Source organism: Mobula hypostoma, chromosome 10, assembly GCF_963921235.1.
Source record: "Mobula hypostoma chromosome 10, sMobHyp1.1, whole genome shotgun sequence".
In the NCBI taxonomy this organism is placed as follows: domain Eukaryota; kingdom Metazoa; phylum Chordata; class Chondrichthyes; order Myliobatiformes; family Myliobatidae; genus Mobula; species Mobula hypostoma.
In genome coordinates, this window is record NC_086106.1 from 33,329,138 (window position 1) to 33,401,226 (window position 72,089).

At 42.8% G+C, this 72,089-nt stretch overlaps 1 protein-coding gene across 5 annotated transcripts; it reads right to left on the reverse strand.

The window, feature by feature from the left end:
• Window positions 1-14,650: 14,650 nt before the first annotated feature.
• LOC134353269 (targeting protein for Xklp2-like) lies at window positions 14,651-36,997 on the reverse strand. Of its 5 annotated transcripts, none has more exons than XM_063061301.1 (7): window positions 36,856-36,997; window positions 36,306-36,451; window positions 33,655-33,811; window positions 31,294-31,386; window positions 29,368-29,495; window positions 16,958-17,082; window positions 14,651-15,168 (listed from the first exon to the last, which is right to left on the reverse strand). In XM_063061301.1, exons 2-7 carry the CDS (start codon window positions 36,403-36,405, stop codon window positions 14,935-14,937), a joined length of 837 nt encoding a protein of 278 aa, XP_062917371.1. In that variant the 5' UTR covers window positions 36,406-36,451; window positions 36,856-36,997; the 3' UTR covers window positions 14,651-14,934. The 5 variants fall into 5 exon arrangements, with proteins under 5 accessions (XP_062917371.1, XP_062917368.1, XP_062917369.1 ...); XM_063061298.1 differs by having other exon boundaries at window positions 29,368-29,498; XM_063061299.1 differs by lacking the exon at window positions 36,856-36,997 and adding an exon at window positions 36,685-36,752 and having other exon boundaries at window positions 29,368-29,498.
• Between the last annotated feature and the right edge of the window lie 35,092 nt (window positions 36,998-72,089).

The window sequence follows — 72,089 nt, forward strand, 5'->3', positions numbered from 1 at the left end:
GCAGATGTAGTGATGGAATCTAATACGATAATTACATGTATATGAGACTGTTAGGCAGACACATAAATATGTGGGGAATGGAAGTATCTGGAGAATACACAAGTAAAAGAGATTTAGTTAATTCAGCAATGTGTTTGCTGCAGATATCACTGATTGAAGGGCCTGTTCCTGAGCTGTTCTATGTTAATAGGTAGCTAAAACATAAACATATTTGAATCAATTGTTGATACATGCAGATGAAGGGGTGGGGATGCACAATGGGTAAGTGGAGGTAGGATACAGATCAACCATATTGCAGGTGGACACTGAAAGGTTCAAGATCAGAAGCAGAATGATGTAATCTAATTTTTACAATTGTATATGTCCAATAATTTACAAAACTGCCCTGTGCACTTGATAACTTACTAGCAGCTGTCAAAGATTTATTACATCAGGTAATACCAATTCAGTAATAAATTACAGTTTGAGTTCTGACAGAAGCGTGAGATTTTCATCAACTCTGGGTTTATCCAAATATGGAACAGAAGCCAACTGCTAGTTAGGTCATGGGAGAGGCTACCTTTGTATCCATGGGTCACTTAAACACTCATGAGCATGCAGAGGGTGACCAAGTCACAATCTTTAATATTATATAAGGTCTTGATAAACTTAATGTGGAGATTCCACTTTGGGGAAGGAAGGGTGAAAAAGAAAACATGGGAGACCATAATAAAATTGAGTGGTGGAGGAGGCTGGTAGTCACAACATTTGTAATGAGGTGAGCACGGGAAATAAAAAGCTACAGACCCAGCTCTGGTAAATAGGAATAACCTGGATGATATTAGATAAAAAAGCCTCTTCTTATAGCTAACACTCCAATACAGGAACCCTCTCCAAAGCCTCCATCTCCTCTCTGTAAGGCAGCAACCAAAACTGCACACAATAGTCTAAGTGCACCCTAATGTCTGATACAATGGCAACAATTTCTTGACTTTTATACTCGATGTTCTGACCAATAAAGGCAAGCATTCTGCACAACTCATTTACAACACTTGCTTTGCTCCTTTCTTGGTGCCATAGACTGGCATCACAGAATCTCCTGCACCCAAAAGTCCTACATATCCCACTCTTGATACTTTCCTCTTTAATGTCTTCCTTTTAGTGCAAGACATTAAAATTACTGTAAGTTACAATAAATAAATAGTATAAAGCAAGATGGTGGTCATGGACTGTTCAGAAAACTGATGCTGATCTCATCCTATTGAATAGTTTCTCACTCCAGGAATCTTTCCACTAAACAGTATCTGCTCCTTTTATAAGATCTTTGTTTTCTTAGGGAGGACCCAAAGAGGATATACAGTCAATCAGGATGGCTAGGGAGAGAATAGTACCCTTTAAAGACCAATGTGGTTGTCTGCTTTTGCAAATAGATGAGATAATTAATACTTTCTAATAAGAAGAAGATTAATGAACCTGACGAACTGAGGGGAGTGAATTGTTATGTTTTGGACTGCATATTAATTACCAAAGACAAGGTATTAGTGGTTATAAAGTACTTTATGGCAGATAAAGCCCCTGGGCCTGACCATATGGTTTCAATGAGATCCCCCCACATTCTTCTAAATTCCAATGAGTACAAGCCCAAAGCTGTCAAATGCTCCTCATCTGTTAATCATTTTATTCCTAGAATCATCCTTGTGAACTTCCTCTGGACTGTCTCCAATGACTGCACATCCTTTCTGAGATATGGTGCCCAAAACTGTTGACAATACTCTAAGTGCAGCCTGGCTAGTGTCTTATAAAGGCTCAGCATTATCTCTTTTTATATTCTATTCCCCTTGAAATAAATGCAAGCATTGCATTTGCCTTCTTTACCACAGGTTCAACCTGTAAATTAACCTTCTGGAGTTTTGCACAAGGACTCCTAAGTCCCTCTGCACCTCTGATTTTGAACCTTGTCGCCATGTAGATAATAGTCTGCACTATTGTTCCTTTTACCAAAATGCATTATCATACATTTCCCAACACTGTATTCCATCTGCCACATTTTTGCCCATTTTTCCCATTTGTCAAAGTCCTGCTGCAATCGCATTGCTTCCTCAGCCTTACTTAACCCTTCACCTATCTTCGTATCATCCTCAAACTTTGTCACAAAGTCATCAATTCCATTATCTAAGTCATTGAAAAACAAGTGAAAAGCAGTAGTCCCAATACTGACCACTGAGGAACACCGCTAGTCACCGGCAGCCATCCTGAAAGGCCCCTTTTATTTCCACTCACTGCCTCCTGTTTGTCAGCTACTCCTCTAGCTATGCCACTATCTTTCCTGTAACACCATGGGATTTTATCTTGTTAAGCAGCCTCATGTGTGGCAGCTTATCAAACACCTTCTGAAAATCTAAGCAAACATCCACTGCCTTTCCTTTGAACTCTAATGGATTTGTAAGGCAAGATTTCCCCTTACAGAAACTATGCTGACTTTGACTTATTTTATTATAATTCTCCAAGTACCTTGAAACCTCATCCTTAATAATAGACTCCAATTCTTTCCCAACCACTGAGGTTAGGCTAACTGACTTATAATAATGGAACAAGCCCCTACACCTGCCCCTACACCTCCTCCCTCACTACCATTCAGGGCTCCAAACAGTCCTTCCAGGCGAGGCAACACTTCACCTGTGAGTCTGATGGCGTCATATACTGTGTTCAGTGCTCCCGGTGTGGCCTCTTGTATATCGGTGAGACCCGGTGTAGATTGGGAGACCGCTTCGCCGAGCATCTATACTTCATCTACAAGAACAAGCGGGATCTCCCGCTGGTCACCCATTTTAATTCCCATTCCAATATGTCCATCCATGTCATTTAAAGTTAAATTGGACAGCTATATGGACAGGAAAGGAATGGAGGGTTTTGGGCTGAGTGCAGGTTGGTTGGACTAGGTGAGAGTAGGAGTTTGGCACAGGCTAGAAGGGCCGAGATGGCCTGTTTCCATGCTGTTATTGTTATATGGTTATATGGCCTCCTCCACTGTCGGGATAAGGCCACATTTCGGTAGGGGAACAACACCTTATATTCCGTTTGGGTACCCTGCAACCTGATGGCATGAACATCGATTTCTCAAACTTCCAGTAATGCCTCCCCACCCCCTCCTTCACCATTTCCCCTCTCTCATGTCATCTCCTTGCCTGCCCATTGCCTCCCTCTGGTGCTCCCCCTCACCTTTTTTCTTTCTTCCATAGCCTCTGTCTCTTTCACCAATCAACTTCCTAGTTCTTTGCTTCATCCCTCCCCCTCCAAGTTTCACCTATCGCCTGGTGTCTCTCTCTCTCTCTCCTCTCCCCCACCTTTCAGATCTACTCCTCAGCCTTTCTTCTCCAGTCCTGCCGAAGGGTTTCGGCTCGAAACGTCGACTGTACTTTATTCCATAGTTGCTGCCTGGCCTGCTGAGTTCCTCCAGCATTTTGTGTATGTTGCTCGGATTTCTAGCATCTGCAGATTTTCTCTTGTTTGTGGTCTATAATCTCCTTTCTTTTGCCTACCTCTCTTCTTAAAGAGTGGAGTGACATTTGCAATCTTCCAGTCCTCAGGGACCATGCTAGAATCAAGTGATTCTTGAAAGATCATAACCAATGCATCCGTTATCTCTCTCTCTTCAGCAACCTCTCTCAGGACTCTGGGATATAATCCATCTGGCCCAGGTGACATCCACCTTAAGACCTTTGAGTTTGCCTAGCACTTTTTCCTTTGCAATAGCAATGACACTCACTCCTGCTCCCTGACACCTACGGACCTCTCGCACACTGCTTGTGTCTTCCACAGTGAAGACAGGTGCAAAGTATCCATTTCTTTGTCTGCATCAGCAACACTTTCCAGTTGTCCAATATCAACTCTCATCTCCCTTTTAATCTATATAATGAAAAAACTTTTTGTATCCTGCTTTATATTATCAGTTAGTCTGCCCTCAAATTTCATCTTTTCCCTTCTTAAAGATTTTTTAGTTACCTTCTGTTGGATTTTAAAAGTTCCCCAAGCATCCAACTTCTTACTCACTTTTGCTACCTCAAAAGCTGTTTCCTTGGCTTTTATGCAGTCCTTAACTTCCTTTGTCAGCCACAGTTGCCTAATCCTGCCATATGAGAACTCCTTCCTCTGTGGGACATATCTATCCTGCGCCTTGTGAACTACTCCCAGAATCTTCAGCCATCTTTGCTCTGCCGTCATCCCTGCCAGTATCCTCCTCCCGTCCACCAGGGCAAGCTCCTCTCTCATGCCTCTGTAATTCCCTTTATTCCATTGTGATACTGATACATATGAGTTATGCTTCACCCTCTCAAATTGCAGTAAGAATTCAATCATATTATGACCACTAAGTGTTTCTTTATGTGAAGCTCCCCAATAAGATCTGGGTTATTAAACAATAGCCTATCTAAGATGGCCTTTCCCCACATAGGCTCAAACACAAGCTGCTCTAAAAAGCCATCTTGTAGGCATTCGACAAATTCCCTCTCTTACTATCTGACACCAACCTGATTTTCCCAATCCCCTTATATATTGAAGTCCCCAATTACAATTGTGTCAGTACACTTATTACATGCCTTTTCCAGCTCCCGTTGCAATCTCAATGCCACATCTTGGCTGCTATTTGGAGGCCTATATATGATTACAATAATGATTTTTTTACTCTTGGAATTTCTTAACTCCACCCACAAAGATTCAACATTCTCTGACAGTATGTCACCTTTTTGTAAAGATATAATTCTATTTCTTACCAACAACACTGCCTCTGCCTCCCTGCCTGTCCTTTTGATACAAAGTATATGCTTTGATGTTAAGCTCCCAACTCTGTGGTGCCCACAATGTCATACTGATCAATCTCTAATTGTGCCACGAATTCGTCCAACTTATTCTGAATAGAAACATAGAAACATAGAAAATAGGTGCAGGAGTAGGCCATTCGGCCCTTCGAGCCTGCACCGCCATTTATTATGATCATGGCTGATCATCCAACTCAGAACCCAGCCTTCCCTCCATACCCCCTGACCCCTGTAGCCACAAGGGCCATATCTAACTCCCTCTTAAACATAGCCAATGAACCGGCCTCAACAGTTTGCTGTGGCAGAGAATTCCACAGATTCACCACTCTCTGTGTGAAGAAGTTTTTCCTAATCTCGGTCCTAAAAGGCTTCCCCTCTATCCTCAAACTGTGACCCCTCGTTCTGGACCTCCCCAACATCGGGAACAATCTTCCCGCATCTAGCCTGTCCAATCCCTTTAGGATCTTATACGTTTCAATCAGATCCCCCCTCAATCTTCTAAATTCCAACGAGTACAAGCCCAGTTCATCCAGTCTTTCTTCATATGAAAGACCTGCCATCCCAGGAATCAATCTGGTGAACCTTCTTTGTACTCCCTCTATGGCAAAGATGTCTTTCCTCAGATTAGGGGACCAAAACTGCACACAATACTCCAGGTGTGGTCTCACCAAGGCCTTGTACAACTGCAGTAGTACCTCCCTGCTCCTGTACTCGAATCCTCTCGCTATAAATGCCAGCATACCGTTCGCCTTTTTCACCGCCTGCTGTACCTGCATGCCCACTTTCAATGACTGGTGTATAATGACACCCAGGTCTCGTTGCACCTCCCCTTTTCCTAATCGGCCACCATTCAGATAATAATCTGTTTTCCTATTTTTGCCACCAAAGTGGATAACTTCACATTTATCCACATTAAATTGCATCTGCCATGAATTTGCCCACTCACCTAACCTATCCAAGTCACCCTGCATCCTCTTAGCATCCCCCTCACAGCTAACACTGCCGCCCAGCTTCGTGTCATCTGCAAACTTGGAGATGCTGCATTTAATTCCCTCATCCAAGTCATTAATATATATTGTAAACAACTGGGGTCCCAGCACTGAGCCTTGCGGTACCCCACTAGTCACCGCCTGCCATTCTGAAAAGGTCCCGTTTATTCCCACTCTTTGCTTCCTGTCTGCTAACCAATTCTCCACCCACACCAATACCTTACCCCCAATACCGTGTGCTTTAAGTTTGCATACTAATCTCCTGTGTGGGACCTTGTCAAAAGCCTTTTGAAAATCCAAATATACCACATCCACTGGTTCTCCCCTATCCACTCTACTAGTTACATCCTCAAAAAATTCTATGAGATTCGTCAGACATGATTTTCCTTTCACAAATCCATACTGACTTTGTCCGATCATTTCACCGCTTTCCAAATGTGCTGTTATCACATCTTTGATAACTGACTCCAGCAGTTTCCCCACCACCGACGTTAGGCTAACCGGCCTATAATTCCCCGGTTTCTCTCTCCCTCCTTTTTTAAAAAGTGGGGTTACATTAGCCACCCTCCAATCCTCAGGAACTAGTCCAGAATCTAACGAGTTTTGAAAAATTATCACTAATGCATCCACTATTTCTTGGGCTACTTCCTTAAGCACTCTGGGATGCAGACCATCTGGCCCTGGGGATTTATCTGCCTTCAATCCCTTCAATTTACCTAACACCACATCCCTACTAACATGTATTTCACTCAGTTCCTCCATCTCACTGGACCCTCTGTCCCTTACTATTTCTGGAAGATTATTTATGTCCTCCTTAGTGAAGACAGAACCAAAGTAATTATTCAATTGGTCTGCCATGTCCTTGCTCCCCATAATCAATTCACCTGTTTCTGTCTGCAGGGGACCTACATTTGTCTTTATCAGTCTTTTCCTTTTTACATATCTATAAAAGCTTTTACAGTCCGTTTTTATGTTCTCTGCCAGTTTTCTCTCATAATCTTTTTTCCCCTTCCTAATTAAGCCCTTTGTCCTCCTCTGCTGAACTCTGAATTTCTCCCAGTCCTCAGGTGAGCCACTTTCTCTGGCTAATTTGTATGCTACTTCTTTGGAATTGATACTATCCCTAATTTCTCTTGTCAGCCACGGGTGCACTACCTTCCTTGATTTATTCTTTTGCCAAACTGGGATGAACAATTGTTGCAGTTCATCCATGCAACCTTTAAATGCCTGCCATTGCATATCCACCGTCAATCCTTTAAGTGTCATTTGCCAGTCTATCTTAGCTAATTCACGACTCATACCTTCAAAGTTACCCCTCTTTAAGTTCAGAACCTTTGTTTCTGAATTAACTATGTCACTCTCCATGTTAATGAAGAATTCCACCATATTATGGTCACTCTTACCCAAGGGGCCTCTCACGACAAGATAGCTAATTAACCCTTCCTCATTGCTCAAAACCCAGTCCAGAATAGCCTGCTCTCTAGTCGGTTCCTCGACATGTTGGTTCAAAAAACCATCCCGCATACATTCCAAGAAATCCTCTTCCTCAGCACCTTTACCAATTTGGTTCACCCAGTCTACATGTAGATTGAAGTCACCCATTATAACTGCTGTTCCTTTATTGCACAGATTTCTAATTTCCTGTTTAATATCATCTCCGACCTCACTACTACTGTTAGGTGGCCTGTACACAACTCCCACCAGCGTCTTCTGCCCCTTAGTGTTACGCAGCTCTACCCATATCGATTCCACATCTTCCCGGCTTATGTCCTTCCTTTCTATTGCGTTAATCTCTTTTTTAACCAGCAACGCCACTCCACCTCCCCTTCCTTCATGTCTATCCCTCCTGAATATTGAATATCCCTGAATGTTGAGCTCCCATCCCTGGTCACCCTGGAGCCATGTCTCTGTGATCCCAACTATATCATAATCATTAATAACAATCTGCACTTTCAATTCATCCACCTTATTACGAATGCTCCTTGCATTGACACATAAAGCCTTCAGGCGCTCTTTTACAACTCTCTTAGCCCTTTTTAATGCTTGCCCTGGATTTGTCGGCCTGCCACTTTTACTTTTCCCCTTTGTACTTTTTGCTTCTACACTCACTTTACACCCCTCTGTCTCTCTGCACTGGTTCCCATCCCTCTGTTGTGAACTAACCTCCTCACACCTAGCCTCTTTAATTTGATTCCCACCCCCCAACCATTCTAGTTTAAAGTCACCTCAGTAGCCCGCGCTAATCTCCCTGCCAGGATATTGGTCCCCCTAGGATTTAAGTGTAACCCGTCCTTTTTGTACAGGTCACGCCTGCACCAATAGAGGTCCCAATGATCCAAAAACTTGAATCCCTGCCCCCTGCTCCAATCCCTCAGCCACGCATTTATCCTCCACCTCATCGCATTCCTACTCTCACTGTCGCGTGGCACAGGCAGTAATCCTGAGATTACTACCTTTGTGGTCCTTTTTCTCAACTCCCTTCCTAGCTCCCTATATTCTTCTTTCAGGACCTCATCCCTTTTCCTACCTATGTCATTGGTACCTATATGTACCAGGACCTCTGGCTCCTCACACTCCCACTTCAGGATATCTTGGACACGATCAGAAATATCCCGGACCCTGGCACCAGGGAGGCAAACTACCATCCGAGTCTCTGGACTGCGTCCACAAAATCGTCTATCTGACCCCCTTACTATCGAGTCCCCTATCACAACTGCCCTCCTCTTCCTTGCCCTACCCTTCTGAGCTACAGGGCCAGACTCTGTGCCGGAGGCAGGGCCACTGTCGCTTCCCCCGGGTAAGCTGTCCCCCCCAACAGTACTCAAACAGGAGTACCTGTTGTTAAGGGGCACAGCCACCGGGGTACTCCCCATCACCTGCCTTTTCCCCTTCCCCCTCCTAACCGTGACCCACTTGTCTGCCTCCCGTGGCCCCGGCGTGACCACCTGCCTTCCACTCCTCTCTATCACCTCCTCGCTCTCCCTGACCAGACGAAGGTCATCGAGCTGCAGCTCCAGTTCCGTAACGCGGTCCCTTAGGAGCTGCATCTCGATGCACTTGGCGCAGATGTAGACGTCTGGGAGGCTTGGAGACTCCAGGGCCTCCCACATCCGACACCGAGAACAGCAAACTGCCCTCACAGTCATAATGCCCCTCTCCTCAAATAGCAACAGAAAATGAATGTCAAACCTTCCTCGCCTCGCCCGCTTCCGCCTAAGCCCGGTGAGCCGAAGCCCTTAAGTCTTCACTCTGCTCCCGGCTCACTCCGCAGCCCGCAAACTACGCTGCCCGCTCTATGAGGCTCTGTTCCTTTTAAATCTGCCGCGCTGCACTGCCCGACGTCACACGCCTGCGCAGTCCCACCTCTCAGAAAGCCGTTGGAGAAAGAAAATAACGAAAATTTCAAAAATCTCTTTCTCGGCACTCCCACTCAGACTCTCAGACAAATGCTACACACTTTTGGAGCTGCTCCGGCCTATGGTCAGGCCACACTTAGATCCCCTCCAGTTCACCTACCAGCCCCGACTAGGAGTTGAGGATGCCATCGTCTACCTGCTGAGCCGTGTCTATGCCCACCTGGACAAGCCAGCGAGCACTGTGAGGGTCATGTTTTTTGACTTCTCCAGTGCGTTCAATACCATCCGCCCTGCTCTGCTGGGGGAGAAGCTGACAGCGATGCAGGTGGATGCTTTCCTGGTGTCATGGATTCTTGATTACCTGACTGGCAGACCACAGTATGTGTGCTTGCAACACTGTGTGTCCAACAGAGTGATCAGCAGCACTGGGGCTCCACAGGGGACTGTCTTGTCTCCCTTTCTCTTCACCAGTTACACCTCGGACTTCAACTACTGCACAGAGTCTTGTCATGTTCAGAAGTTTTCGGATGACTGCCATAGTTGGACGCATCAGCAAGGGAGATGAGGTTGAGTACAGGGCCACGGTAGGAAACTTTGTCACATGGTGTGAGCAGAATTATCTGCAGCTTAATGTGAATAAGACTAAGGAGCTGGTGGTAGACCTGAGGAGAGCTAAGGTACTGGTGACCCCTGTTTCCATCCAGGGGGTCAGTGTGGACATGGTGGAGGATTTCAAATACCTGGGGATACAAATTGACAATAAACTGGACTGGTCAAAGAACACTGAGGCTGTCTACAAAAAGGGTCAGAGCCGTCTCTATTTCCTGAGGAGACTGAGGTCCTTTAACATCTGCCGGACGATGCTGAGGATGTTCTACGAGTCTGTGGTGGCCAGTGCTATCATGTTTGCTGTTGTGTGCTGGGGCAGCAGGCTGAGGGTAGCAGACACCAACAGAATCAACAAACTTATTCGTTAAGGCCAGTGATGTTGTGGGGATGGAACTGGACTCTCTCATGGTAGTGTCTGAAAAGAGGATGCTGTCTAAGTTGCATGCCATCTTGGACAATGTCTCCCATCCACTACATAATGTACTGGGTGGGCACAGGAGTACATTCAGCCAGAGACTCATTCCTCCAAGATGCAGCACAGAGCGTCATAGGAAGTCATTCCTGCCTGTGGCCATCAAACTTTACAACTCCTCCCTTGGAGGGTCAGACACCCTGAGCCAATAGGCTGGTCCTGGACTTATTTCATCATTTACATATTACTATTTAACTATTTATGGTGCAACTATAATGAAAACCAATTCCCCCAGGATCAATAAAGTATGACTACTATTACTACTAATAAATATAGCATCTTCAGTCCTGCATCCATTACCCTTTCGAATTTTGCCTCGTGGTACAATTTAACTCTTTGCTCTTTCTGCATTTGTACCCAATCATTGGCTTGTCCTTCCTTACATTCATGTTACAACCATCATCTACTTGTAAAGTTAAGTACAAGGTTGTTGCTGCACCACCACTCAGATAACTGGTATATCTTGCTCCTGTATGCCCTTTCATCACCATCTGAAATTCTGCCAATAAAGACCATCATCAGCAAATTTATAGATGGCATTTGAACTATGCCTAGCCATACAGCCATGGGTGTGGAGAAAGTAGAGCAGTGGGCTGAGCACACACCCGTGTTGATTGTCAGCAAGGTGGAGATGTTATTTCCAATCTGCACAGATTGTGGTCTTCCAATTAGGAAGTAGGGGATCTAGTTGCAGATGGAGGTACAGAGGCTGAGGCTGTGTAGCTTCTGTAATTGGAGTTGCTATCAGTTGTGATGTCCGTTGATGTGGTGGCTTGGACCCAGTTGTTTTTGGTTTGTAGCGATAGTTTTGGGAAGAGCGCAGGGAGATCAGGGTCAGGTTAAGGTTTAGGGACAGGGATGAGGGACGGTTCCAGGTTAGCAGCAGTAAATGAAGGAGCCAGTGTTTGGGTAAGATGGTGCCAAGCTGCGATGTCCATTGATGTCCTCAGACATAATTCTTTTTCTTTAGGTTTGTAGGGATGGTTTGGTGGATAATGCAGGGAGTTAGGGGTCAGGTTACCATTTGGGGATGGGAATGAGTAAGAGGAAAAATGAAGAGTCAGTGTACCCTGTGTTCAGAGCGCAAGTGGGAATGCTCCTGGGTCAAAGGTCAGCTATCCAGAGTTCAGAGCACTAAAGATTAGAACCTGTGCCTTCGGTCCATCTAGTCCTTGCTGAGCCGAGCCCCATTGTTCCATAACTGGACCATAGGCGTTCATACACCTCCCAACCATGATCCAAGTTCCTCTTAAATGTTGAAATCGAACCTGCATCCTCCACCTTATTTGGCAGGTTGTTCTACACTCTCACCATTGTGCTAGTGAAAGTGTTTGTCCTTTCATCTTTCACCCTTAACCTATGACTACTAGTTCTAGTTTTCCCAACCTCAGTGGAAATAGCCAGTATTTACCTGATCTATACCACTCAATTTAGAAAACTTCAAATCTGGGTGCTGGTGAAGGGCCTTGGCCCAAAACATCAACTGTTTACTTTTTTTCTAAGATGCTGCCTGGCATACTGAATTCCTCCAGCACTTAGTGCATGTTGCTTGGATTTCCATTATCTCTAGATTTTCCTGTTTGCCATTTTTCAGACCACTTTCTGAGCTGGTCCAGATGCTACTTGCAAGCTCTGTTAGCCTTCCTTACTGTCCACTATGCCCACAATCTTGGTGTCATTCACAAATTTACTGATCTAGTTTAACCCCACACTATCATCCAGATGACAAACAAAATTGGACCCAGCATCGATCCCTGCAACACATCACTAAACACAGGCCTCCAGTCAGAGGCAACCACCTACCCACTCTCTGGCTTCATCTGTGAAATCAGTGTGGAATTCAGTTCCCTACATTGTTTTGAATGCCACAAGAGTGAAACTTCTTGATAAGCCTCCCTTGTGAGACCTTGTCAAAGGCCTTGCAAAAGTCCCTGTACACAACATCCACTGCCTTGCAATTCTGTTGACATTCAAGTGCTCGCAGACTGGAAGTGCTGTCCTAGGCTTGTCAAGCAATCTGAATAGTTAATCAAATCTGCCTTCCTATGAATACTAGTCCTCATTATGCAGAAGATGAACTGCTTTACTGGCAAGACTGATCCATCAGTGGATAGTATTGGCATGGCAATTATCCCCTAGGACATTTGCAATCCCATCTCAAAAGGCTCATGATCTCAAATTAACAAACCCAGATTATTCATCATCCTTAATTTGTGTGTCAGTAGTCCTGTATAAAGCACAGATTGAATATTCACAAAAGACAGTGGCCAGTAATGGATTGAGCATTGATTTGTACTGAATAAGTACTTATGAACTGCCAGATAATCATTACCAGGAAGTACACAAATAAACCAGACCCAGGCATTCATGAGCAAGTGAGCAGGATTATGTGCAAAACAATCTAATCAGATCCCTTACTATGGCTAATCCCTGCTCAAATACAAAAGCAATGCAGGAGAAACTCTGGTCAAAGAATTAGGGTTTTTCCCCCCATTTGCTGTTGTCTGATACCTTGTGTTCTCTGCACCAACAGGCCATGAATTTGCAAAATATTCTTGTGAAGTTGGACAAGAGTACACAACAGCACAAAGGCACCAAATCAAATGATCTCAGAATGAGTGTTCCACAGGTGTGCCCAACCTGGGGTCCACAGACCCCTGTTAATGATAGGGGTCCATGGCACGAAAAAGGTTGGGAACCCCTGATGTACCAGATTAAAGTCCCATAAGCATGCCAGATCAGGTTTTAACATGGGAAGTTGAAAATTGAAGTTCTGCAAGTTTCAAGACAACTCCTGGCAGTCACCACAAAGCCCTAAACCAACCACTGATACACAAGGGGAACCACTGTCTTCTGGACAACCTTCTCTTCATTTATAAAATCCTGGAATTCTCCATTTGTCCAGAACTTCATCGGCTGCAGAATGCTTAGCAAACAAGTTATGAAGACAGTATTGTAGTACTTGATATGCCTACTACAGGCAGCCTAGTACCCAAAGCAGCTGGAGGAAGGGGAGCACTGCTATGTTAGATAGATCATGCACAAGTTCACTTTAATACTCTAATCAAAAGGCTGCACTGCATTTCATGGGTGTCATTGTTTGCTAAGGAGACTCAAACAATGGGGAGTGAGCCAATTTTTGAACTATTGTCAGAAGGCAATATTGTTCCAAGGGGGCTTGATTTTGCCAGTGTCCAGTGCAAGGCCCACCATTGTGTAGATCAATGAAAGCAGTCGTGGCTTGCAGCTCAACTTTGGTGCCTGCGAAGAAGTCTTAGCAGCTGCTGCAGGTTGACCCTTGTAGACTGAAGACATTTCTTCATATGATTGCTGTGCATCAAACAGCTTTCTGTTCTAATGACAGAGTCAAGCCAGCCAAGGCAAGATGCTGCATAGTTCAGGATTAGTTCCTGCCTTTGGCAAGTAATATTTGGCTGGAAAGGGACACTCTTTTCAACAAGAGTAGCAAAGACCAACTACTGCTTGACAGACAAGAGCCAGACCTATTTTCAATAATTCTAGAAACTAATGGAATTAAGATCACTAGATGCTACGCACACTTGTCATCTGCCCTGCCTCTTTCTCTGATGAGATGCAGCATCACACTTTAGAAAGTAACCACTGTTAGGGGAAACTATTACACACAGCCCTTTTATAGAATCAAAGCCACAGTCAATATGAACAGTTAAAATCACCTACTACCACAAACTTATTTTTCTTGTAACTGCCTGCAACACCTTTTTACAAACTTGCTTCTCTGAATCTTATTGTTGGGTGGTATATAATATAATCCCATTAACTTGGGCATCCCTTTCTTATTCCTCAATTCCACCCAAATAGCCTCAGTAGACGAGACTTCATCTGTCCTACATGAGCACTACCATATTTTCCACAAATGAATAATGCCACCCTTTCCCTTTAATCCCTCCCACTCTATCAACTCTGAAATGGAGCCCTGGAATATTGAGCTGCCTGTCCTGGCACTCATGCAAACAAATCTCACTTGAGTACAGAGTCACAATTCCCTGTGGTGATCCACACTGTTTAGCCTTACCTAATCCTTATGTTAAAAAAAAGACCCTTATTACAGCACATGGCATGGGTATCAATAGTGAGATTACAACCCTGGAACTTCTCTTCTTGAGCTTGGCACGTGACATCCTGAATTCACTTAGTAGGATCTCATCATTGGTCTTTTTGCACGTCAGACTGTACTGACAATATTTGATACCTTAACAGTTCATCTCTACACCCCCCTAGCCAATGGGGGCAAGGGTATCTGTTTTACTTGCAAGGTTGATTAATTATCTCAAAAAGTGCAACATGATCCAAGTTAAACTATACTAATTGGGACTCATTTATCTGCATGTCTTAATCACTGTACACATTTCTAATAGCTTAAAACAAATCCCAGCTATATAGTGTCTAATATTGTCATCTTTATTCAAATGTTTTTAATCTAAAAATTCATTACAACAGCATAGGTCTTATGAGAAAAAAATCTATTGCTTTAATAATTCAGGTCATGCAGTGTGAATTCACCCATTGGGTAAAAATAACGCAATATATAAAATGTTACAGTACTGCCCAGTAAAAAGCCTGACTTGGTTAACCTGAATAGTGTGATGTAATTTCATTCAAAAATCCAGACATTTCAAGTATTCATCGATGAACCTGATTTTGAAAAGGACCAAACCATGGAAGGACTGGTTAGATCAGATTTCAGATGGCGTATCAGGAACTGGAGCCTGGATAGAGTCAAGCGCAGTAGCTAATGCTTCCTGGCAAATGGGCCGTCTGCGACTTCTTGGTTGTGTATAGTGTTGAAATTTGTTAATGTACTCTGCCACTGAGACATATTGGTTGATGCATGTCTTTCTGCCCTCTTTCTTTGCACTTGTTGACAGGGAGAATGGCTTTGGTACTGTGCACTCTTTCTTCGTTTGTGTCTGGAACAAATAATACAGAAGCTCAATTCAAGATTCAATAAGATATTATGGGAATATTCTTCCAAACAATACTTCACTGTGATTACTCTTAAATATATACAATATACAATGCTAAAGAAATGTCAAGCCTAATATCACATTGTTCACTGAGATACCTTTAATGCCTGCACTCATTTCCAACTACTAAATTTTCTCAGAATAAAGTATTGTCACTTCAATAGTTGACCTGGAATGTTTGCTCTTAAAGTGTGAACACCTGCCAATTGGAGTACAACCACTCTGGGACTTGAAGGTTGAGAGCTTATTGCCTCTCATCACTACACAGTCATCTATTCAAAACTTTAAAGGAGCCCAAGGAATTACAATAGAGACAAAACTACAGATGTTGGAATATTAAGCTGCAGAAACAAAACTTTTGCTCCAATAGCGCAGCTTGACACAGATCTCAAAAGTTATTTTGGCAAAAAAGTGGAAACCTGAATCAAATATTCAGTATCTACTTTAACATTGCCATGACTGAGAACCTTCAATAGCACATTCAAAAGTGTCTGTGAACAAGTCTTAGCAGTTGCTAAGTGTTTCACACTTAAAGGACTGGGAAATACATTTTCTAGTATGATCACTGTGCATTGAACAGCTTCTTATTCTAAAGACTGAAAGTCAAGCAAGCCAAGGCAAGATGTTGGCATATCTCCCTAGCAGGAATAGTTCCTGCCTTTGGTAACTAATATTTGGCTGGAAAGGGATACCCCCCTCTAACAAGCAGTAGGAAAAGACCAACTCTATTGCTTGACTGACAGCATAACAGTCAAAAGGCTATTATCCTGTGCAAAACTACATTCCAAGCATCAACGCTGAGAAACACAGGAAACCTACAGCACAATACAGGCTCTTCAGCCCACAAAGCTGTGATGAGCATGCCCTTACCTTAGATATTACCTAGGGTATAGAAACATAGAAAATTGTTACAAAAATTACACTGCTGTAAAGTAAAGCAGCATCTACTATGCAAATCAATGGTAGACATTTTGGATTGAGACCTTGAAGCAGACACCTTCCTTTGGCTTTAGAGATGTTGTTTGACACATTGAGATCTTTAGCCAATTTATTTTTGCTCCAACATTTATGATCCCATCTCCATGGCACCTACTAGTTACTCAAAGACCACAAAGTATTAATTGGTTATGAAGTAGAAAGTATTAAATGCACAGTCATGTGCCTGTTCTCCAAGTATCATCCAAATTTGGAGATACTCTTCATTACTGGCAGATACATAACCTTGTAGTATTGTTTAAAGACCCACAGTTCAGAAAATTGTATGGTCAATAAAACAGTTTTTGTATGAAAGAAAGTGAGCACTTAATATCTGGGGATGATATTTAATCGCAGAAGGTCATTTTGGCCATTGGACAACTACATTACACTGTATCAGTTGGGTCAGCCCATCATTCAGCAAGTTGATCAGGGAACAAAGATTATGAGGTAGAGGAATACACCTTAGATACTCTAGAATGTATTGTCGATTTGGTTTAATCAGAACCCAGTTCAGTGATCTTTCCTTGAAGTGATAATGGATTTATTCTTAAGGGTATAATGCTTGAAAATATCACCAGTAGGTGTACAAGTAGGAAACCAAAATGAGAATTGAAGTCAAATGCAATCTTATTTACAAAATCATTAACACATTCTGTAAATCCACATAATGTGAGGAATGAACCCTCAGACACCTACTCGCACCTTTAAGCTAAGTTGTTCCAGTTATCAGTATAGAAAGTGATAGATTACTCACCAGTAGTGGATATTTGCGGAGTTCATTGACAAAGTTATACTCTTTGTATTCTTGTTGCACTCTGGGTAAGCTGGCTTTAGATAGAGTGTCAGTAGCTGGAATTGAAGATCTTGTTATGATGCAACCTAATAATTTTGGGGGAGGGTCAAAGTGTGGTGAAGGGCGGAAGATTAATGTTACTGTAACATTTCCTACTTCAAATCTCAGAAGTCTAATCAATACATAGTAAGACCACTGAAGCAGGATTAAGCCATTTGGCCCATTGAGTCTGGCATCATGGCTGATCCATTTCCCTTCCAACTCCATTCTCCTGCCTTTTCCCTGCAAACTTTCACACCTTGACTAATCAAGAACCTACCAACCTCCGCCTTAAATATACCCAATGACCTGGCCTCCACTGCCACCTGTGGCAACAAATTACATAGATGCACCATCTTCTGGCTAAGGAAATTCATCATCTATATTCTAAATGAACATCCCTCTTGACCAAGATTGTGTCCTCTGGTCCTAGATTCCTCCACAGTAGGAAACATGCTCTACACATGCACAATCTCGGCCTCTCAAGGAGATGTCATCATTCTTCTAAACCCCAGCAAGAAAGGTCCAGAGCCATTAATGCTCCTCATATGATAAGCCTTTCATTCCCAGAATCTTTCATGAACATCCTCTGAACTCTCATCAGCACATCCATTGTTTAGGGGCCCAAAACTGCTCTCAATACTCCAAGTGAGGCCTCACCAGTGCTAGAGCTTGGATACATAAATGGAATTATGATGTAGTGGCCATTACAGAGACTTGGCTGGCACCAGGGCAGGAATGGATTCTCAATATTCCTGGATTTCAGTGCTTTAAAAGGGATAGAGAGGGCGGAAAAAGGGGAGGAGGGGTGGCATTACTGGTCAAGGATACTATTACAGCTACAGAAAGGGTGGGTAATGTAGCAGGATCCTCTTTTGAGTCAATATGGGTGGAAGTCAGGAACAGGAAGGGAGCAGTTACTCTACTGGGGTATTCTATAGGCCCCCCAGTAGCAGCAGAGATACAGAGGAGCAGATTGGGAGGCAGATTTTGGAAAGGTGCAAAAATAACAGGGTTGTTATCATGGGTGACTTTAACATCCCTAATATTGATCGGCACCTGATTAGTTCCGAGGGTTTAGATGGAGCAGAGTTTAAGTGTGTCCAGGACGGATTCCTGTCACGGTACGTGGACAGGCTGATCAGGGGGAATGCCATACTAGATCTAGTACTAGGTAATGAACCGGGTCACGTCACAGATCTCTCAGTGGGTGAGCATCTGGGGGACAGTGACCACCGCTCCCTGGCCTTTATAATTATCATGGAAAAGGTTAGAATCAAAGAGGACATGAAAATTTTTAATTGGGGAAAGGCAAATTATGAGGCTATAAGGCTAGAACTTGTGGGTGTGAATTGGGATGATGTTTTTGCAGGGAAATGTACTATGGACATGTGGTCGATGTTTAGAGATCTCTTGTGGGATGCAAGGGATAAATCTGTCCCGGTGAGGAAGATAAAGAATGGTAGGGTGAAGGAACCATGGGTGACAAGTGAGGTGGAAAATCTAGTCAGGTGGAAGAAGGCAGCATACATGAGGTTTAGGAAGCAAGGATCAGATGGGTCTATTGAATATAGGAAAGCAAGAAAGGAGCTTAAGAAGGAGCTGAGAAGAGCAAGAAGGGGGCATGAGAAGGCCTTGGCGAGTAGGGTAAAGGAAAACATCAAGGCATTCTTCAGTTATGTGAAGAACAAAAGGATGACAGGAGAGAAGGTAGGACCGATTAGAGATTAAGGTGGGAAGATGTGCCTGGAGGCTGTGGAAGTGAGCGAGGTCCTCAATGAATACTTCTCTTCAGTATTCACCAATGAGGGGGAACTTGATGATGGTGAGGACAATATGAGTGAGGTTGATGTTTTGGAGCATGTTGATATTAAGGGAGAGGAGGTGTTGGAGTTGTTAAAATACATTAGGACAGATAAGTCCCCGGGGCCTGACGGAATATTCCCCAGGCTGCTCCACGAGGCAAGAGAAGAGATTGCTGAGCCTCTGGCTAGGATCTTTATGTCTTTATTGTCCCCGGGAATGGTACCGGAGGATCGGAGGGAGGCGAATGTTGTTCCCTTGTTCAAAAAAGGTAGTAGGGATAGTCCGGGTAATTATAGACCAGTGAGTCTTACGTCTGTGGTGGGAAAGCTGTTGGAAAAGATTCTTAGAGATAGGATCTATAGGCATTTAGAGAATCATGGTCTGATCAGGGACAGTCAGCATGGCTTTGTAAAGGGCAGATCGTGTCTAACAAGCCTGATAGAGTTCTTTGAGGTGGTGACCAGGCATATAGATGAGGGTAGTGCAGTGGATATGATCTATATGCATTTTAGTAAGGCATTTGACAAGCTTCCACATGGTAGGCTTATTCAGAAAGTTAGAAGGCATGGGATCCAGGGAAGTTTGGCCAGGTGGATTCAGAATTGGCTTGCCTGCAGAAGGCAGAGGGTGGTGGTGGAGGGAGTACATTCAGATTGGAGGATTGTGACTAGTGATGTCCCACAAGGATCTGTTCTGGGACCTCTACTTTTTGTGATTTTTATTAACGACCTGGATGTGGGGGTAGAAGGGTGGGTTGGCAAGTTTGCAGACGACACAAAGGTTGGTGGTGTTGTAGATAGTGTAGAGGATTGTCAAAGATTGCAGAGAGACATTGATAGGATGCAGAAGTGGGCTGAGAAGTGGCAGATGGAGTTCAACCCGGAGAAGTGTGAGGTGGTACACTTTGGAAGGACAAACTCCAAGGCAGAGTACAAAGTAAATGGCAGGATACTTGGTAGTGTGGAGGAGTAGAGGGATCTCGGGGTACATGTCCACAGATCCCTGAAAGTTGCCTCACAGGTGGATAGGGTAGTTAAGAAAGCTTATGGGGCGTTAGCTTTCATAAGTCGAGGGATAGAGTTTAAGAGTCGCGATGTAATGATGCAGCTCTATAAAACTCTGGTTAGGCCTCACTTGGAGTATTGTGTCCAGTTTTGGTCACCTCACTATAGGAAGGATGTGGAAGCATTGGAAAGGGTACAGAGGAGACTTACCAGGATGCTGCCTGGTTTAGAAAGTATGCATTATGATCAGAGATTAAGGGAGCTAGGGTTTACTCTTTGGAGAGAAGGAGGATGAGAGGAGACATGATAGAGGTGTATAGTGCATGTTCTTCAGAAGGGAAGGCATGATTGAGCTTTAGAAAAAAAGTCAGTAAAGGGAGGAATTCATGGGTTTATAAAGAGTACTGGGTGATGATAATCAGATAAAAGCAAAAATGGCTGGCTATGTCAGAAAGATTTACAAATTTGATTACACAGGTAATTGGCTCATATGTACCGAGCTACTGGAAGCAAATGTAATAGTCAATGAGGAATATACCAATTTTACTAAGTGCATTGGGTTTAAAAAGCACAACTTTCTTCAAAGTTTGACTACTCCAACCAAACCAATGGAAATGAGCTTTGTCAGTTCGGTAATGAGACTAATGAAATAAGAGATCATTTAGTTTGTGAAATTTTAAAAGAGAGCATTCTTCGTTGCCAAAGGAGGTAGAAGATGCATGTTCCTCTGCTAAATTGTAGGTCATCCTTGGGCAAGGTGTAGCACCTGTTAGTCCCCTGATTAGGATCTCATGAAGTCATGGGAGCAGGTGGTGGGTGGGTGGTTGAACATCTGGTGCACATCACAAATCAAGGTTGTGTGGCTACTGACAGTCTTGTGTCCGAGGTCACCCGTCTTCTCAAGATACTGCCTAGAAGGCAATGGCAAACCACTTCTGTAGAAAAGTTTGCTAGGAAAGGTCACGGATGGACCATGATTGCCTACATCATATGGCACCCATCAAATGGTGAAACTTGAAGAAAATACAAAGTAGGTCACGTACAAAAACGGCATGTTGGGCAGATTAAAAAAAAATAAATGGACTGCAGAGAAGATCAAAGTTGCAGTTTCAAAAAGTTCATGCTGTTGAAGAGAAAATCTGATAATGAGTGACAGGATTGGCTAGCCTTGAGATTTACAATTTGAAAACTAACAGGAAACAAGCACAAGGCTTACAACAGAAGTGAACAACAATTAATTAGTGGGGAAGTAGACTGGTTCAGCTATTTCACACATTCCACAAATAGAGTTTGAGCTGCATTTCAAAGATACTAAACTGAAGCCTGCAAATATCCAACTAAGAACTTATACCGGAGAATAGACAATTCCTGTGGGAGTGACATTCATGACAGTGAAATACAACAACCAACAAGCCACATTGAGCTTGTGGCAAAAACAAAGTTCAGCCTTGTGAGGGCCTGGTTGGCTGACACAACTACAACTTGATTGGAGATCCATCCACAATTTGCATGCCAGAATTCCCTGCAATGAAGCCAACTGAAAATGAATTAAGGTACTGGATCATGCCTAAAATGTCTCCATCTCAAACTCCACGAACCATTGCCCAGAGGACAAACAGATCCTAAATTGGAGAAAGGCCAATGGAGAAAGGATCTGGCAAATGTGGATGGGGCAGGCTGTTTTCTGGCAAAGATGTACTTGTGAAGTGGGAGGCATTCTAAAGTACAAAACTTCTATGTGTCTATTAGAACAACAAGACAAGATAACAGGTGTAGGGAGTTGTTTCGCTGAGTACCTATGTTCCATCCACCAGAAGCAGGATCTCCCAGTGGCCCCCCATTTTAATTCCACTCCACATTCCCATTCCGATGTCAATCCATGGCCTCCTTTACGGTCGTGATGAAACCACACTCAGGTTGGAGGTACAACACCTTATATTTCATCTGGGTCGCCTCCAGCCTGATGGCATGAACATAGATTTCTTGAGCTTACAGTAATTGTCCCACTCCCCCCCCCCCCACCCAACTTTCCTCTCTCAACTCATCTATTGCCTCCCTCTGGTGCTCCATGGCCTTCTTTTCTCTCCTATCAGGCTCCCCCTTCTCCAACCCTGTATCTCTTTCACCAATCAACTTCCCATCTCTTTGCTTCAACCCTTCCCCTCCCAGTTTCACCTATCACCTTCTGTCTCTCTCCCCTCCCCCACCTTTTAAATCTACTCCTCTTTTTTTTCCCCTCCAGTCCTGCCGAGGGGTCTCAGAAACATCAACAGTAATTTTTTTTTTAATAAATAAATCCCTCCATAGATGCTGCCTGGCCTGCTGAATTCCTCCAGCATTTTGTATGTGTTGCTTGGATTTCCAGCATCTGCAGATTTTCTCTCCTATGTGTAGGAAACCTTTGTTTTCAAGAGATATTGAAGATCTGCTTAAGAAAAAAGGGAGGTGCACTGCAGGTAAAGGCATATAGGACAAATGAGGTACTTACAAAATACAAGTAATTCAATTCAAGAAAACACTTAAGTAATCAGGAAGGCATGAGATTGCCTTAGCAGACAAGGTGAAGGAGAATCCTAAGGGATTCTGCGGGTATGTTGGATCAAAAGGATTACAACAGACAAAATTGGTCTTCCGGAAGATCAGAATGGGAATACATGTGTGCAGCCAAAGGAGCTGGAGGAGATCTTAAATACATTTTTGCATCTGGCCGACAGTCTATAGAAACAAGCAAAATGGCATCAAATTCATTGACTACAGTTTACAGAGATGATGCTCACCATCTTGAGGCAAGTTAGGGTGCACAAATCCCCAGAGCCCAACAAAGTGCTCCTTCAGACACCACAGGAGGGAAATGCTGAAATTGTCATGGCCCTAGCAGATATAATCAAATCATCCCTAGTGACAGTTTAGGTACTAAAGAATTGGAGGATAGCCAGTGTTGTTCTGCTGTTTAAGAAAGGCTCCAAGATGATAAACCAAGAAATTATAAGCCAGCAAGCTTGACATTAGTAGTGGAAAGTTATTAGAAGGTATTCTAAAGGACTGGATATACAAGTATTTGGATAGACATGGACTGATTGAGGACAGGCATCATGGCTTTGAGTGGTCAGTCATAAGACCATAAGACAAAGGAGCAGAAGTCAGCCATTTGGCCTATCGAGTCTGCTCTGCCATTTTATGAGCTGATCCATTCTCCCATTTAGTCCCACTCCCCCGCTTCTCACCATAACCTTTGATGTCCTGGCTACTCAAATACCTGTCAATCTCTGCCTTAAATACACCCAATGACTTGGCCTCCACTGCTGCCTGTGGCAACAAATTCCATAGATTCACCACCCTCTGACTAAAAATTTTTTCGTATTTCTGTTCTGAATGGGCACCCTTCAATCCTTTAAGTCTTTAAGTCATGCCCTCTCGTACTAGACTCCCCCAAAGTCATGTCTAATTAATCTTAGTTTTGAGGAAGTTGCCAGGAAAGTTGAAGGCAAGGCGGTGGATGTTGGGTACATGGACTTTAGCAAGGCATTTGACAAGGTTGGTGAAGGTGGTTCAGTCACTTGGCATTCAAGATGAGGCAGTAAGTTGGTTTCGTGGGAGAAGCCAGAGAGTGGTAGTAGATGGTTGCCTCTCTGACCAGAGGCCAGTGACTAGAGGAGTGCTGCAGGGATCGGTGTTGGGTCCGTTGTGGTTTGTCATCTATATCCATGATCTGGATGATAATGTGGTTAAATGGATCAGCAAATTTGCTGATGACATCATGAGTACAATGTACAGCGAAGACTACTATCATGGCTAGCAGACGGATCTGGATCAGCTGGAAAAAATGGCAGATGGAATTTAATGTGAAGTGTTGCACCTTGGTTGGACCAACCAGAATAGGTCTTACACAGTGAATGGCAGGACACTAAGGAGTGTTGTAGAACAAAGGGGTCTGGGAATACAGGCCCATAATTCATTGAAAGAAGAAGATAGCAGCGTACCACGCGCGTGCAGCTCTCCAGTGAATATGGTATCGTCTCTGTTAAATAGGGGCCGTGGACAATTCCGATTTGAGGGAGACAGACGTGAAAGCACAGAGGAACATCTGGAGAAATTTCTGAAACACCCATTCGCTGCTGTTACTGCATGATCTTTGAAGGTATGAGACGTGAATTAGCTAAGATAGACTGGCAAATGACACTTAAAGGGTTGACGGTGGATATGCAATGGCAAGCATTTAAAGATCACATGGATGAACTACAACAATTGTTCATCCCAGTTTGGCAAAAGAATAAATCAAGGAATGTAGTGCACCTGTGGCTGACAAGGGAAATTAGGGATAGTATCAATTCCAAAGAAGCATACAAATTAGCCAGAGAAAGTGGCTCACCTGAGGACTGGGAGAAATTCAGAGTTCAGCAGAGGAGGACAAAGGGCTTAATTAGGAAGGGGAAAAAAAAAAAAGATTATGAGAGAAAACTGGCAGGAAACATAAAAACTGACCGTAAAAGCTTTTATAGATATGTGAAAAGAAAAAGATTGGTTAAGACAAATGTAGGTCCCCTACAGACAGAAACAGGTGAATTGATTATGGGGAGCAAGGACATGGCAGACCAATTGAATAATTACTTTGGTTCTGTCTTCACTGAGGAGGACATAAGTAATCTTCCAGAAATAGTAGGGGACAGAGGGTCCAGTGAGATGGAGGAACTGAGGGAAATACATGTTAGTAGGGAAGTGGTGTTAGGTAAATTGAAGGGATTAAAGGCAGATAAATCCCCAGGGCCAGATGGTCTGCATCCCAGAGTGCTTAAGGAAGTAGCCCATGAAATAGTGGATGCATTAGTGATAATTTTTCAAAACTCTTTAGATTCTGGACTAGTTCCTGAGGATTGGAGGGTGGCTAATGTAACCCCACTTTTTAAAAAAAAAGAGGGAGAGAGAAACCAGGGAATTATAGACCGGTTAGCCTAACATCGGAGGTGGGGAAACTGCTAGAGTCAGTTATCAAAGATGTGAATACAGCACATTTGGAAAGCGGTGAAATCATCGGACAAAGTCAGCATGGATTTGTGAAAGGAAAATCATGTCTGACGAATCTCAGAATTTTTTGAGGATGTAACTAGTAGAGTGGATAGGGGAAAACCAGTGGATGTGGTATATTTGGATTTTCAAAAGGCTTTTGACAAGGTCCCACACAGGAGATTAGTGTGCAAACTTAAAGCACACGGTATTGGGGGTAAGGTATTGATGTGGATAGAGAATTGGTTGGCAGACAGGAAGCAAAGAGTGGGAATAAACAGGACCTTTTCAGAATGGCAGGCAGTGACTAGTGGGGTACCGCAAGGCTCAGTGCTGGGACCCCAGTTGTTTACAATATATATTAATGACTTGGATGAGGGAATTAAATGCAGCATCTCCAAGTTTGCGGATGACACGAAGCTGGGCGGCAGTATTAGCTGTGAGGAGGATGCTAAGAGGATGCAGGGTGACTTGGATAGGTTAGGTGAGTGGGCAAATTCATGGCAGATGCAATTTAATGTGGATAAATCTGAAGTTATCCACTTTGGTGGCAAAAACAGGAAAACAGATGATCTGAATGGTGGCCGATTAGGAAAAGGGGAGGTGCAACAAGACCTGGGTGTCATTATACACCAGTCATTGAAAGTGGGCATGCAGGTACAGCAGGCAGTGAAAAAGGTGAATGGTATGCTGGCATTTATAGCAAGAGGATTCGAGCACTGGAGCAGGGAGGTACTACTGCAGTTGTACAAGGCCTTGGTGAGACCATACCTGGAGTATTGTGTGCAGTTTTGGTCCCCTAATCTGAGGAAAGACATCCTTGCCATAGAGGGAGTACAAAGAAGGTTCACCAGATTGATTCCTGGGATGGCAGGACTTTCATATGATGAAAGCCTGGATGAACTAGGCTTATACTCGTTGGAATTTAGAAGATTGAGGGGGGATCTGATTGAAACGTATAAAATCCTAAAGGGATTGGACAGGCTAGATGCAGGAAGATTGTTCCTGATGTTGGGGAAGTCCAGAATGAAGGGTCACAGTTTGAGGATAAAGGGAAAAGCCTTTTAGGACCGAGATTAGGAAAAACTTCTTCATACAGAGAGTGATGAATCTGTGGAATTCTCTGCCACAGGAGACAGTTGAGGCCAGTTCATTGGCTATATTTAAGAGGGAGTTAGAGATGGCCCTTGTGGCTAAAGGGATCAGGGGTTATGGCGGGAAGGCTGGTACAGGGTTCTGAGTTGGATGATCAGCCATGATCATACTGAATGGTGGTGCAGGCTCCAAGGGCCGAATGGCCTACTCCTGCACCTATTTTCTATGTTTTCTATGATCGAGAATCTCAGGAGGGTAGGCCCCAAAACCCCTGGCCTTGCCTGCTGCTGGCGACCGAGATTGAGGTCAAATCACCATCGGATAGAGATGGTGCTCTGGACTCAGTGTCGGAGGCTCGAAGTTTTCAGGCGACTCAGAGTCAGACTGTGGTCGGGCACAGCAGGGAGAGTTTTCTTCCTTCTGCCATCTGCGTGAGATGTGGGACTTTCGAGAGATTTTGAACTCTTTTACTGTGCCATGGTCTGTTCATCAAGTTATGGTAATGTTGCACTGTTGTAACTATACGTTATAATTATGTGGTTGTTAGTTTTTCAGTCTTGGTCTATCTTGTGTTTTGTTATATCACACCAGAGGAATAATGTATCATTTCTTAATGCATGCATTACTAAATGACAAAAAGAGGACTGCGTGTCCTCAATCTAATCTAAGTAGCATCACAGTTATATAGGGTTGTAAAGGAAGTTTTGGCACATTGCTTTCATAACATCCCATCTTCATATACAAATTGATTTATGTTGAAGTTGTACAAGATATTGGTGAGGCCTAATTTGGAGAATTGTGTGCAGTTTTGGTCACCTACTTACAGGAAAGATGTAAGTAAGTTTGATAAAGTACAGAGAAAACTTACAAAAACATTGCTGGGTCTGGAGGACCTTTGTTACAAGATTGAATATGTTAAGACTTTATTACTTGAGGCATAGAAGATTGAGAGATTTGATAGAAGTATACACAATTAAGAGGGGTACAGTTTGGTTAAATGCAAGCAGGTTGGTGGGACTACAACTAGAAGTCATGGTTAAGGGTGAAAAGTGAAAAGTTCAAGGGGAACATTTTCATTTGGAGGGACATGAGCGTGTGGGACTAGCTGACAGCACGTGGTGCATGCAAGCTCTATTCCAACATTTATGAGAGGTTTGGATAGGTACATGGATGGTAGGGGTATGAAGTGCTATTACCCAGTGCAAATCAATGGGAATGGGCATTTTAAGTGGTTCAGTACAGGCTGTGGTCCAAAGGGCTTGTTTGTGCTGCACTTTTCAATGACTAACTAGGTGTTGGTGCCAACCCCTGTGCCCGATTGGAAAGCATATTGGACCATGCTTGAAAGTGACAAAATGGTGGTCTGACTAGAACAGTTTTTGTAGGCAACATATCTGAGAAAGCCTCTGATTTGTTAATCATGCAGTTACTTGCAAAATATGGCTTGGTTTTTAAGCTGGAAGAGAGTTCAAGGAACTTTAGAAAAGTTGCAAGCATTTGGTTTCTGTGAGTATGAAGAACCAGAATCTCTGTACATTAAGGTTATTGCATGAACTTCAAGTGCAAGACAAAAAGCTGCTTGTAAAGATAGATGCAAAGACCAAAGCCCAGCTGGATGAATGGAAGCCCAAAAAAAAAAGAGTCAATGGCATTATGAAAGCAGAGGATTCATCAGATGCTGTTTTAGAGGAGACCAAGAGGAGAGATCAGATCAAAGAGAGCAATAGAAGGATTAATAAGAGAATACTCCTGTGATCCAAATGCACCTTTCCAATATCAAGATGCACAAACTAGAAAATGTAGGTTGTTACCACTGTCAGAATCATTCCTGACTTTTCTCCTTGTTTAGAATAGTCTATGCTTTTATTCATTCTACCAAAGTGCATGACCATACTCCCTGACACTGTATTCCATTTGCCACTTCTTTGCCCATTCTTCTAATCTGTCCAAATCCTTTTGCAGCCTCCCTGCTTCCTCATCACTACCTGCCCCTCCAGCTATCTTCACATTGTCCAAAATTCACTACAAAGGCATCAATTCCATCATCAAAAATCAGTGATGTTCAACACAAAAAGTAACCCCAACACCAACACCACTAGTCATTGGCAGCCAGTCAGAAAAGGCTCCCTTTATTCCCACTCTGCCTCTTCCCAATCAGCCATGCTATCTATACTTGTTCCTTTTCTATAGTACCACAGGCCTCGAAGTAGCCCAAAACCACATCCTTAACAATTGACTCTAGCTTCTTCCCAACCACTGAATTTCAGTTAATTGACCTAAAATTTCCTTCGTCTACCTCCCTCCCTTAAAGAGTGAGGTGACATTTGCAATTCTCCAGTCCCCTGGGACTATTCCAGAATCTAGTGAGTCTTGAAAGATCATTACTAATGCTCCACAATCTCTTCAGTTATCTCGTTCTGAACTCTGGGCTGTAGTTCATCTGGTCTAGGTGACATTTACCTTCGGAGCTTTCATCTTCTCAAGCATCTTCTCCCCAATAATAGCAACTGCTTTCACTTCTGCTCCCTGACACTCTTGAACATCTGGCATACTGCTAGTGTCTTCCGCAGTGAAGAATGATGCAAAATACCTATTGTACACTACTCCCACCATAGCAAACTAGCTATTTAGCCATCATAAACAAGAGTCTGCAGATGCTGGAAATCCAGAGCAGCACACAAAATGAAGGAATTCAGTAGGCCAGGCAGCATCTATGAAGAATCTGTTGATGTTCTGGGGAGAAACCCTTCATAACTGGAAAAGTAGGGGGAAGCCAGAATAAGACGCTGGAGGCAGGGGAGATAATACAATCTAGCAGGTGATTAGTGAAACCAGGTGAGGGGGAAGCTGGGTGGGTGGGGAGGAGTATGAAGTGAGAAGCTGGAAGGTGATAGGTGTAAAAGGTAAGAGATAGCCTATATCATTTATGCGCATCACATTGCATTATTACAGAACCAAAGACAAATCTCCTCTAGCTTATTCTGACAGGATGATTGGCAGTAAAGGAGGAACCATGGAAAATAGAGGACATGGTGAATCAATATTATTTGAACACTAGCCTCTCAATAACCGAGTGCTGATTTGCACAAGTTTGATCTTCAGTACAGTTCTAAACCAGACCTAGGTCAGAAACACTGATAACAAAAATAATTTGTTCAGCAAAGCAGAAAGTTGGAACAATGGACTTAATCTGAGCTAGTCCATTGCACCATAAATTTCAATTTTGCATATGATTGAAGCTCACTTGACATCGCTTTATGTCAATATGTCCCCAGATATTCAACCAACCCCATCTGACGACCAGTTTAACTGCACCAAGTACAGATACCATTAAAATGATGTGAAATATCATGTATACAAGTAATTTTTATAATCACTGCAGGTAGAACTGAGCAGGCAGTTAACAATCATAAGCTAATGCTTTACCTCTGACAAAAATTGAAAGGTACATTGCCTCATTGAGCTTTCTGTGCTCTTCTGTTTCCCTTTGTAACTGAGAAATTAGTAACAGCTCTCGTTCTTCAGAACTCATTGATCTTCGGTTTGTTTTGCTTCTGCTGAAGGCAACAGAAATAACAGTTCAGCTTTTTGATGCATTGGCAATTGACATCAATTACATCAAGACTAGTTAGGTCATTCTTACTTTCCCCCCCCATCCTAAATGTGTATTCCTGAAAATTTAAATACTACTAACAGAATGACCAAGAGACTGCACAATTACAACTCCAGGAGACATATTTGTTTCAGAGTCAGTTTTCAGCTCCCACAACTGTAATTCAATGCAAAGTCTACCAAAGACCATCCTGCCCTGAAATGCCAAGAAGATCAATTGTCATTTTTAAACTAGTTCCAAAGGGTAGTCTCAACCCACAAATCATTCAAAGTCTTGTCCTATGGCAGCAGTTTGGTATCAAAATCATGCACCACAGAAGTAGGACCTTTGGCCCATCAAATTGATGATTTTGCCCATCTTTTCCAATACAGTTTGCCCATATTAGGTATATACCATTACAATTATTTGAGAGATCAAAGTAGCAATTCAAGCTGAGACAACAAGTAGGCCGATCCAAGTCAGTAATCAAACCGGAGTCAGCACACCAGTGCCGGGGAGCATGAAGGACTGGATGCTTGGAGCACTGGCTCAAGGAAGGTGAATCTAGTCAAGTGATGGTTGCAACACAGACGTTTAAAGAGCAATTCCAATGTGGACATTGATAAGTTTGCGCAATCCCTGATGGCTTCAAATCAACAGATGAGTGGTAGAGGTGGTGTATTCCTAGAAACTCAAAGTAAAGCACTGTAGATACTTGAAACAAAGTCAGATAGATACTAGATGATTGAGGTGTGTGTTCGGCCATCTGTGACAGCTGAAAGCAGATCTTTCCACCATCACAGAATAGTGCAAGCTATTCTGACAATCTGAACATGGAACAAGCAAATTAAGAATGTAGAAGGAATGCTAATGGTAGTGGACTCAGGGGCTGAAGGGTCTGTTCCTACAATGAATTTCGAAGCCAAATGCAATGACAAATTTGAATCTCTAACATATCGATGGAGCTATAAAGGTGGCAAGATGGTGGTTATATTTCCATTAGGAGTTTGAAGAGATTTTGTCACCTAGAATATTTGAAAACTTCTATAGATGAACCATGGATAGCATTCTGACAGGCTGCATCACTATCTGGTATGAGGAGGAGGGAAGCTAACACACAGGACTGAAAGAAGTTAAGTTGCAAAATTAATCAGCTCCATCCTGGGTACTAGCCTCTGTAGTATCCAAAACATCTCCAAGGAGTGCTGCCTCAGAAAGGCAGCACCCATGATTAAGGACCCCCATCACCCAGGACATGCTATCTTCTCATTGTTACTGTCAGGAAGGAGGTACAAAAGCCTGAAAGCACACACTCAGCGATTCAGGAACAGCTTCTTCCCGTCTGATTCTGAAATGACCATTGAATCTACTAACACTATCTCACTTAAGAATTGTTTTGCACTATTTTTAATCTATTTAATATACATACTCACCGTAATTGAGTTCCTTATATATTCTTTCTATTATCATCGTGTATTGCATTGTGCTGCTAAGTTAGCAAATTTCACAACATATACCAGTGTTAATAAGCCCGATTCCGATTATTTTCCTATTCAGAAGACAATGCCGTTCTGTACCAAGAGATTTACTGTAGAGTTTAATTAGAACCAAATCTCATTTTTGAGGAGTATAAAGGATAATTTTTTCATGTGTTCAGAGGATGAAGTAAGTGCTATGTAACTACTTGTTTCAATCTTAGTATTAGCTAAATGCAATGCTTATTTATATAAGGAACAAGTGAATTTTGGTCTTAAACTTACTTGAGTACCATGGGAGTCTTGGGTCGTGTCAGCCTTGGCCTTTGGTGCATCACAAATTCCTCACGATTCCCTGATGTGGGAGTTGTGGTACCCCTGATGAAATAGGATTTATTTTAATCAAAGCAAGGATTCAGGACAATGCCAAAGTGGTCAACTGATTGCAGGAATCTTCCCATGTTAGACATTTATTGAACAGTTTCCAGGCATCTGAATTAAAGGAATTGGAAATCAAAGGTGATGCTGGAAACACTTGTGAAAGGAGCATCTGTGGAGAGAATAAAGTTTGTTCTGAATCATAAATCTTGATCAGAACTAAACGCTGCAATTTCAGGGGTGCAGTATTTGGTGCAAGTTAGTGGGGGACAAGAAATGATGGCAATATTGCATCAACAGATATTGCTGGATTGTGAGAACCCTAAATACTAGGAGTGATTCTGGGAGATGAGGAAGTCCCACAGTCTGAGACATAGACTTCCGTTCAAAGCCAGCCAGCATGAGGCAGAGAAAGGTTAACATTGGGATCTTAGTATTCACTAAAGGCGCAGAGTGAAAGCAGAGGTCTCAAATCATGCATGTACATTTAGGAATCAGACAAGTTTAGAATCATGCATCATGGACATGTCCTGGACACGTTATTTAAATACAATTACAAAGGCACCACTACTCCCTCAGGAGTCTGTGGAGATTTGGCATGTCAACAAAAATCTTGATAAATTTCTATAGATGTGGTGGAACGTGTGTTGACTGGCTGCATTACAGCCTGGTATTGGAACACCAATGCCTTTGAGCAGAGAATACTACGAAAGGTTGTGGACTCTGCCCAGCACATCAACCAGTAAAAACCCTCCCAACCATTGGGCATGTCAACATGAAACATTGCCATAGAAAAGCAGTACCCAGAGAACCTCACCACCCAGGCTATGCTCTTTACTTGCTGCTACCACCCTCAGGTAGAGACACAATTGCCTCAGGCCTCACGCCACCAGACTCAAGAATATTTACTACCCATCAACTACCAGGCTCTTGAACAAAAGGGGATAGCTACACTCATTGTATTTCTGGTGATCTGACAACTGATGGTCTCACTTCGGTTTGTTGTATTGTGCTCATCATTTACATTTGTACAGTTTATCTTGTTTACAATTACTGTTCTATAGATTTGCTAAGTGTGCCCATAGAAAAAATCTGTGTTGTATGTGACAACATGTACTCTGATAATAAATTTTTACTTTGAACTCTGAAGTATTTATCATGTTCATTTCCACAAATTATGCCTTACCTGCTGAATATTTCCAATATTGTTTTTATTTCAGGATTTCCAGAGTCAGATTTAATGTTTGTGGTACAAGTCATGGCATTTGTTGATTTCTGTCAGTAGTGCAGTGCAGCCATAACAAAAACTCCAAGTTAAAATTAATGCAATGCAAGAGGTAGTGTTCATAGACCATTCAGAAGTCTGAACGTAGAGGGGAACAGGCAGTTTATAAATGTCGAGTTTGGCTCTTCACGCTCCTGTACATCTTCCCTGACAGTAGTGATAAGATGAGAGATGAAGCATACACATCATGCGGCTTTATTTTTTTTAATCAGTGTTGAAGAAACTGAGGCCTACCATCAAGTATTAATTTGTTCAGGATATTCAAATATTAAATGAAACAAGGCCAACATGAAGGTCAGAAAGCTTGCTTTCAGTATAGAGCAAAGGCAAGATTAGTTCATTTATGAACATTAGCTACAGCTCTAACTGAATCTCAGACCACTGTACAAGTATCCTGGAACAACCACAAACAGGAGAACAAATACAGTACAGATGCAGGTTGGAAAAAGTATTCCCTATTTTTTTTAAGTGAACAAAGCAATTACCTTTAAGTGGGAATGGTTGACAGATGAGGTAATGTTTATTTAGAAGGACTGGTGTGTCCCTTTAAATTGAGCTCAGAAGGCCAACATGACTTCATGCAATTAAGAAAATGTATATACTGATATTTCACAATATCTTTCTGTGATTGTGCAAGGACCCCACAGGATATGGTTAAACCAACTGTCTTACTAGTGGTGGGAAGATTTGTGGGAGGGAATGGGGATACGTAGTGCAGAGAAGTTTCATTCTGATGCTTCAACACAAAGTAACATCAAGGGGTAATTTCATTAAAACTTTATTGTGGAGTTAGAGCTTGTGGAGAGTTTCTTCTTTGAAATATCCAGTGTTTGAGGGAAGAAAACAAAGCAACAGAAATCTTACTTCAATTTTTAAAAATATATGCTCCCCATTTTGTGAAGGCCTAATTTCCTTCAATCCTTTCAACAGGCGTCAGCTAATCACTTGGCTAACAGAAAAAGTACTGGCCAATTAGCTCTCACCTAGAGTTTGAAATATTCTCAGCATCCAATAAGTTTGAAGACAATGCAGCACCGTCAAGATGGGAGAAGGAGTTTTCTGTGACCTCTGCCGAGGATGTAAATGACAGGGAGTCAACACGGACAAAAGACATTTCACTGTCATCACTTGCTGCATCCTCTGCAAAGAAAACACAAAATGATTAGTCAAACTGTGACTGAGGGAGTACAAGTAGTCAGTTATGAAATAATGTCAAGACCAAATTTCAATTTCCAGTTGCCTACCAACCTTAGGTCAGTGACAAAAATGGGAGCTGAAAGGCAATCCAAGAGGCCTTAGCTGAACAGGGTATGGGTTTACTTTCGTCTTTAGTCTGTGAGCCAATTTCATTGTGACAATTGGGCAAGGGGAAGCCAATACTGACATTTTCTAAAAGATGTTAGATTGCAAGTAGCAGTGATTTTGGCAAGAGCCCAAGTTTCAAAGGCACTGCTTGGGAGATTTAACAGTTACAAAATATTCAATACCTAGATCTAGGGCAGGTTTAGAATGTTGGCAGGCTAGTTAATGGGATAATTTTCAAAGATAACAGTAAACTGTGGAGATGCACAACATTATTTAAGTAAACATGCTACCAGGATTATACCATTCCAGATGTCTAAGATGGTTACTTGTACTGCATAGGAAGATCTTTTGGTCCAATACGTCAATGCCACATGTTATGCTGAACTATATTAATCACACTCCCCTGCATTAATTTTTTGTCTTGCTCATTCAAGCAATTCTCCAAATAAATTGCTACTGTTCCTGCCTCCTCCACTACCCCAGCAGCCCATTCCAGATATTAAAATATTTTAGTTTGAAGTTTCTCCTTCACATTTTTCTTATACCTCAACTGGAAGGAGTATTTGGAAACAAGGGAGGAGGGTAAATGGGCAGGTGTTGCATTTGTCACTTGCAGCAATATGACCCAGGAGGGAGATTAGCGGGGAGGAACAAATGGACAAAAGAATCACGGAGGGTCCGATCCCTACAGAAAGCGGGTGGTAGGGAGGTAAATATTTGTTTGGCAGTAGGATCCCATTCAAGATGGCAGAAGTTGTGAAGAATGATGAGTTGGATATAAAGACTCATGAGGTGGTAGGTGAGAACAAGAGAAACTCTATCCCTGTTAAGTTAATGGAAACATGGGGCGAGGGCAGATGTCTGACTGCTGTAGTTCCAGGTTGCCGATTATGCAAGATCTAACCTCAAACAGTACAATTCTAGTCTCCAGAAATTACCTTAGAATAAGCTGATATTCCTATTAGAGATCAATATTCATTTTTCCCCCAAAAAATAGATGCTACTTTTTAAATTTGCTCATTTATAGCTTTGTGTGAGGGGGAAAATGCATGGAACCCTTCAAGTGGGTTATAATTTAAATGGTGTTAGCAAACTTAGAGAGAAAAAGGTGACTAAAACATTAAGGGGTTGAATGCTAACCAGAGCTCCAGCACTGGACAGCAGACCACGCTCAATTCCAACATGACTCAGTCCAAGACAGTGGGAGCTTTTGGAAGTTTTCTGTTTAGTAGAATCAAATCAAGTTTAATTGTTATTCAAACCATACACAGATACAGCTGAATGAGACAGGTAAGTTTTAAAACACACACACATTCAAAATAACTGGGGGGGGGGGTGAGGGGGAGAGGAACAGAGTCACGCAAGAAAACACAATTTTAGTCCCAGACCCCAAGCAACAAGTTCCAACAAATTAACACACACACATAAAATGCTGGAGGAATTCTACAGGCCAGGCAGCATCTATGGAAAAGAGTACAGTTGATGTTTCAGGCCAAGACCCTTCAAGTCCTGCAAATTGATTGTTCCAGGCAGTCCAGCCTGTAATTCTACTGACCCAACACTGGAGGGCAGTAGTGAAGGGGGAGGCCAACCCCCAACCAAGCCCAGGCACCGCAGTACAACACAAGCCCAATAACTGAGGCCTAGTCCTCAACATAACTGAGACAACCCTGCTGCCTTGCCGCCTATCTCCCCACCAAATAAGGGAAACAGGTCTGCAGCAATGAACAACATGGTCTTGCAATTGGAAAAGAAGTGTCCAAGACAGTCACTCATGAATTCACTACACACCAACTCTGGTACCTTCGAGTAGCAGGAAGCCACATGATCGACACTAAACCCAATCCATCTCTTCCTGCAGCCCGACGGCCCAAAATGATTCTCTCAGCCCAATGGGCCAACTCGCCTTCTCTGCACCGCAGAGCCAGCAGGCAACTCCCAACAATAAGCAGCTCACTGATGCAGTAGACCTTCCGTACATGTAGTTATTGGAGTCTTACTGTGTATAGAAATGTGTAACAAAGTTGAAAAACCTTTTGCTGGCCCGCCGGGAGGCCGCTGCGTGCATTCGCGCCGCCATCTTAGCGGAAGCTCCCCTATTCTCTAGAAACAGGTTATTGTAAACCATAAAGGACAACATTACGGTAAAAATATTGCAGAAATATGAAATTGCTTTAGAAACGGTTATATAGCACAGAAACTGTCCCTTCAACCCGTCCACGCCGACAAGGTAGTATTATATCTCTCAGCTGTTTACATTAAACGCGGAGACGTTTAATTAAGGAAGTGATTTGAAATAAAACGATTTAAAAACTATTTTAACTTATACCATCATTTTCTTCAATTCGAAGGGTGGGGTTCACGGCAACCATCGGAACTCCGCGTTTTACACCACCAACAGGCAGAATTATTTTGGCACTGTTTTCCATGTTTGCTTCTTCGTCGGTTGAGGGACCTCTAGTGATCGAGTTTAATCTGTAAAGAAACAGTACAATCAACGATTCTCCTTTCCAACGAAGGTCGTGGCAAGTATTATAACCCAGCCGGAATAGAAAGTTTAAAAAAAAAGAGTTCCAGTTGAAATATCGCTTTAAAGTATGCAAGATTCGTTGCTCAATTCGTTCCCAACCAGCAAAATCGAGACTTGGAACAGGACCAAAAGTACTATAACGTTTCTACTGTTACCATCAATGTCGAACACAACCTACCTCAAAAAAAGAGAAATAATTAATTGAGGAGACGATTTGCTTTATAAATCGGCGCACATGAGTTTTAGTTAGATCCTTAATAATGTTATCGAGCAATCTAGAATAACTCCCAGGATTGCAAAGTGATCATTTAATCAAATCGTCAAGTAAGTCGTTTATTTTAGTACATACCCTTTCCCTTCTGTTCTTCTGCGAACTACCTTAACCAGGTTCTATCAAAGGGTCTGAATGTTAAATATTTCCTTCGGCTCACTTAATTGTGCAAAATAATTAGTTAATGGCGTCTAATTAAACAAATACCATTCTGTCTGTACAAAGTTCGTGCGCCGGCTTGAGTGGGAGTGGTACTGGCTGTGAATGGTGTGGGGATGTTCGGAAATAGTGTAGGTTTAGGTAGAGGGATGCATCTGGAAAAGAGGCTGTAGATGGGAGGTTCGGGTATGTGCGCGTTGGCAGGATGTTGGAATGAGGTTGAATCTAGATCTTGAAAACGGGAAAAGACACAATATTGAAATGATTTCAAGTGATGGAAAGGAAGTATGGGATATTTGGGGAAAAAAAGGCTTTAAGGTACTGTATTGTTTAAATTTGACTCGGAGTAGCCGCCTTCCATCAATCCCATTAAATTGACTGCAGAGTTAAAATTGGCTATAGGGAATATAGATTGTATTCGTACTTTAAGAAGAGGTAATGTGTTAATCATTTGTAAGAGTAAGAAACAGTGTGAGGAGGCATTACATTTGAAGACTTTACTTGGCAAAAAGATGGTCTCCATGCTGGGTAATGAAAGTAGAGATACTGTATCTATTAAGTAAGTTGTTCTTGCTTTTTGACCTTGTACTATTATATCTGGATGGTTATAATGGATTGTCCTATCAGTAATAATGGATCGGTCATAATATAAGACCATAAGTCATGGGAGTCCATCTGGCCCATTGAGTCTGCTCTGCATTCAATCATGGCTGATCCCTTTTTCCTATCTCCTTCTCAACCCCACTTCCTGGCCCTCTCCCCGTAACCCTTGACACCATGTCCAATCAAGAACCTATCAATTCTTGCCTTAAATACACCTGGCCTCCACGGCGGCACGTGGCAACAAATTCACCCCCCTTTGGCTAAAGAAATTTCTCCACATCTCTGTTTTGCAAGGGTGCCCCTCTATCCTGAGGCTGTGCCCTCTTGTCCTAGACTCTCCCACCATGGGAGACATCCTTTCCACATCTACTGTCTAGGCCTTTCAACATTCGAAAGGTTTCAATGAGATCCCCCCTCATCCTTCTGAATTCCAGTGAGTACAGACCCACAGCCATCAAGCATTCCTCGTATGATAACCCTTTCACTCCTGGAATCATCCTTGTGAACCTCCTCGACCTTCATTGCTAGCATATCTTTTCTAAGATGAGGGGCCCAAAACTGTTCACAATACTCAAAGTGAGGCCTCACCAGTGCCTTATAAAGCCTCAGTAATACATCATTGCTCTTGTATTCTAGACCTCTTGAAATAAATGCTAAAATGCATTTGCTTTCCTCACCACCAGCTCAACCTGCAAGTTAACCTTCAGTATGTTCTACAGAAGGACTTCCAAGTTCCACTGCATCTCAGATTCCCGGATTCTTTCCCCATTTAGAACATAGTCTGTACATTTATTTCTACTACTAAAGTGCATGACTGTGCATTTTCCAACATTGTATTTCATTTGCCACTTTCTTGCCCATTCTCCTAATCTGTCTAAGTCCTTCTGCAGCCTACCTGTTTCCTCAACTCTACCTGCCCCTCCACCAATCTTCATATCATCTGCAAACTTGGCAACAATGCCATCTATTCCATCATCAAAATCATTTATATACAGCATAAAAATAAGTGGTCCCAACACCAACCAATGTGGAATACCACTAGTCACTGGCAGCCAACTAGAAAAGGATCCTTTTATTCCCACATGCTGCCTCCTACCAATCAGCCAATGCTAGTAACTTTCCTGTAATACCATGGGCTCTTAACTTGGTAAGCAGCTTCATGTGTGGCACATTGTCAAAGGCTTTCTGAAAGTCCAAATATACAACATCTACTGCATCCCCTTTATCTATCCTACTTATAATCTCAAAGAATTCCAACAGGTTCATCAGGGTAGATTTTCCCTGAATGAAACCATACTGACTTTGTACTATCTTGTCCTGTGTCACCAAGTACTCCATCACCTCATCCTTTAGGATTGCATTGTTTTTAACAGATAAAAAGGATACAATAGGGTCTTTTAAGAGACTCCTGGGTAGTTACATGGAGCTTAGAAAAATAGAGGGCTCTGGGTAACACTAGATAATTTCTAAAGTAAGTACATGTTCAGCACAGCATTGTGGGCCGAAGGGCCTCCGTTGTGCTGTAGGTTTTCTATGTTGTTATCCTTAACAATTGACTCCAACATCTTCCCAACCACTGAGGTCATGCTAACTGGTCTATAATTTCCTTTCTGCTGCCTCCCTCCTTTCTTAAAGAGTGGAGTAAAATATGCAATTTTCCAGTCTCTGGCACCATGCCAGAGTCCAATGAGTTTTGAAAGAGCATTTCTAATGCCACCACAATCTGTAATGCTACCTCTTTCAGAACCCCAAGTTACAGTTCCTCTGGTCCTTTAGTTCCTATGTACCTTTAGGTCTTCCAGGTGTTTGAGCACCTTCTCTTCCATAGAAACCATAGAAAAACTACAGCACAGAAACAGGCCTTTTGGCCCTTCTTGGCTGTGCCAAACCATTTTCTGCCTAGTCCCACTGACCTGCACACGGACCATATCCCTCCATACACCTCTCATCCATGTATCTGTCCAATTTATTCTTAAATGTTTAAAAAAGAACCCGCATTTACCACCTCGCCTGGCAGCTCATTCCACAGTCCCACCACTCTTTTTGTGAAGAAGCCCCCCTAATGTTCCCTTTAAACATTTCCCCCTTCACCCTTAACCCATGTCCTCTGGTTTTTTTTCTCCCCTTGCCTCAGTGGAAAAAGCCTGCTTGCATTCACTCTATCTATACCCATCATAATTTTAAATTCCTCCATCGAATCTCCCCTCATTCTTCTACGCTCCAGGGAATAAAGTCCTAACCTATTCAACCTTTCTCTGTAACTGAGTTTCTCAAGTCCCGACAACATCCTTGTAAATCTTCTCTGCACTCTTTCAACCTTATTAATATCCTTCCTGGAATTTGGTGACTAAAACTGAACACAATACTCCAGATTCAGCCTCACCAATGCCTTATACGACTTCATCATAACATTCCAGCTCTTATACTCAATACTTTGATTAATAAAGGCCAATGTACCAAAAGCTCTCTTTACGACCCTATCTACCTGTGACGCCACTTTTAGGGAATTTTGTATCTGTATTTTCAGATCCCTCTGTTCTACTCCTCAATGCCTTACCATTTACCCTGTATGTTCTACCTTGGTTTGTCCTTCCAAAGTGCAATACCTCACACTTGTCTGTATTAAGCTCCATCTGCTATTTTTCAGCCCATTTTTCCAGCTGGTCTAAATCCCTCTGCAAGGTTTGAAAACCTTCCTCACTGTCTACTGCACCTCCAATCTTTGTATCATCAGCAAACTTGCTGATCCAATTTACCACATTATCATCCAGATCATTGATATAGATGAAAAATAACAATGGACCCAGCACTGATCCCTGTGGCACACCACTAGTCACAGGCCTCCACTCTGAGAAGCAATCCTCTACTACCACTCTTTGGCTTCTTCGATTGAGCCAATGTCTAATCCAATTTACTACCTCTCCATGTATACCTAGCGACTGAATTTTCCTAACTAACCTCCCATGGGGGACCTTGTCAGAGGCCTTACCAAAGTCCATGTAGACAACATCCACTGCCTTCCCTTCATCCACTTTCCTGGTAACCTCCTCGAAAAACTCCAATAGATTGGTCAAACATGACCTACCATGCACAAAGCCATGTTGACTCTCCCTAATAAGTCCCTGCCTATCCAAATGCTTGTAGATTCTGTCTCTTAGTACTCCCTCCAATAACTTGCACACTACTGATGTCAAACTTACCGGCCTATAATTTCCCAGATTACTTTTTGATCCTTTTTTAAACAACGGAACAACATGAGCCATTCTCCAATCCTTCGGCACCTCACCCGTAGACACTGACATTTTAAATATATCTGCCAGGGCCCCTGCAATTTCAACACTAGTCTCCTTCAAGGTCCGAGGGAATACCCTGTCAGGTCCTGGGGATTTATCCACTTTAATTTGCCTCAAGATAGCAAGCACTTCCTCCTTTTCAATCTGTACAATTTCCATGATCTCGCTACTTGTTTCCCTTAATTCCATAGACTTCATGCTAGTTTCCTTAGTAAATACAGACGCAAAGAACCCATTTAAGATCTCCCCCATTTCTTTTGGTTTCGCACTTATCCGACCACTCTGATCTTCAAGAGGACCAATTTTATCCCTTACAATCTTTTCACTCTTAATATACCTGTAAAAGCTCTTTGACTTTGACCTTCACTTTGACTGCCAAGGCAACCTCGTCTTCTTTTAGTGCTCCTGATTTCCTTCTTAAGTATTTTCTTGCACTTTTTATACTCCTCAAGCACCTTATTTACTCCCTGTTTCCTATACATGTCATACAACTCTCTCTTCTTCCTTATCAGAGTTGCAATATCCCTTGAGAACCAAGGTTCCTTATTCCTATTCACTTTGCCTTTAATCCTGACAGGAACATACAAGCTCTTCATTCTCAAAATTTCTCCTTCCCACCTACCAATCACATCCTTGCCAGAGAACAACCTGTCCCAATCCATGCTTTTTAGATCCTTTCTCATTTCTTCAAATTTGGCCTTCTTCCAGATTAGAACCTCAACCCTAGGACCAGATCTATCTTTATTCCTTCACACACTACAACATCAGACATACTGCTCTTGTCTTCCACAGTGAAGACTGATGCAAAATACTGATTTTCATCAGCCATCTCCTTGTCCCCTGTTATTATTTCTCCTGCCTCATTTTCCCGCGGTTCCGTATCCACTCTCATTTCTCTTTTATTTTGAACATACTTGAAAAAAGTTTTACTATCCACTTTGATATTATTTGCTAGCTTGCTTTCATATTTCAGCTTTTCTCTTCTAATGATTTTTGGTTGTTCTCTGTAGGTTTTTAAAAACTTCCTAATCCTCTATCTTCCCATTAATTTTTGTTTTGTTGTCTGCCCATTATTTTGCTTTTCGAATAGGTTTGACTTTCCTTGACAACCACGATTGTATTATTTTACCATTTGAGTACTACTTCACTTTTGGAATACACATGTCCTGCACTTTCCTCATTTTTCCCAGAAACGCACTCCATTGCTTCTCTGCTGACATCCCTGTCAGCAGCTCCTTCCAGTTTACTTTGGCTGACTCCTCTCTAATACCACTGTAATTTCCCTTACTCCACTGATATAGTGCTACATCAGACTTTACTTTCTCCCGATCAAATTTCAAGCTGAACACAATCATATTGTGATCTCTGGTTCCTAAGGGTTCTTTTACCTTAAGCTCCCTAATCGCCTCTGATTCATTATGTGATGGAGACAGACTTGAGAGTACGGAGGAACATCTGGAGAAACTTCTGAAATGCCCGCTTCGCTGCCGCTGCTACTGCGTGGTAACCGGAATCTCCGGAGCAGAAGGCCCCGAATCCTTGGCTTTGCTTGTTTCGGTGGCCGGGGCGAGGTCAAAGGCGCTCAGCAGAGGATGGCACTTGGGAGGCTGTATTGGAGGGGTTGGTCGGAGGTTTGAAGTTTCCAGACGGATGGACTCAGTGTCGGCTGTTGTCAGCTGCTTCCAATGCATGGGCAGTTGTCGGTGCCTGGAGGTTTATGGCAGGGAGTTTCTCCCTTTGCCGCCTGCTATCGGGGACTGGGGAGTCAATAGAGACTTTGAGACTTTTTTTTACCGTGCCCATGGTCTGTTCTTTATCAAATTATGGTATTGCTTTGCACTGCTGTAACTATATGTTATAATTATATGGTTCTGTCAGTGTTAGTCTTTGGTTTGTCCTGTTTTTCTGTGATACCGCTCTGGAGAAACATTGTATCATTTCTTAATGCATGCATTTCTTAATGACAATAAAGAGGACTGAGTGTTCTCATAATCTAATCTAATCTAAACACCCAATCCAGTATAGCTGATTCCCTGGTAGGCTCAATGACAAACTGCTCTAAAAAGCTATCTCTTGGGCACTCAACAAACTCACTCTCTTGTAATCCATTACCAACCTGATTTTCCCAATCAACCTGCGCATTAAAGTCTTCCATAACTACCATAACTTTGCCTGTTTGACTCGCCTTTTCTATTTCCTTTTGCAACTTGTGATTCACCTCCCAGCCACTGTTGGGGGCCTGTATATAACTTCCACCAACGTCCTTTTACCCTTGCAGTTTCTTAACTCAACCCACAAGGATTCAGCATCTTCCAATCCTATGTCACATCTTTCTACTGACTTGATGCCATTCTTTACCAGTGGAGCCACACCACCCCCTTTGGCTACTTTCCTATCCCTCCGATATAACGTGTAACCTTGGACATTCAATTCCCAGCTACAACCATCCTTCAGCCACGATGGCCACACCATCATACCTGGCATTCAGTAATATTGCAACAAGATCATCCACCTTATTTCTCGTACTACGTGCACTTAGATACAACACCTTGAGTTCTGTATTTGCTGTCCTTTCTGACTCTGCATCCCTAATGATTTGATACTCAGCCTTTGGCTGCAACTAAGTTCCATCACTTGCTTTCCCTTCCTGACAACCTGACTGCATACTATCTTTATCTTTGTACCATCTGTCCTTTCCTGAGTCCCTTCACTCCGGTTCCCAACCCCATTCCAAGTTAGTTTAAACCCTCCCCAACAGTGCCGACAAATCTGCCCACAAGAATGTTGGAATATTGGTCCTTCTCGGGTTCAGGTGCAACCTGTCACTTTTGAACAGGTCATACCTCCCCCATACAATTTGTCAGACTCTGATTCAAAAACTAGATCAGGCTTGTATTTACCGTAAGGTATGATTTCTTTTATGAGTTTGTATTTTATAGTAAGATTTTGATGAATGATGTTTGCCACTTCTTTGTGTTTGTGTAAGTAATCACATCGATTTAAAATGCTTGCAGGATCCTGTAAAGTGTTGCATTGTTTCTGGGTTTTCTTGGTATTTTCTGCATTTATTGTCCTGAATTTGTTGGTGTTTTATGTATTTTTGATTTTTTTTTGTGTAAACCACCTGGTCCTGTATTGCCACGAGGAACCCTTCTGTTTCTGGGAAGAAAACTCCAATTCTGAGCTGGAGATATCGAAAAATGACTGGTTGGTGATTTACGGAGAGCGGGAGCCCACTGCCATGAAGAACTGCACTTTGAGTCCAGGCGTTGATCATGGACTTCAACAGAACCCCAGGAACCTCAAAAAGGAAAGAAGAGATATTAAAGCAGATAGACTCGAAGAAGTCACCCATGGCACCATCTTAGCTTCTTCTTGGTCATTTTTTGTTTCTTTTTAAAATAAAATTCTCTGTTAACCATCTGGTCCTGTATTACCACAAGGAAACCCTGCATCTGGGAAGAGCTTTCCAACTCTGAGCTAGGCATTCAGTGCATCTTTGTTGAGGTGAGGATGTCTTCCATGGTGTTTCGTGCTGTTACTTCCATAGTGATAATTTCTTCATTTTTCTGGGTTGTGCTTTCATTTAAGTTCAGTGGTATGTATTTCTTATCAGAATTGCATCTACTTGCATGGAGTGCTGAATTCTCTTTTCATTGATGAAAGTATATCCTTAGAAGTTTTATCTGACTGTGTAGTTTTTTTTCCTATATCTGTTATTTCTCTTCCTCCTTCTGTCCTAGGTAGTGTTAATCTAAGTGCATTCAAGAGTACAGAGTTTTCTAATATTTGTCATTTTGGTTCTTATTTTTTGTAAATTTTCTAGATTGATTTCAGAGCAAACATATTATGCCAAAACAATACGTTAATATGAGTATAGTGAAACTGTCTATTGCCTTTGTTAAATTTTTACTGTAGAGCTCTGTTTGGCAGATTTTCTTAAGCCTTAAAATAAATTCAGTTGGAGGTTTTCCCTTTATCATAGTATGATCTATTTTCTTTGGTTATTAATATCCCAAAAAATGTTTCAAATTCATCCATCAGTTGTATTGTATCCTGCTGCCCTATTGCAACTTCCCTTATGTTTAAGATTGTGCACTTATCTCATCCAAAGTTTATGATTATATTTTTCAAAATTAGTTCTAATATTTGAAATAATTGCTTTATCTTTACTGATGCATGTGTGTATAATTTCAATTTGTCCATGTATAGAAGGTGTGTCAGGCTCGTTTGGTTGTTTCTGCTTTGACTTCCTATTTTCAGTCCAATTCAGTAAGTTAGAGAGCAGGTTTAAAACTAGACAAAAACATCATGGGCTTAGAGAGTTGCCCTGGAAAATGCCTTGGTTTATTTTGATAATGGTGGTTCTTCTTCATCATTAGGACAGGGTAATTACAGTACATTAATGCCTCATCAAATGTTGTAGGAATTTCACACGTATGTGGTGTAGTTTGTACGTGTGAGACAGAGAGAGACAGAACCAAACCCTTTTTTGGTTGGCAATATATCAACATGAATTATTTATTTTGATAATTTAAATTATTATAATTGTTGTATTTTTATATTTTCTGAGCTCATGCTAGTAAAACCTGAGGTATGGGCATAGCCAAGCACACTCATTTCTTATTTGCTAGAAACCTTTGGACTATTCTGGTGGTGTTTAGTTTAGTGGCTTTACATAAATATCGCTATGTCGGCCTAATTGTTTTAATGCTATTGTGTAGTGACTTTGGGATGATACCAGTTGTAGATATTTCATTGGGAGAATATATACCCTGTTAATATTCCATAGTATTTTAATTTCCTCTTAATTCGGCATATTTCTGGTTTTTCTCACTTATTGATTTCTGTATGTTATGTGCATTTGGAATAGCTACTAAGTAGGTTGACCTTGCTTGTTTATTCTGTAATATTATATCCAGATGGATTGTCTTACCTATAATAATCAATCAATCAGCCATAATATAAGTTGTAGGATTCTGACTCTTTAAAACTGGATCAACTCTGTATTTATAGTCAGGTATGGTGTCTTATATTTTAAAGCAAGATTTTGGTGATTGATGTAAGTAATCAGATTGAATTAAATTGCTGTAATGATTTGGATTGTCTCTAGCTTTTGGTATTTTCTGCATTTATAATTTTTATTTTTTTCATTATTTGTTATGTATTTTTGATCATTAGAATTTTCATAATTCTAATATGAACAATTATTTTTTCCTTTGTACTTGTGCTGTTTGTTGTCCTTTTACTTTGGTTGTTTGCCTGCCCTGTTGGTTGTGACCGTCATTCATTCCATTGTGTTTCTCGGATTTGCTGTGTATGCCCACAAGAAAATAAATCTCAGTGTCGTATATGGTGACATATATGCGCCTTGATAATCAATTTGCTCTGAACTTATCTGTCTGCATGCTGGCAAATGTTGCTTTCACATCCTTTTCCTTCACATTTTCTGTCAGGTTATTCCAGAAGCCTACCACTCACTGCAAAAAAAAATCTGTAAATCCTTTTTTAAACCCCACTCCTCATTTCAATATTTCTGTGCTGGGAAAACAAGTCAGATTACCCTGTCCATGTCTCTTATAATTGTAATAGTTCTATCATCTCTCTGACACTGAGTCTCAGAAGAGAAGAGAGGTGAAGTGAACTGCAGTAGTCGTAGGAGATTCCATAGTTAGAGGAATAAAAGCAAGATTCTGTGGATACAATAGAGACACCCGGATGATATAGTCTCTCCCAGGTTCCAGGGCCAGGGCCAGGAATATCTCAGACTGGGTCCACTGTATTCTAAGGAGTGAGGGTAAGTAGCCCTCTTGGTACATTTGGCACCAATGATGTGGGTAGGAAAGGTGAGGTGGTCCTGAAGAAAGATTTTACGGAGCTAGGTTGCAAATTGAAAAGCAGAACCCTCAGGGTAGGAATAGGATAATTTGGCAGATGAATGTATGGCTGAGAAAATGGTACAGAAGGCAGGAGTTCAGATTTCTGGATATGGGATCTCTTCTGGGAAGGTACAACTGTACAAAATGGACACATTACATCTGAACCTGAGGGGGTCTAATATTGCGGGTCAGTTTGTTAGAGCTGTTTGGGAGGGTTTAAACTAATTTGGCAGGGGGATAGGAACCAGAGTGATGGGGCTGAGGAAGGGGTCGTTGATTTACAAACAGAGGCAGTGTGTCGTGAGACTACTAGCAAAGAGAGGCTGAAGATGGAGCAACATTGTAGTAAAAGTGGGACAAAATTGAAAAAGGTGATGGATATGGATTGAAGGTGTTATGTTTGAATGCACGCAGTATATGGTATAAAGTAGATGAATCTGTAGCACAGTTACAATTTGGCATGTGTGACATTGTAGGCATCAGTGAATTATTGCTGAAAGAAGATTATAGCTGGGAACTTAACGTCCAAGGATACACATGGTATTGAAAGGTCAAGGGGGGAGTTCTGTTTATAAAAAAAAGATATCAAATCATGAGAAAGAGGTGACATAGTATCTGAAGTAAAATCATTGTGGGTAGAGCTAAGAAACTGCAAGATCCTGATGGGAGCCATATACAGACCTTCAAACAGTAATAAAAATTTGGTGTACTAATTACAATGCAAGATAGAAAATGCATGTCAAAAAGGCAATGTTATGATGGTCACCAGGGATTTCAATACAGTATGCAGGTGGATTGGGAAAATTTTGTTGGTGCTGGACCCCAAGAGATGGAATTTGTAGGATGCATACAAGATGGCTTTTTAGAGCAGCATGTGGTTGAACCCACTAGGGGATCTGATATTTTTGATTAGGTGTTATGTAATGAACCAGAATTGATTAGAGAGTTTAGATAAAGGAACTCTAAGGGATAGTGATTATGATATGATAGAATTCACCCTGAAATTTGAGAAGTGAGAAGCTAAAGTCAGATTTATAAGCATTACAGTGGAGTAAAGGCATGAGCGAGGAGCTGACTAAAATTGATTGGAAGGGAACACTAGCAGGGTTGATGGCAGAGTAGCAATGGCTGGAAATTCTGGGAGCAATTTGGAAGGTGCAGGATAGATGCATCCCAAAGAAGAAATATTCCAAAGGCAGGATGATGCAACTGGCTGACAAGAGAAGTCGAATCCAACATGAAAGCCAAAGAGAGGGCATATATAATAGAGCAAATATTTGTGGAAAGTTAGAGGATTGGAAAGCTTTTAAAAACCAACAGAAGGCAACTAAAAATGTCCATAAAAGAGGAAAAAGATGGAATACAAAGGTAAGCTAGTCAATAATCTTAGAGGTGCCAAAGGTTTCTTGAGATAAATAAGGTGTAAAAGAGAGGCAAGCATCCCTCCCCCAAGAGGCTCCATCCCTCCCCTTCCTGTCTTCTCCTATCATTTCGGATCTCCCCCTCCCACTTTCAAATCTCTTACTAGCTGTTCTTTCAGTTAGTCCTGACGAAGGGTCTCGGCCCGAAATGTGGACTATACCTCTTCTTAGAGATGCTGCCTGGCCTGCTGCGTTCACCAGCAACTTTTATGTGTGGTGCTCCAAAATAACTGTAAGCTGGGTGATTTTTTGAAAAGATATCGGAAATAAACCTAGCGCCGAACATATAATGAAGCCTGCTGTTAAGTTTGGAGAAGTGTTCAATGCAATGGTCCTAGCAAGGACTTGAGACACCACACTTGGAGAATGGAGTTTGTTACAGAGAAAACAGGAAAGCGTGGCTTCAAGATGATTCTTATTGAGTGGTGGAGTAGGCTCGACGGGCCAGATGGCCAATTCCTGCTCCTATTTCTTATGTTCTTATGACATTTCAGCTGATTGGACAGCAAGATTTCAAGCAGTTGAACCAAAAATGGGTGGGATCAGGCCCTCTGGATTAATGCCTGTAGGAAGATTATTAGATGACATTTCAGATGGGTCTATTGATTTATTTCATTAATGGCACACTGTTTTATTTTCCAGTGTTCTTTAAATCATAATTCATAAGATATCAATTTGTTATTTAAGTAATCACAACAAAGATTAAAATATTTGAAACATGGTACTGGTGGAAGAACTGGATGAGTATTTTATAAGACTATCAGATACAGGAGTAGAATTAGGTCATTTGGCCCATTGAATCTGTTCTGCTATTTCATCATGGCTGATCCAATTTTCCTCTCAGCCCCAATCTCTTGCTTTTTTCCCCGTATCCGTTCATGCCCTGACCAATCAAGAACTTATCAACCTCTGCCTTAAATATACAGAAAAACTTGGTCTGCAGTCTTAATTTATTGTCAATGCTGATAATTTAACTATTTTCTGATTTTCTTATTTTGAGTTGGTCTTCACTGTGGAAGACACTAGCAGTATGCCAAAGTTTGAGAGTGTCAGGGTAAAGAAGTGTGTGAAGTTGCTTGTAGTAAGGAGAAGGTGTTTGGGAAACTGACAGGTGGTATTCCATTATGTTGATTTCATCATTTTCTACTTCCTTGTAAAATAATTGGGCTCCCATTAAGTTTAGTGGTGAGACTGACATTGAATGATCTGTTACATTTCAGAGTTGGTTTTATGGCTGCTAAACAGACTTGGACAATGGAGCAAAATTCATCTGTTCCCTCACTTGGTATGCTACTAATTAAGTCATGGACAGTATGCCACAGACCATATTTTAAATGCCTGCACCTTCTTTAATTGCCGAACTGAATATAGCCACATGTATGTTTTTCATTCACACTCCACTCATCAGGTCTATGGGGAGATGAGCACATATATTGGGTGGGTGGTGGGATGGAGTTGCATGCCACCTTGTAGGAAATGCTTCCATACTTTACCCTGAACAACCCTGCTCTAGTTTTGATACTGCACTCAAAGGAAGATGACATTTCAGCATTAGGAGTCTGTCGAATTGGTAGCGTAGTGGTTAGCACAACGATATTACAGCTCGGATTTCTTCTTCCTATGGTCCGATGGTCTTCCTATTGTCCTGTGATTAGACTGGGTTGCTGGGTGGTCAACTCATTGGGCCAGAGATGCTTCCATGCTGTATCTCTAAAAAGAAGCAACCACATTAATTTATCCTGCGATCTGTTGTAGATGTAAAATTGAGCTAGATAGATCCCTGAAATGAATGAATTTGCTAACTATTGGGAAGAGGTTGAGCGAGTGGCACTAGCTCACACAGAGCCAGTTGGGACTCAACGCACCTTCCTCAGCGCTGTAATTATTGTCTGACCCAGAGAAAATATGTGAAGACTTGGGAGCTTGAGATGAAAGTAGTTAAATTATCAGCATAAACAATAAGTTTAGAATATTTCCAAATTTTAAGAGGCGGTATTAAAGTTTCAGGGTGTAAAGTGATGTGTTCCTTCCAATTGAATTGTGTTGGCACGTTTACCTTAATTATTGTAAATTGTAATTACCCTAATGTATCAATGAGGAATCAAGGGGTGGAGTGTAAGGAAAGGGTTAATTGTATTTCTTCCTTGGTACATGCCAGACCAAAAGGGAATTTCAAAGCTGAAATGATGTCAGTTGATAGTCTGGGGATGGGCAGAGTGCATCTCCCCAAGGTTAGATAGTGAATGATATTTTCCTCCCTACGTCCTATTGTCCCTGTTTTCCTTAAATTGTGTGTCTGGCTTGAAGGTCACAAGTGATAAGGAGGTGCAGCTGCTATCACCAGGGGATGGGAAAGTTCTGAGATGATAATGATATGTTTTGAAGGAAAATTAAAGGCAGAAAATGGGGGAAGAGAGTTTTGTCTTAGGCTGGTGGAGAGACAGAACTAACACCCTGAATTCACTTAGCAGGACTTGATTACCCTACCTGTCTATGCCATGAGTCTTCTTGCCTATGTCAGTTTGTACATACAACCTTATATATTTGATGCCTTAATGGTAAACACTAGTTAGATCAGATGTCAGGTGCCATATCGGGAACCAGAGCCTGGAGAGAGTTAAGTGCAGTAGCTGATGTTTCCTGGCAAATGGGACATCTGCAGCTTCTTAGCTGTATATAGTTTTGAAGTTTGTTAATGTACACTGCCACTGAGATGTATTAATTGAGAAGTGTCTTTCTGCACCTTCACTTTGTATTTATGGACAGGGAGAATATGTGCAGTACTAAAACCACACTCTTCATTTGTATCTGGAACAAATAATGCAGAATCTGCCATTCTGAATTCAAGACTCAACAATAGAGATAGCCACTTGGTCTTTTGGGAACATTGTTCCAAATAATTCTTCATTGTAGTTACTCCTTTAAATGTCTACAATACAGAATGCTGAAGATATGTCAAGTTCAATATCACTTTTTTCACTAAGGTACCTTTAATGCCAACATTCATGTTTCCAACTACTAAATTTCTACAGTACTGTCACTTCAATAATCCACCTGCAATATTTCCTCTTAATAAGTATGAAGTTCTGTCAATTGGCATATATTAACTATTGTGGAACAAAGGTTGATGAGGGCCTATTATCCCCCATCAGTACACAAGTACCTTAAGGAGCACATAGGCTTAACCCAAGGAATTACTTTACTTTATACTTTATTGTCGCCAAACAATTGGTACTAGAACGTACAATCATCACAGCGATATTTGATTCTGCGCTTCACACTCCCTGGATTACAAATATTAAAACCCTGGTGAAGCTACTGACCGAGCTGGAGACCACCACGCCAGAACTGCATCTTAAACTCCGGACCACACCTGGACCCAACCAGCGAGGCCCACCACGTTCCCGGAGACCCGCGGTCTGCTACCGTGCCGGAGCACTTGGAGACACAGCCCATTCTGACCAGCGCCTCTCCGGAGCAGACGACCACACAGAAGTGACGGCGGAGACCTCAAGGTTCCCCAGACGCTTCCCTGGAGCGACCACCATAAAGCCCCGCTGGTGGCCATCCACAGTTGCCAGAAGTGAGGCCTCTGCCACCGACCTCAGAAATCGAGCCCGAGGCTTGACTGGAGTGGAGGCCTCCGCAACCATGACTCAGCTTAAGGACTTGTTTCAGCAAGGAGCCTGGCCCTCCGGGATTAAGTGTCGGCTTCGGGGCCCGACCCAATCGACAGCCTGGGCCCCCGGCAGCTGGAAGTGGCAGCGGAGCCTCCCCCGTCACTCTGCCCGACCCGGAGCGCATGACGACACGACCCACCAATCAATTCCCGCGGGACGCATCCACCAACATCAAAGAGATGACAACAACACACTGCATCGATGGAAACCTGGAAAGATGCATTATTTACCGAGGAAGTGTGGGAAAAGAGCTGGGCTGCTGGTCAGATTGAAGCTGAGGGGCTTCAGGGTCCCTATGCCCACCATCCTACCAGCTAATGTGCAAGCCATAGAGAACAAGGTGGATGATCTTAAAGGGAGACTCGCCTACTGCAGGGAGATGCCGAACTGCTGTGTATTCTGTTTCACCGAGACCTGGCTCTCCCCTGCCACCCCCGATTGTGCCATCCGACCAGAGAGATTTTCGATCCATCAGGCATCTTCGGGCAAGACAAGGGGAGGTGGTGTCTGCCTACTGATCAACACCGGGTGGTGCTCGAACACAGTGGCACTGACAAGCTCCTGCAGCCTGCACCTGGAGCACCTGTCGGTGAAGTGTCGTCCCTACTATCTGCCACGGGAATTCACCTTGGTCATACTGACAGCGGTCTACATTCCCCCCCAGGCAGATGTGGAGTGTGCTCTGAACATACTGTATGCCAACATCAGTTGATCATTAGAATGGTGACAAACCTGCAGATGCTTGAAACTTAAGCTGAAGAAACAAACACTTGCACTAATGATACAGCTTGACCCAATGATCCTCCAGTTCATTCTGGCAAGGAATGTTACAGTGAAAACTGAAGCAAAAATTAAGTATCTACTTTGCCCTGATCTTTAAAACATTAAATGGTACATTCAAAACAGCACAAACTCAGCAGGTCAGGCAGCATCTATGGAAAAGAATAAAAAGTCGATATTTTGGGCTCAGTCCCATCTTTAGGACTGGGAAGGAAGGGGGAAAGATGCCAGAATAAAAAGTTGGGGGGGAGGGAGAGGTTATTTGGAAGGCCAAGTGGGTGGGAAAGATCAAGGGCTGGAAAAGAAAGAATTTGATAGGAGTGGAGAGTGGACCTTATGAGGAGAAGGAGAAGGAGGGGACTCGGAAGTGATAGACAGGTGTGAAGTAGTAAAGGTCAGAGTTGGGGTGGGGTGTAATTTGCTTCCTGGAAGGAGAAACTGATATTAATTCCATCAGGCTGCTGGGTACGCAGATAGAAGATATGGTATTGCTCCTCCATCCTGAGGGTAGCGTTATCTTGGCATAAGAGGATGCCATGGATTGACACGTTGGAATGGGATACATTCAAAATATGTCAAATTCAGCTTTTCTGAGAGTGCAATATTCTACCATGGCAATCACTTGCAGTCCTGTTCACACTGAAGTGTTGGGAGTGCTGTTGTAGACTTGTCAAGTGATCTCAACAATTACTCAAATCCAGCTTTACATTTAATACCAGACAGCATTATATAGAGGATATGCTGTTCTTCTGGCAAGACTGACCTATCAGGGTCTAATGTCGGTATTGCAATTAGCAATCAGGATTTTTTTGTTTTATTCCAGGATCTAAGGCTCATGATCACAGGTCAAATGAACAAACCCAGATCATTTGCCATCCTTAGCTGATGGGTTAGTGCTTATGCTCAACAAAGAACCAAATAGGGTACAGAATATTCATAACACAATGAACATTAATGGAAAGAGCTTTGTATTAATGCTGATTAAGTACTAATGAACTGCAAGACAATCTACAACAGGAAGTAAATGGAAAGGACCCAGGCATCCATGACCCAGTGAGCAGGACTATGTGCAAAACACCCTAATCTCATGCTCTGGCGTATTCCTTGCCGCAGTTAATCCCTGCTCAAGTACAGAAAGGTAGTGCTGTAAAAACTGTTTTACCCCTGCCATATCTCTTCCCATCCTGTTACCTGTAAAAATGCCATCCCATTCTTTCAGCTCCTCTGTCTCCAGCATATCTGCTCTCAGGAATAAAGCTTTTCATTCCAGAACTAAGGAGATGTCCTCTTTCAACGAAAGCAGCTTACTTTCCTCCACCATCAATGCTGCCCTCAACCACATCTCTTTCATTTCACACGTCTGCCCTCACCCCATCCTCCTCTTGTCCTCACCTACCAACCCACCAGCCTCCGTGTCCAGCACATAGTTCTCCGTAACTTCTGCCTTCTCCAATGAGACCCCCACCACCAAGCATGTCTTTCCCTCACCCCCAATTTCTGCTTTCCACAGGGATCGGTCTGTAGGCTATGTCCTTGTCCATTCGTTCTTCCCCACTGATATCCCTCCTGGCACTTACCCTTGCAAGCGGAACAATTGCTACACCTGCCCCTCCACCTCCATCCTTACGACCATTCAGAGCCCCAAACATGCCTTCCAGGTGAGGCGACACTCAACCTGTGAGTCCGTTGGGGTCACCTACTGTATCCGGGTTCCCAGTGTGGCCTCCTGTGCATTGGTGAGACCCGGCATAGATTGGGCGACAGCTTCACCTCGCACCTTCGCTCCAGTCACCAGAAAAAGCAGGATCTCCCAGTGGCCACGCATTTTAATTCCACTTCCCAGTCCCATTCCCATTCCGACATGCCAGCCCATCTCCTCCCCTACTGTCATGATGAGGCCACACTCAGGTTGGAGGTGCAACACTTTGTATTCTGGTAATACCACTCTCCCTCCCCCCACCCCCTCACCATTTTCCATTTCCATTTCCCTCTGTCATCTTATCTCCCTACCTTCCTCTGGTGCCTTTCCCCCTTTTTCTTCCATATCCCTCTGTCCTCTCCTACCAGATTCCCCCTTCACCAGTCCTGTATCTCCTTCGATCAACTTCCCAGCTCTTTACTTAACCCTCTCACCCCCTCCCAGTTTCACCTATCACCTTGTGTTTCTTCCTCCCCTCTCCTTACCTTACTCTGGCCCCATATCTTTTGTTTTTTCTCTCCAGTCCTTTTGAAGTGTCTCGGCTCAAAAGGTCAGCTGTGCTCTTTTCCATGGATGCTGCCTGGTCTGCTGAGTTCCTCCAGCATTTGTGCGTTGTCAGGAAAAACTCTGATCAAAGATTAAGTTACCTTTCTTTTGATGCTGTCTGACCCATGGGAGTTTTCAGTACTGGCAGGCCATGAATATCTGAATGTACTTGTGAAGTTGGTCAAGAACACTTAACAACATGCAGGTACCAAGCCAAATGATTACAGAATTAGTGAACCAGATTAAATTCCCACAGACATGCCAGATCAGGTTATAATCATGGGAAGTTGAAAACTGAAGGTTGCAGTTTCAACAAAATCCCAGTAGTCACAACGCTCTAAACCAAGCATTGATACACAAGGGGACCCACTGTTTTCTAGACAACTTTGCTCTTCATTTATCGAATCCTAGGATTCTCTACCTGTCATAGATTTCAGTGGTTGGGGAGTGGCTAAGAGTTTAGCAAGTGAGCTGTGCGGACAGTATTGTGGCATTTGATAGGACTACCATAGGTGGCTTAGTACTCAAAGCATCTGGAGGGAAGGGCATCAATGCAGCTTGATATTCTGCAAGTTGGGGTAATTGCAAAGAACAATTTATTGGTTTTCTTTAATAAAAATAATGCTCTTTTTTGCTTGATCTCATTCTTTACCAAGGAAACTTAAGATATGGGGAGTGGGCCAAGTTTTGAACTATAGTCAGAAGGTAGTATTGTTCTAAGGGTCTTGGTCTGGCCAATGTCTTGTGCAAGTCCCAGACTTGTGTGGATCGGTGAAAGCAGGGCTGGTTTGGAGATCCGCTTTGCTGCCTGTAAACAAGTCTTAGTAGCTGCTGCAGGTTGACGCTCAGGATTTTTTCCCTAATATGTCCACTGTGCATTGAACAACTTTTTGTTCGAAAGATAGTTGAGCTATTCATGGCAAGATGCCAGCCTACCTTCCTGGCAGGGTTAGTTCCTGCCTTTGGTAACTAATACTAGGCTGAAAAGGGTCATATGCTCTAATAAGATGTTGTAAAGACCAACTCAGTTGCTTGAAGGACAGCACAGCATTCAGAAGGCTGTTAAGTCCTGTGCAACTCCACATTCTAATCATCAAGAAACTGAAATGAGAATCGATGTCAAATGCAATCTATTGGCTTCACAACATTGTTAACTCATTTTGTGAAAACCCACATCACTTGAGGAATGAAGGTCTCCTGTTGACCTCTCTTCGTAAGCCTGTTTATTAATAGAGGAAGTGGTAGATTACTCACCAATAGTGAATTAACAAAGCTATGTTCTTTGTATTCTTGCTACACTCTAGTTAAGCTGAATATGATCGAGAGGCAGTAGCTAGAATCAAAGACATGTAATGCTGCAAACTTATACTTTTGGAAGAGGGTCAAAGTACAATAGGACCGTAAGATATAGGAGCAGTATTAGCCCATTTGGCCCATTGAGTCTGCTCCTTCATTTCATCATGGCTGATTCACTTCCCTCTCAGCCCCAATCTCTGTCCTTCTCCACCTAACCCTTCATGTCCTGACTAATCAACAATCTATCAACTTCTGCCTTAAATATACCCAATGATTGGGCCTCCACAGCTACCTGTGCTAATGGATTCCACAGATTCACTATTCTCTGGTAAAATAAATTCCTCCTCATCTCTGTTCTAAAAGGATGTCACTCCATTCTGAAACTCTCTCCTCTGGTCGAATACTGTCCCATCATAGGAAATATTCTTTCCACATCCACTCTATCGAGGCCTTTCAACATTTGATAGGATTCAATAAGATAACACTTATCTTTTTTATTATTCTGAATTTTAGTGAATATAGGCCCCACAGTCATCAAACGCCTTTTCATATTACAATCCATTCAATCTGGGAGTCATTTCTGAAAACTCTTTTTGAACGCTGTCCAGTTTCAGCACATCCTTTCTATGATAAGAGGCCCAAAACTGCTCACAATACTTCAAGTCAGGATTCAGAAGTGCTTTGTAAATTCTCAACATTATACCTATGCTTTTATATTCTAGACCTCTTGAATTGAATGCTAACATTGCATTTGTCTTCCTCACCACTGACTCAACCTGCAAATTAACCTTCAAGGAATCCTGCACAAGTACTCCTAAGCTTATGGTAAAAGAACCCTTTGGTTGGTCTGCTGGCTGCCATTAAACTTTGGAAGAAGGAAAAAAAAACATCCATTCTACCTGACCATAGTTTGTGTGCCTTCATTCTCTGCATATTCATAGGCCTACCTGAGAACCTCTTAAACACCTCTATCATAGCTGTCTCAACCACCAACTCTGGAAGCATATTTCAGGAACACTACTCTCTGTAAGACTGGATGTGCCCCACACATCTTATAGAGAACATTACAGCACAAAACAGGACAGGTCCTTCTGGGCAACAATGCTGTCTTTACCTTTTAACCTACTCTAAGATCAATCTAACCTTTCACACCTGTATAGCCCTCTATTTTTCTATCATCCATATCTCCATTCCAGTTTCCTCTTCTCACCTTATGCATATCCATGAAAACAAATCTATTGTCTATACTTGCTATGAGTCAAAAGACATACTGTACAACAAGGAAACAGGCTCTTCAGCCCAGCTCCTCCATGTGACTGTGTTGATCAATGAGATAGTCTCAGCTGCCCACATTTGGCCCGTAGCCCTTTTAAATTTGTATCCATGTACTTATCTAGATGCTTTTATATGTTGCTAATGTGTCACCTCAACATTTTTTGACAGCTCATTCCAAATCCGAACCAGTAATGCCCCTTTTAAATCTCTCACCTCTGCTTCACTCTTGTTTTCCCTGCAAGACAAGTGTTCGAGGTCGGCCAAGATGCGACAATTGAAGGAGTGAGTGAGGGCATTGGCTGAGAAGGAGCGGTTGATTTAAAACCCGGTCGAGACCAGCCTGCAAGACCGATGTTCGAGGTCGGCCGAGATGTGACAAGTGAAACGAATTAGTCAAAATATCAGCCAATATAATCAAGGCTCGCTCTAGGGGAGCTGCCTTGTCTGGGAAGTGCCTTGTGAGAAAAGTGCGAGTCTTTGGCTCGGGAGTCTTCGGCGAGGAGGCTGAGGGAGGAGACTACACCACAGTTGGAGAGGGTGAGAAGTGGTGAGGAAATGACAGGTCAACTGATTCAGTGTGCTGCTTGCATGATGTGGGAGGTCAGGGATGTTGATGGTGCCTCTGGCTGCTACAAATGTGGAAAGTGTGTCCTGGTTCAGCTCCTGAAGAACTGTGTTGAGGAACTGGAGAGGCAACTGGATGACCTCAGGTTCATCCAGGAAACAGAGATTTTTCTGGACAGGACCTGCAGTGAGATTACTACACCGAAGATACCGGAAGAGGGGGGGCGGGGGACAATGAGGAAGGGATGGATGCTTGGAGTACAGGAGACCCTGGGGGATGTGCCTCTTGAAAATAGGTTCACCCTTTTGGAAGCTGTCGGGACAGAAGACAGTGCCAGTCTGAGAGGTGGACGGGTCTGCGAGTCAACAATTGGCGCTGAGGCAAAGCCGAGGAGACAGACGTCAGGCAAAGCCGTGGTAGTAGGGGACTCCATAGTGTGAGGTACAGATAAGGGTTTCTGCGGCAACAGGTGGGATTTAAGGATGGTGTGTTGCCTCCCTGGTGCCAGGATCCAGGATGTCACAGACCGATTGCAGGGCATCCTCAAGGGAGAAGGTGATCAGCTGGAGCTGGTGGTGCATGTCGGCACAAATGACGTCGGGAAGAAGATGATAGACATTTTGCAGCGTGACTTCAGAGAACTCGGAAGAAGGCTGAAAAGCAGGACCTCCAGATCTCGGGTTTGCTTCCAGTTCCTTGGAATCTGAACGTGTGGCTGAGGAGCTGGTGTGGGAAGCAGGGATTTAGATTCTTGGACCACTGGGATCTGTTTTGGGGTAAGGATGAATTGTACAGAAGGGATCGGTTGCATCTTAACAGATGGGGGACCAGCATTCTGGCAGGCAGGTTTGCCACCTCTGCACGGGTGTGTTTAAACTAAGTGGTGGTTGGGGGAGGAGGGGATGAACTGGAAATATAAGAAAGGCGATGAAGGGAATGAGGGAATAAGAAAAGTTCAGAAAGACACAGAATTAACGGGGCAGAAAGCTCAGGAAGGGATCGGAGAGTATGGCCTAGTGCAATAGGAATCGATGTGAAAGGTGAGGGGAGTAAAAGTATTACTTTAAATGGATTAAAAGTATTATATATGAATGCAGGGAGTATAAGAAATAAGGTGGATGAGTTTGAGGCTCAGTTGGAAATTGGCAAGTATGATGTTGTGGGAATAACAGAGACATGGCTGCAAGGGGACCAGGGCTGGGAAATGAATATTCAGGGATATACATCCTATCAAAAGGACAGACAGGTTGGCAGAGGGGTGGGGTGGCTCTCTTGGTGAGGAATGAAATTCAGTAACTTGCGAGAGGGGACATAGAATCAGGAGATGTAGAGTCAGTATGGATAGAACTGAGAAACTGTAAAGGCAAAAAGACCCTGATGGGAGTTATCTACAGGCCCCCAAACAGTAGCCTGGATATAGGGTGCAAGTTAAATCAAGATTTAAAATTGACATGTCGCAAAGGTAATTCTACGGTTGTTATAGGGGGATTTTAACATGCAGGTAGACTGGGAAAATCAGGTTGGTACTGGACCCCAAGAAAGGGAGTTTGTGGAATGCCTCTGAGATGGATTCTTAGAGCAGCTTGTATTAGAGCCTACCAGGGAGAAGGCAATTCTGGATTTAGTGTTGTGTAATGTGCCAGATTTGATAAGGGAACTTGAGATAAATGAGCCATTAGGAGGTAGTGACCATAATATGATAAGTTTTAATCTACAATTTGAGAGGAAGAAGGGAAGATTGGAAGTGTCAGTATTACAGTTGAACAAAGGGGACTATGGACCCATGAGGGAGGAGCTGGCCAAAGTTGACTGGAAAGATACCCTAGCAGGGATGACAGTGGAACAACAATGGCAGGTATTTCTGGGAATAATACAGAAGATGCAGGATCAGTTCATTCCGAAGAGGAAGAAAGATTCTAAGGGGAGTAAGAGGTAACCGTAGATGACAAGGGAAGTCAAGGATAGTATAAAAATAAAAAAGAGGAAGTATAACATAGCAAAGATTAGTGGGAAGCCAGAGGAGTGGGAGACTTTTAAGGAGCAACAAAAGATAACTAAAAAGGCAATATGGGGGTGCAGGGGGCAAGATGAGGTATGAAGGTAAGCTAGCCAAGAATATAAAAGAGGATAGTAAAAGCTTCTTTAGGTATGTGAAGAGGAAAAAATTAGTTAAGACCAAAGTTGGGCCCATGAAGACAGAAACAGATGAAATTATTATGGGGAACAAGGAAATGGCAGACGAGCTGAACAGGTACTTTGGATCTGTCTTCACTAGGGAAGACACAAACAATCTCCCAGATGTAATCGTGGCCAGAGGACCTAGGGTAACAGAGGAACTGAAGGAAGTTCACATCAGGCAAAAAATGGTGTTGGATAAACTGATGGGACTAAATCCCCAGAGCCTGATGGTCTGCATCCCAGGGTACTTAAGGAGGTGGCTCTAGAAATCGTGGACGCATTGGTAATCATTTTCCAATGTTCTATACATTCAGGATCAGTTCCTACGGATTGGAGGGTAGCTAATGTTATCCCACTTTTTAAGAAAGGAGGGAGAGCGAAAACAGGCAATTATAGACCAGTTAGTCTGATCATAGTCAGTGGTGGGGAAGATGCTGGAATCAATTATAAAAGATGAAATAACGGCATATTTGGATAGCTGTGGCAGGATAGGTCCAAGTCAGCATGGATTTACGAAGGGGAAATCATGGTTGACTAATCTTCTGGAATTTTTTGAGAATGTAATTATGAAAATGGACATGGGAAAGCCAGTGGATGTAGTGTACCTGGACTTTCAGAAAGCCTTTGATAAGGTCCCACATAGGAGGTTAGTGTGCAAAATTAGAGCAAATGGTATAGGGGGTAGGGTACTGACATGGATGGAAAATTGGTCGGCAGACAGGAAACAGAGAGTAGGGATTAATGGGTCCTTTTCAGAATGGCAGGCAGTGACTAGTGGGGCACCGCAAGGCTTGGTGCTGGGACCGCAGCTATTTACAATATACATTAATGATTTAGATGAAGGGATTAGAAGTAACATTAGCAAATTTGCAGATGACATAAAGCTGGGTGGCAGTGTGAAATGTGAGGAGGATGTTATGAGAATACAAGGTGACTTGGACAGGTTGGGTGAGTGGGCAGATGCATGGCAGATGCAGTTTAATGTGGATAAATGTGAGGTTATCCACTTTGGTGGCAAGAACAGGAAGGCAGGTTACTATCTGAATGGTGTCAAGTTAGGAAAAGGGGAAGTACAATGAGATCTAGGTGTCCTTGTTCATCAGTCACTGAAAGTAAGCATGCAGGTACAGCAGGCAGTGAAGAAAGCTAATGGCATGTTGGCCTTCATAACAAGGGGAGTTGAGTATAGGAGCAAAGAAGTCCTTCTGCAGTTGTACAGGGCCCTGGTGAGACCACACCTTGAGTATTGTGTACAGTTTTGGTCTCCAAATTTGAGGAAGGACATTCTTGCTACTGAGGGAGTGCAGCATAGGTTCACGAGGTTAATTCCCGGGATGGCAGGTCTGCCATATGTTGAAAGATTGGAGGGACTGGGGTTGTATACACTGGAATTTAGAAGGATGAGAGGGAATCTGATTGAAACATACGATTATTAAGGGATTGGACACACTAGAGGCAAGAAACATGTTCCCGATGTTGGGGGAGTCCAGAACCAGAGGCCACAGTTTATGAATAAGGGGTAGATAATTCAGAACGGAGTTGAGGAAAATCTTTTTCACAGAGAGGGTTGTGGTTCTGTGGAATGCTCTGCCTCAGAAGGCAGTGGAGGCCAATTCTCTGGATTCTTTCAAGAAAGAGTCAGATAGAGCTCTTAAAGATAAGGGAGTGAAGGGATATGGGGAGAAGGCAGGAAAAGGGTACTGATTGTGGATGATCAGCCATGATCACAGTGAATGGCGGTGCCGGCTCAAAGGGCTGAATGCATACTGCACCTATCATCTATTGTTTTTAGCACAGTTTCCTGGGGAAAGCATAATGTGCTTTCACCATATCTATGTCTCTCATGATCTTATATATTTTTGTCAGGTCACCCCATCAATCTCCTACATTGCAGAGAATAGAGTGAGTCCGGGTCAACACAACCTCTCCCCACAGCCCTCCACACCCCACCCTCCTCTCCCCAAGTCCAAGCACCATCCAGTGAAATCTTTTCTGCACTCTTTCTAGTTTGATGACACCTTTTGTATAACAGAAAAACTAAAATACTTCAAATGCAATGTCACCAATGGCTTATACAACTGCCTTATTTTGTCACCCATTATAACACAGCTAGCTGCTCAAGATCTTTCTGTAATTTTTCATAACCTACCTTATTTACACCTTCTGTTTTAGTATCATTCACAAACATGCTAGCAATGCATCATACATTCATATCCAAATCATTTATATAATTATAAATATCAATGGTCCCAGCACTGACCCCTGTGGGACACCACTGGAAATTAGGCACAAGTGTCCAGTCTGAGAGACAACCCTCAGTCATTGTCCTTTTCCCCTACCACTGAGCAATAATGAATCCGATCCATGGTCTTGTCCAGGAGCCCATGCAGTCAGACTTTCCGGAACAGCCTGTCATGAGGGACCTTGTCGAAGGCCTTTCTAAAGTCCATCTACTCAATATCCACTGCCTTCCTCTCAGCTATGCACTTAGTAACATCAAAACAATGCTAAAGATTTGTAAGATACTACACTCTATGCATAAAGCTGTACTGACTCTCCTAATTCAGACCCTAGTGCTCCAAATGTTGATAGATCCTGTCCGTCAGAACTCGCTTCAGCAATTTCCCTGCCATCAAAGTCAGGATCACTGGCCTGTAGTTTCCGGGCTCAATCTGCCTCTACTTTTAAACAATGGTATCACATTATTCATTCTCCAGTCCCCTGGGACCTCACTCATGACCAAGGATGAAACAAAAATCTCTGCAAGGGCCCTCACAATTTATTTTCTAGCTTTCCACAAGGCCTGAGAATCTACCAGACTAGCCATTGGGGATTTATCCACCATAAAGCACCTTAATGTCTCCAATAGCTCGTCTCCCTGCTGATCCAAAACAACGCCACTAATTTCCACATTTCCTTCGCTTCCTTCATATTCTCCATGCTAAGCGATGAAGAAAAACATTCATTAAATGTGTGTATGATGTTGATGAAGGGCCTCAGCCCATAATATCAACTGTTTATTCTCATAGTTACTGTATTAAAAGCAACAAAAGCAGAACAGTAACTTTTATTTGGATGTGCATGCATCGTAGAGTACCTGAAAATGAGTCTATAGGTTGTGGAGTTCATCGACCACTGAGGTGAGTGAAGTTATCTACTGGTTCAGCTGCCTGATGCTTGTAGGTAACAACTGTTCCTGAAGTGGGACTGAAGGCTCCGTACCTCCTGCCAGTGGTAATTACGAGAAGAGAGCATGGCCTAGATGATGAGGATCCTTGATGGTGGATGCTGCTTTGTTGTGAAACATCCCAGTTTCCTTGGCTGTGTAAGTCAAGGGAAGACAACACCAGCCCTGCCAAACTCATGAGACTGAGGCGTGCTTGATCCTACCCCAAACCTCGGTTTGTGAAGGTGGTGTGTCCTTTCACGTGGACCAAAGGGCTCAGCGCATGAGTGACAGAGAACTCACCTTGAACTTCTCTGTCACTCATGCACTGGGCCCTTGGTCCACGTGAAAGGACACACCACCTTCCAAACGTCAGTCGCAATCCATCTTGAACAAACGGGTCTCCCACTGATCGTATGCTACGACCGGTTCTCCCCAGCGTCTTCTCTCTTCATCTCCTCTCAAACAAGAAAAAACCTCAAGCCCAACCTTACTGTCTCTCACCAAGAAAACCTCCCACTAGTTGAATGGCACACATTCCACATCATCCCTCGTCTTCAAAGATAACCCAAACAGGTTGAAGGCAGTACAGCAGCTCTTACAGAACTGCTAAATGAAATACCTACAGCATAACAGTAAAAATGTGAACCAAGGCATTACACTTGTGACATTTCTCCTTGTAAATGGTGGTGAGGGCTTTGCCTCTGATCAATAGGGCTGTATCAATGACTTTCTGTACACCTTTCCATTTAAAGGCACTGATGTTTCTATATCAGGCCATGATGTAACCAGTTGGGGTACTCTTCACTGCGCATCTATCGAAGTTTATCAAAGTTTTAGATGACATACTGATTTGACACAAACTTCTAAGAAAGTAGAGGCAATGTCATGCTTTCTTTGTGGTCCTCCACACTGCCAAGAGTCTTGCCATTAATGCCAGACTCTGGACAGATCCTCTGATATGGTAGCGCCGATTAATTTAAAGTTACTGACCCTTGGTACTTCCGAACACCTAATGAGCACTGGCTCACGGGTCTCTGGCTTTTTCCACCTGTAATTGATAATCAGCTCTTTGTTTTTTCTGATGTTGAGCAAGTGTTTATTGTTATAGCACCATTCAAACAGATTAAGAGTGTTTTACAGCAGGGACATTTTGATAGGCAGCATTTTGTTTATTGCATATCTAAGCTTAAGGCCCTTTCTTTGCTGTGCTTTGCTGATTGAGTTAATTATAATGTAAAGCTTGGCCTCCAAACTCTCTGCATAGTGCAACTTAATGGCTGAGATTGGGTAATGTTGGTTCTACAGTGGAAGGGATGAAGGCTGAACAGCTTCTCATTCTTCCTGTGCACTAGTTCCAGATCGTTAGGAAGGTTGCTGGAAGTGAGATATTTAGAGGGTAATACTGTATGGAAATAGACTCTTCGGTTCATGCCAACCATATCATATTCCGTGCTAGTCTCTGTTGTCTGCATTCGTTCCATAACTCTCCAAGACCTTCCCTTCCATATCCCTATGTTTTGGAGAGAAGAAGAGTGAGAGGTGACAACAGAACTGTACAAGATGGTAAGAGGCATAAATCAAGTGGATAGCTAGAGCTGACTTATAAAGGCAGAAATGGCTACTATGTGGAAGCATTATCTTAAAATGATTGGCATTTGTTTTTTTTTACAGAGAAACTGATTGATAGGTGTAAGGTGGCCTTTGCCTGAGGTGGTGGTGGAGCCAGATGTATTATGAGCATTTAAGAAACTCTTAGACACATGGATTATAGAAAATATTGGACAATATAGGAAGGGAAGGGTTAATTGACCTAAGAGAAGGTTGAATAACCAACACATCATCGTGTGCCTGAGGGGCTGTACTATGCAATGATGTTCCGCACTCAGTGGCCACCATTAGGAGAGAACATTCCTAATATAAAGAGTCCACTGAGTGTATGTTCATAGTCTTCTGCTGATGTAGCCACCCACTTGAAGGTTTGACGTTGAATAGGGTCCATTCATTGAATAGGAAATTGGCGGCTCGGTGCTGGATTAGGCCTGGAAGAGGATGCCGATATTGATTCACTTACTTTGCTGGTGAAGTTTGATGATATTGTTGAGGCATCATTGACTATGTTTTAAGTGCATTGTGGTTCTCCTGACTCTCTCCATGGAGAAGCCATTGATGTGCATTTGGGAGTGGTTAGTTTGCACCTTCCTAAAGACCTTGATCATTTGTTGGATTGCTGCAAGCAAATACATAAATATTGAAGGTCTCAAAGGCACCACAAACATACCACCTCTGATACCACCTCACAATCTTAATAACCCCACAACAATTTCAACATTAACTGCACCAACTGAAATCCAATATTAAAACATAGAAACATAGAAAACATACAGCACAATACAAGCCCTTTGGCCCACAAAGCTGTGGCGAAAATGTCCCTACCTTAGAACTACCTAGGCTTTACCCATAACCCTCTATTTTTCTAAGCTCCATTGCGCCATCCAGGAGTCTCTTGAAAGACCCTATCGTTTCCGCTGCCAGCAGCCCATTCCTCGCACTCACCACACTCTGCATTTTAAAAAAAACAAAACAAAAAAAAAAAACAACTTACCCCTGACATCTCCTCTGTACCTACTTCCAAGCACCTTAAAACTATGCCCTCTCGGACTAGCCATTTCAGCCCTGGGGAAAAGCCCCTGACTATTCACACGATCAATGCCTCTCATTATCTGTACACCTCTATCAGGTCACCTCTCGTCCTTTGTCACTCCAAGGAGAAAAGGCTGAGTTCACTCAACCTATTCTCATAAGGCACGCTCCACAATGCAGGCAATATCCTTGTAAATCTCCTCTGCACCCTTTCTATGGATTCCACATCCTTCCTACAGTGAGGTGACCAGAATTGAGCACAGTACTCCAAGTGCGGTCTGACCAGGGTCCTTTATAGCTGCAACATTACCTCTCGGCTCTTTCACTCAATCCCATGATTGCTTAAGGCCAATGCGCTGTATGCCTCCTTAACCACAGAGTCAACCTGTGTAGCAGCTTTGAGTCTCCTATGGACTCGGACCCCAAGATCCCTCTGATCCTCCACACTGCCAAGAGTCTTACCATCAATGCTATATTTTGCCATCATATTTGACCTACCAAAATGAACCACCTCACACTTATCTGGGTTGAACGCCATTTGCCACTTCTCAGCCCAGTTTTGCATCCTATCAATGTCCCACTGTAAGCTCTGGCAGCCCTCCACAACACCCCCAACATTTGTGTCATCAGCAAATTTACTAACCCATCCCTCCACTTCCTCATCCAGTTCATTTATAAAAATCACAAAGAGTAGGGATCCCAGAACAGATCCCTGAGGCACACGACCAGTCACTGGCCTCTCTGCAGAATATGATCCGTCCACAATCACTCTTTTTCTTCTGTGGGCAAGCCAGTTCTGGATCCACAAAGCAATGTCCCCTTGGATCCCATGCCTCCTTACTTTCTCAATAGGCCTTGCATAGGGTACCTTATCAAATGCCTTGCTGAAATCCATATACACTACATCTACAGCTCTACCTTCATCAATGTGTTTAGTCACATCCTCAAAAAAATCAATCAGGCTCGTAAGGCACGACCTGCCTTTGACCAAGCTATGCTGACTATTCCTAATCATATTATATCTCTCCAAATGTTCATAAATCCTAACTCTCGGGATCTTCTCCATCAACTTACCAATGACTGAAGTAAGACTCACTGACCTATAGTTTTCTGGGGTATTCCCTACTCCCTTTCTTGAATAAGGGAACAACATCCGCAACCCTCCAATCCTCTGGAACCTCTCCCATCCTCACTGATGATGCAAAGATCATCACCAGAGGCTCATCAATCTCCTCCCTCACTTCCCACAGTAACCTGGGGTACATCCCGTCCGATACTGGTGACTTATCCAACTTGATGCTTTTCAAAAGCTCCAGCACATCCTTTTTCTTAATATCCACATGCTCAAGCTTTTCAGTCCGCTGCAAGTCATTCTTACCATCGCCAAGATCCTTTTCTGTAGTGAATACTGAAGCAAAGTATTCATTAAGTACCTCCACTATTTCATCCGGTTCCATACACACTTTTCTACTATCACACTTGATTGGTCCTATTCTCTCAAATCTTATCCTCTTGCTCTTCACATACCTGTAGAATGCCTTGGGGTTTTCCTTAATCCTGTCCGCCAAGGCCTTCTCAAGGCCCCTTCTGGCTCTCGTAATTTCATTCTTAAGCTCCTTCCTACTAACCTTATAATCTTCTAGATTCATATCATTGCCTAGTTTTTTGAACCTTTCGTAAGCTCTTCTTTTCTTCTTGACTAGATTTACAACAGCCTTTGTACACCACGGATCTTGTACCCTACCATTCTTTCCATGTCTCATTGGAACGTACTTACTCAGAACCTCACATAAGTATCCCCTGCCACATTTCTTCCGTATGTTTTCCGGAGAACATCTGTTTCCAATTTATGCTTCCAAGTTCCTGCCTGATAGCCTCATATTTCCCCTTACTCTAATTAAACATTTCCCTAATTTGTCTGTTCCTATCCCTCTCCAATGCTATGGTAAAGGAGATAGAATCGTGATCACAATCTCCAAAATGCTCTCCCACTGAGAGACCTGACACCCAACCAGGTTCATTTCCCAATACCAGATCAAGCACAGCCTCTCCACTTGAAGGCTTATCTACATATTGTGTCAAGAAACCTTCCTGAACACACCTAACAAACCCTACCCCATCTAAACCCCTCACTCTAGGAAGATGCTAATCAATATTTGGGAAATTAAAATCTCCCACCACAACAGCCATGTTATTATTACTCCTTGCCAGAATCTGTCTCCTTGTCCGCTCCTCGATGTCCCTGTAACTATTAGGTGGTCTATAAAAGACACCCAATAGCGTTATTGACCCCTTCTTATTCCTAACTTCCACCCACAGAGATTCTGTAGACAACCCCTGCATGACTTCTTCCTTTTATGCAGGCGTGGCACTATCTCTGATCAACAGTGCCATGCCCCCACCTCTTTTGCCTGCCTCCCTATCCTTTCTGAAACAACTAAAGACTGGCACTTGAAGTAGCCATTCCTGCCCCTGCACCATCTGTCTTTGTAATGGCCACAACATCATAGCTCCAAGTGCTGATCCACGCTCTAAACTCATCCACTTTATTTATGATACTCCTCGCATTAAAATAGAACCTGAATCAAGACTCTTTAGTTTAAAGAGAATGATCAAGAGCAAATTAACTGCAAGAACATTGGGTTCCTAAATTAGAAACTGCACTGCAGCTGAACTAAGTATAGAAGCTCCACAAGGAACAAGGTGGAGGTTCAACATATAATCTAAATTGAAAGAACAGGGGCTAATTGGATAGCAAGCAGGACCTCTAACAACCTGCTAATAACCTCAAGATATCCTGAATAATGAGAAGCCTAGACAGAGTTCATGTGGAGAGGACGTCTCCAGTGGTAGGGCAGTCTCAGACTAGAGGGCACAGATCAGAAATAAGGGCATCTCTCGAGAGCAAGGATGAGGAGGAATTTCTTTTGCCAGAGAGTGGTGAATCTGTGGAATTCATTGCTGCATGTAATTGTGGTGGCCAAATCATTATATATGGTTAAAGTGGAGGTGAATAGGTCCTTGATTAGTCAAGGTGTCAAAGGTAATAGAGAGAAAGCAGAAGAATGAGGTTGAAAGGATAATAAATCAGCCATGATGGAATGGCAGTGGGGTCTCAATAAGCAAATGGCCTAATTCTGCACCTATGTCTTACGGTCTCAGGGCATGGATTCCTCAACACTATCAAGACATTGATAGTCCAAAAACAGAAGGATCCATGCCACTGAAAGCCAAAATACACTGAACAGCATGGACTAAAATGTAGTCATTACACATGGGAAGGTGAATTTTGAATAGCTCATCAGCACAATTCTATCTTTGACATAAGCGTCCCTGGTTCCACTGCATCGCAAACTATCTTTTCTAAACCAACTGTAGCTTAAGGCTATCCACCTCACAACGTGGTGTAACCTTTCATTTGTCTAAGGTTGCTGTATGATGGCAATGTGAATTCAAGCAATCTGACCTCATCATAACCAACAATAGACCGAATTGCTCTGCAAGGCTGCATCATCATCACAACACTCTCCTCGATCCTTCTTGCATTAATACTACACCTGGCTGCAGCAGCTATCCATATTCGGGAGAGTTAGAGCGACTGAAGCCTGCAAACTGGCATGGTTGTGTATGGCTCATGACAGGATATTCTCAAAGAGTGCAGTGGGAAGAGCTGGGTCTGTGAGGGGGCTGCTGTGTGTGGGATAAGAGGAGAGAATAGAAACAGGAGCCATAAGAGGTTTCATAATCATGGGGAGAGTCAAATATTAATTTCTCAACAACTGGGGAAAGGGGCTGAGGAATTTTGCAATATATCAGGAGAAGAATTGTGCAGCATAAAATCCAAGTTAGAACTTCTAAACTGCAGGGAGACAATTTTCACTGCTGTAATGAACTATTTTAAGTAAACAATCTGTTAAAATCAACAATCTGCACCAGGTAATGTGATTCTGTTTTTGGGACAGATAATGCTGGTTTGTTGTGATTGGGTATAAGCACCAATGCAGGTACTTTCAGAAGTTGGAAAGTGAGTGCAATTCCACTACAATACTAGGTACAGAGCCTGGAACTTTATCCAGGACCATGACATGTTTTTTTGATCCAAGTGGAGAAACCAAGCTGCTTTGACTAGGAGCAGACTCTTAAGTAAATTCTCTCTCTGTTTATCAGACAAGAAAATTTAATATTCTGCAGAAGAGAAGGATTTCAGTCAAACCTGAAAAAAGAAAAAAACTGAATCTCAGCTTTAATCTGTTCAGTAACTGAAACTCATTGATAGGGGATGGAAATAGAAGTGACAGGTAACCAACACAGATCCAGAAACTGTGATTTAATAGGGCTGTGCACCTCGGTCCCTTTCTTTGGTTCTGGAACCATTGAGCCACCTTAATACAATCACTGCTCTGTTGGTGAACAAACGATGAAGAAAATCTTGCCTGTGATTGTTTGCGAGAGTGTTTGGAGGTGCCGGAAATCCTGAGGAAAACACACATAATGTGGAGTAATTCAGCATGTGAGGCAGCAACTATGAAGGGGAATAAACAGTGGATATTTTGGGCTGAGGTCCTTCATCAGATTCTGGATGTTCACTCACCTGCTACAAACACCCTTGGCTTAAGGTTCATTGTCAACATATACCACATGGTCCTCTGCCACAACAGCAGAAGTACTTAGAACGTAGACCAGTACAACACAGGCCTTTCAGCACATCATGCCAATTTCAGCTAATCGAATCTGCGTGTGCATGGACTTTATCTTTTCAATTTCTGTCTGTTCATGCTCCTGTCTGAATGTTGTTCAGTTATTAATAATTGTAGCTGCTTCCACTACTTCCCGGCAGTGCATTCCAGGCAACTGCCATCAATGGAAAATAGTCTAAAAAGAAAAAGATCTTTTAAGATTAGCTTTATTTGTCACATGTATATCAAAACATTGAAACAAGCATGTGCTGGAGATGAAAATGTCACCGTGCTTCTGGTGTCAAAAATCACAATACAAAAACCTATTAACCCCAACCCGTCGGTCTTTTAAATGTGGGAAGAAAACGAACCACCAGAGTTACAGAATACACATGGACTAAGATGTTAACTGTCCTGTGCTATCACCAGTGGGATCATCAGTTAATCTGCCACCTATCTTCAGGAGTTTCGACCCACTTATGATCAAGACTCCCTCGAGGTGGTGGGCCAGCAGTGCTAAAGCACCACCTCCCACTGGTGAGCTTAAAAACTTGGCATCTGCCTCTATCAGAGTTGTTGGCTGCTTCCATCCAACAGATAGTCTACTCTTCAGGTGTCTATGCAACTACTGAAGGGTTTGCAAGATATGTATACACTGTCTGACTATCTGCCCCTCTGGATGTACTTGGTCCACACCCATGCTGATCCTTTCTCTGCTGCCTCAGCTACAGCCCTGCTGGTTGACTTGATCTCTCTTCTAGTGAAGCCAAGGTCACGCAGCCACTTCTGGAGAGTGAATGCAATAAACCCACAGCAGCCTACTTCGAATGGATAGCATGAGACCTTCCACCCTGTCTCTGCACTCTGATCTTAATTCTGCATACTTGGTTAACTTGCGCTCATGGGCTTCATCGATGTGGTCTCCCCAGGGGACTGTGAGTTCACTAATAACCACTTCTCTACTGGTGTCAGACCATACGATTATATCTGGATGCAATGTTGTGAAAGCTATTTGCTCCGGGAAACTGCCTTTCCCATCCAGGTCGGCCTTGACACACCAATCATTGGCTGAAGAAAGTATGCTTGATCGTGAGCCTGCGCTGTACACCCTTGACTTGGAGCCTTCTTTCACAAATGATATGCGATGTTCTGTGCAGCATGGGGCATGAGATAAGTTGTGTTGCAGTACTCTCTGCTCAACCGCTTCTGTTACAACTTTGAGAACGTTGTTATGTCTCCAAGTGTACATGCCACTGGAAAGATTGACTCTGCATGCACTCAAGATATGTTGAAGTGTTCCCTTCTCGCCACAAGCAGCACACCTGTCTGTCTTATCTTCATACCAGGTGCTGAGGCTGGCAGGTGTTGGGAGCAGATCGTACGCTGCTCTGCATAGAAAAGAAATGTGGAGCGGTTCCATCTGCCACAGAACATTCCAAGATAGATGTCGTTG

What these genes read in the sequence shown, in the direction of transcription:
- LOC134353269 (XM_063061298.1), bottom strand. Translation starts at nt 36,405, where the DNA reads ATGGAAAACAGTGCCAAAATAATTCTGCCTGTTGGTGGTGTAAAACGC. An exon ending in AAGACTCCCATGGTACTCAA is followed by an intron (nt 29,499 to 31,293) that starts GTAAGTTTAAGA and finishes TGTTGCCTTCAG; the next exon opens with CAGAAGCAAAACAAACCGAA. An exon ending in TCCGCAAATATCCACTACTG is followed by an intron (nt 15,169 to 16,957) that starts GTGAGTAATCTA and finishes TATTTGTTCCAG; the next exon opens with ACACAAACGAAGAAAGAGTG.